Genomic DNA, 72,089 nt, shown 5'->3' on the forward strand with positions numbered 1-72,089 from the left:
CATCATCTGAATAATCTGTATGTTCTGTATTCTGTCCGATATATGACATTATCTGAGTAATCTGTACGTTCTGTATTTCGTCCGATATATGACATCATCTGAGTAATCTGTACGTTCTGTGTACCGTCCGATATATGACATCATCTGAGTATTCAGTACGTTCTGTACTCCGTCTGACGTATGACCTTATCTGTGCGTTCTGTACGTGCCACACTCCTTCTGACATCTTGTTATATCTCGCATTTTGTACGTCGGAATATTTTTGAGCTGGTTGTAACGAGTTAAGAGCAAGGCTACTCTTTCAACTTTGTGTTAAGGCATAAGTCACTTATGAATTTATGGGATGGAGATACTAAGGAAAATTTGGGGTTAAAAGTGGAATTACGGAAAATAATATTTCATGAAAAATGGGACCAAAAATGTATTATGGGAAGCTAGATATTTCATGAGAAATTTGGGGGCCAAAAGTGAAGTTTTGGAAGTTTTATTTCATGAAAAAAAAATGGTCATGTGGCCTTGCATGTGACATGTGGGCCATGGCCACATGGATGGCTAATACATGATATTTAAAAGATGACTTAGTCATCTTATGTTCATTCCAACACTTGAGAGAAATCAATAAAGATCAAGAAGCTTTGAGAGAACAAAAAATAAGGGTCAATTTCGGCCAAGAACAAGAGAGAACAAGACCAAGATTTGGCCATCAAAAAAATTGTTTCTCCAAGCAAACCTACTAATTGAAGGGTGCTCATTAACGTGGAAGTGTTATTGGAAGTGTTAGATTATCCGTTTTTTTCCGTGGCTAACTGTAGGCAAGTTGAGAAGTTGAAGAAGAAAGGTGAGTTCTAATCTTGTTTTATGTGTTATGAATGGTTTATATGTGTTGTAGCATGATAAAAAGGAAGAAATTTATGATAGAAACCAAGTTGGAGTTGAGGCCGTGTATATGGGTTTGGCCGAGTGAGTGTGTATTGTGTCAAAAACAATGAATTAATTCTAATTTGCATGTTTTGAATACTGTAGTGTGAAGAAAAGAATGAAAACCATCTTTGTGTGTATGTATGATGTTGGTCGAATGCCCCCCCCCCCCCCCCCTTTGTGTAGTTGAGAATGAATAAGTCGTCGTTAGTATTTTAGTTGTCGTCGTTGTGGACTGTAGGAAGAAACAAAATGCAAGCTTAATGACTCAAAGTGATGTTGTGGTGGTTATGGGTTGTTTTGGAAGTTAATGTGAATTGTATGTAATTTTTGTATTTATGAGAATTTCATTGTTAATGTGCGGATTAATGATATAAGTTATGAATTTGGAAGGAAAGAAGATGTTTGGTGTTGTTCTTGGGTTTGGGAAGGAATTCGGGTAAGTTGGAGCCTTGTTTGGGTTGTTCGGAAAATTGTGTGAATTGCTTAAAATGTTCTTGAATATCGTTTAAATGGTTTTGGATTAGTAATCAAGTGTATAAACGTTGATATTAGTTTGATAATGTGAAGTTGGGATGTAAGTTGTTGCCTTATGTAGAAAAGAGGATTATCTAGGTTATGGTGCGTTTTGTGATAACTGTTGATGTTGTTGGATTGTTGGGTTGTTGTTGTGGATATATTGAGCTGAGCTAAGTCTCGGGGGTGATATATATATAGGGGAAATGCTGCCCAAATTTTTGTAGACAAGTGGTGAAGTAAAGATTTGAATGCTAAAAGTCTTACTTTTGACAATTGGCAAATATGACCATTTGTAGATTTTGGGCGAAACGGGAATTGAATCTGGACGAGCGTAAGGCGCAACCAAGGTATGTAAAGCCTTCCCCTTCATTCTTTGGCATGTTCTAAACATCCGGGGCTTGGACGTGAGCCTTAGATACGACTCTGCTCTTCGAAATCTGAGATTGGAATTCGCCCCATTTCTTTCAGTAAGATTGAACTAGTTTCTTAAAATTTGTCGTTAAAGTAAACTTTATGTATGCAACTTTCCTAAACGGAGTCGGGATGCCTCAAAATGATCATGGACGACCTCATAAGGTCTATTATCCGTAATTTACGTACGCCACCTCGATTTGGTCCGAGGAGGGCCCACAGAGACCCGATACTTTCCGTATGGCTTTAATTGACTTATTTTTGTCCGGTCTTCACATGAAACATCTGGATCAGTATTTTGTTCACTATGCAACAAATGTTATGGCTATTTGTATAAGTCTTATAAATAATTTTGACATCTAGAACGCTTTTGGAAATCTAATTCTGATGTAGTCTGTCGTGCCATCCCAAATGACGTATATGCGTATATTATGAGTATTGTCCGATTACTTTGATTTGACCCACCGTTTGGCCTACTTCAGTTTCATTGAGTCTGTATAATGATCTGTATGGTTATGGTTTCGCATTAGTCTGTTCGTGGATGCCTCAACGCTTCCTTCACTGCGCCCGGGCCAGGTTCTGTTATTCGTGCACATTCCACTGCATTGTTCACCGCATCCCTCGGTGTGTGGGCCGGGATCTGTTTACATCTGTATATGATCTGATGATGTGATGTATGGGGATGGTGGCCAGGATGGCATATGATCTGATCTGTCTGTCCACCGCGTCCCGTACTAAGAGGGCCGGGTTCTGTTACCGCGTCCCTCACTAGAGGGCCGGGATCTGATATATGTATGTATATGTTATATGTATCTGTATAAGCTTATGACTCTGCATGCATGATTCTGTCTGTTACACTTCTGTCTGTCTGATTGGATTGTGAATCTGTCCGTTACATTTCTGTCTGTCTGATTTTATTATGACTCTGTCCGTTACACTTCTATCTGTCTGATTGGACTACGATCCTGTCCGTTACACTTCTGTCTGTTTGATTGGATTACGACTCTGTCTGTTACACTTCTGGTAATCTGATTCGGAAAATGATGCTGTCTGCGTCACTTCTGTATGTCTGATCCGGACCATGACTCAGTCAGTTACACTTTTGTACCTCTGGTTCTGATTACGATTATGTCAGTCGCATTCTGTGCCCCTGATCCGTACGGTGATTCTGCCAGCTAAACTCTGTATTTTTGTTTCGGATTCGGGGTTGATTCTGTCCGCTATATTTCTGTACTTCTGGTCCCGATTATGATTATATTTGTTACATTTTCGCTTTACATACTCGGTACATTTTCCGTACTGATCCCCTGTTCTTCGGGGACTGCGTTTCATGCCGCGCAGGTACTCCCAAATGAGCTGAAGTAATTATAGAAGATGTTCCAGCGGAGTTGGCGAACTCCATTTGCTCCTGGAGTGCTGCCGAGTCAGAGTTTGTATGTTATGGTTTCTGGACTTATGTTAGAGACTTTGCAGACAGTGTAGTGGGTATTGGTTGTCAGTCTGTAAGCGGCTCCGTCAGCCGATATGTCGGTCTTTGTTATATACTGGATTTTGTATTATTGTAGATTTGTTCGGCTTGGAAGCTCCGAGAAAGAATATTTCTGAAAAAAAAATTTACTATGTATTTTATCTTAGTCGATTTAAAAAGTTTGATGTGATTTTATGTGCAGCAGTTGTCTGAGGGTTCTCTCGGCCCTAAGTAAGGGTCGGGTGCCCATCACACCCTAGTAAGGTCGGGGTGTGACACATCTGGTATCGGTATGTGCGATCTGTGTCTGGAAAGTAAGTATGTCGGCATTCTGTATGCTCTGTATAATTTTGTTATGCTTTGTATGATTTGTACGGTCTGTAGGATCTGTATTGGTCGGTATGGTCTGTGTCGGTCTGTATGGTCGGTATTGGTCTGTATGAACTGTGTCTGAGAAGCAAGTAATTTGGTAATCTGGATAACATGCGTACTCTTGGTACTGTTTGTTTCGATTATAGTTCTGCTTTCTGTATTCTATGCCTTACATACTCAGTACATATTCCGTACTGACCCCTGTTCCTTGGGGGCTGCGTTTCATGCCGCGCAGGTACTCCCAGACGAGATAAGGACCCTATAAAAGATATTTCAGCAGTGGTGGCGAACTCCATTTGCTCCTGGAGGACTGCCAAGTCAGGGTATGGTATATGTGTTATGGTTTCTGTATGGTATTAGAGACTTTGCAGACAGCGTCGTGGGTATAGTATGTCAGTCTGTAAGCGGCTCCGTCAGCCGATATGTCGGTCTGTGTTATGTATTGAATTTTGTATGACTATAGATTTGTTCGCTTGGAAGCTTCGAGAAAGAACATTTTTGAAAGAAAGAAAAAAAAAATTACTATGTATTTTATCTGATTTGATTTAAACGTTTGACGTAACTTTATGTGCAGCAAGAGTATGAGGGTTCGCTCGGCCCTAAGTAAGGGTCGGGTGCCCATCACACCCTAGTAAGGTCGGGGTGTGACACTCTAGTGAGGGACGCGGTGGACAGAATCATCAGATGCCAAAATCATATATCATGTATGTATGTAACAGATCCCGGCCCTTTAGTGAGGGACGCGGTGAACAGAATCATATACCATATATGCAGATAACAGATCCCGGCCCTTTATTGCGGAACGCGGTGAACAGAATCATCATATCCCATCCTGGCCGCAATCCCCATATCATCATATACGGAGATACATATAACAGAACCCGGCCCGCAAGGGAGAGGGACGCGGTGAACAATGCAGAGAAAGGCGCACGATAACAGAACTTGTCCCGGGGCGCAGTCAAATACATACTGAGGCTTGCACGAACAGAGTAGTGCGAAACCATATGCACACAAATCCAGACTCGATAGATACATACACATACCGACATCTGAAGGCTCAGAAACAAATTTCGGGTCAATCCGATTTAGTATCAGAAAGTTATGAGCGTTGGAAGTACAGAACCTTCTACGAACGTTTTAGAAGCCATTTTTGGAAAATCAACGCAGCAATCATATCAAGTACCTTTCGGAGATCATTATGGATCAAATCAAATAGAGCTTTTGGAATCATATGTACGTATCAAAATATATCAAAGACTCAACGTAATAATCAAACGTGCTATCCCTTGAAAATCCAGACATTAGTCATATCCAATATTCTCTCGAATGCCATTCAGAAACATATCAAATAGACCTTCAGACATTATAGATACGCATCAAAACCATATGAAATAGCTTATAGAATTCTTTTGAAAACATGTTGAAAGCGCGTAAGAATCATAAACAGACTCGGAATCCGAGAATGGAGTAACCCCGAGGTGCATATCATACCTTATTTGGCTCTAAGACATGCCAAAAGAAAGAAAAGGGTAAGCCTTACATACCTGTCCCACGTCCTATTAGCTACGTTTATTGTCCAAGCCTGCCAGTCTACATTCAAAATAATTCACACAATCGTTAGATTCATTGTCATACACTTGCCTTAGCTTCTCAAATAAATCCACTTATAATCTACCGAAATTTCGGCAGCATCTCCCCTATAAATACACCATCCCCGAGAATCTAACTAAGCCAAATGATCAATCAACAATCCGAGAATTTAACTCGGCCAATTTATCAACAACAATCACAACAATCATACCAACAACTTCAACAATCGACCCAAGTTATATTCTAACATTAACAACCTTCGTCACACAATTCAACAGTATTTCATTTATATTCAATTCAATTCATAATTGCTCACATATTCAAGTACTAATCTGAAATCATTCAAACGAGGTTCAAAAATATTTCAAACGATCCGCACAATATTCAAGACAACCTAATCAATCTGCTACTTCAACCGAGACCCTCCACTTCCAATAAAAACAACAACATATTTCTTTCTTCCAAATTCATAAACTATACCAACAATACACACATTGACAACATCATTCCCATAAATACAAGAACCCACCTTAAAGTTCCATTAGCTTCCACAACAAGTCACAAACGACTATAACTTCATTTTGAACCATTAAACTTTCACTTGCATCATAGAACCCACAACACAACAATCCAAAAATACTAAATAAAATTAGTTCTCCACTCCTACACAACACAACATAGGCACGGCTACAACTTCCACACCATAGTTTCATGAATTTCATTCATTTCCAAATACCACAACATGCACAAATCATCCATAACATATGAAAGGAAAGATTGAACACATTCCTTTTTCACTCAACTTCTTGACTTGACTAAGGTTGTGAACTTGCACAATTAAATGATTTTATTGCTCCAACAATCATTCCATGTTAAAGAGGACCTTCAAGTTGGTTGGACTATGTCACGACCCGGCTAGGGGCCGCGACGAGCACCCGGTGCTACCCCACCTGAGCACCCCCTTATCGTACATAACATAACATCTAGGTGAACCATAAGTCAATTCGTGCGTTTCTTATCGTTAATCATATTGATCCCATTAGACGACCATCATCATTTAACATCTCATAGGCATCTGTGCCACATCATAAGTACAAGGCCGACGTGGCTAACAAAAGATATACAAAACATGGGCCGACATGGCCGAACATCTCTACCCACATACACATGACTACGAGCCTCTAAGAGTATGACATATCGTATGAGCGGGACAGGACCCCGCTATGCCCATAATTATATACACAAAAGAATAAGTACCCAAAAGCTACGGCTCTGAAAGAAATGGAGCTCTGCTATGCAATCTCTGAATAAGCAGCTATGGATCAAGTCTGTCTCCCTGTGTACCTGCGGGCATGACACAACGTCCAAAAATAAAAGGACGTCAGTACGAAGAATGTACTGAGTATGTAAAGCATGATCAACATCAATATAGAAGCATAATAGATATCATATGAAATAGCATAGGATGGGAGACACTAATATCATCATCATCATGTCGCTTACTTGCATACATCGTCGTTCGTATCCCATAATAATAGCCATACCACTTTGTGTTCATATTCGTATACATGCCCTTACTAAGTCTTATCACACTCATATTCATATTATATACATGGTCATATCATATACATAGTATTTACATAGCATACCCAACTTCGTAGGATCGGTGTGTCATACATACTTGGCCAACCAAGGCTCAAGATCATACATACCTGGCCCTACCAAGGCGTCAGAGTCATCCGTACCATCTGCAGAGGTGTGCGCGCGTTTCGTAATCGTATACATACTTTATACATAGTCATATACATATAGTCTTACCCGGCATCATAAGCTCGGGGTCTTATCATAGCCCTTCATAGGCATACATATACATATATCATAGCTCGTAAGCATCTCTAATCTCATTTTACTCTCATCATCATTACTATCCTCATCATTATCGTTACATCTACATATGGACTTACTCGTCATACGAGGAACATAGTATAATCATAGTACATATCAAGGGTCGTGAGCTTATGAGCTCTGAATGTCAACTATGTGAAGACAACATACTCATATAGAGGAATTAGGAATTTGGCCAAGAACCATGCCTTATGAAAGAAGGGTTAGCCTTACATACCTTTCCGTCGAACTATTCTACACTTGCACGTTCCCTTCCAATGCTAGCGTTTATACCTTCATTAATATCATAACAATGGCCATTAGTCATTCACATTATCCACATTGTCTAGATTTCCTCAATTTGCCTCTAATTCACCCACATTCATGGTCATAACACCCAACTTTGTCCATTCGTCTAAAGTGTCTAGTTCATGATCTTAATACCATTTATAACACATTCATATCACAACACAACAACATTCATAACTAAATTCAAACTATTTCTCAAAATGTCACTATTCATCATTCATGACCTAGTTGACCATATTTTCTACAATCCATGTACTTTAATTCTCCAATACCTTAAACATCATGTAAAAATCCTGAATCTTACCTTAGAAGCTGTAGGAACAAGCTTTTGTTGATAATACTCCTCTTTGAGCAAAACCCTAGTTTTTCTCCATTTGGATTTTTTTGACTTGGATGATCCTTGATGATTCCCTTATCCTTGATTCACTTATCTTAATGTTATTGATGGCTTATAATCCTTGAAAACTCATATAATAAATGTAGAGAGAAGTTTTAGAGAGAAGTGGTGTAATGTTGTAATGAAATAAAAAATAAGTCTTGATCCTCATATTTAATGAATTGGAAAATCTGTGCTGGGTGAACAGTGGTCGTCCATGGAGGTTTACGGACCGTATTCCACTATGCGGCTCGTCCTCCATGGGCGTATTTAGCCATTTCCAGAACCAGAAGTTGGGCTGCCTTCATGGTGGTTTACGAACATGGTTTACGGGCCGTAAATCACTTTACGGTCCGTCCACCAGGTCGTATTTAACCATTTCCTCGGCTGGCAGAAAGTCGAAGCCTTGCATGGCAGTTTTTGACTGCCAGTTTACGGACCGTATTGCACTTTACGGTCCGTATTTTGCAATATACGACCACTGGGCAGTTGCAATTCTGCAACTTCCCATATTTCTTAGACTTCTCATTTTTAATCACCCCCGTCCACGCACATGCATTGCTCACCTTGTATCTCATCTTAACTTAGCCAACTTCCTCGTCTCACATCGGATACTTTCGAAATCTCGCCTAAGGTCATCAAACGTCATTTCTTGCTCATGGACGTCATGCACTCATATTCATCACTAGTTCGTTCTCTTGCGTACCAACGGAAAATTTTCCGAGGTGCAACATTCTACCCCCCTTAGGAACATTCGTCCTCGAATGTTAAAGGCTTGGGGAATTCTATAAAAATTTCGCCAGAGTTTCCTCTGTAATGTGGCACTACCACCCTGTCACAACAACCCACAATGACAATGCCTCACAGGGCAATAATACAATAGCACTAGAAATTTGGCCACACACGACCTGAATGTATAAAAGGGATAACATGCATACTTTATGATTTTGTCGTCTCATCTTGGACTTCTTCCAAGGGCCGAAATAAATGTGGGTATTTGGATCGCATATTCTCTTCCGCTTCCCATGTCATTTCCTCTTGATTGTTATTTCTCCACAGAACTTTAATATAGGCCACTTCTTTGTTTCTAAGCCTCCGTACTTACCTATCTAATATGGCAATGGGTATTTCATCATAAGTTAACTTTTCTGTCACTTGAATATCATTCGCTGGGACGATCCTCGTAGGATCTCCAACACACTTCCAAAGCATCGAGACATGAAATACTGGATGGACTGACTCCAAATCTGGAGGTAGATCTAGCTCATAGGCCACTTTGCCTATTTTGCGCACAATTTCGTATGGCCCAATATACCGGGGACTGAGCTTCCCCTTTTTGCCAAATCTCATCACGCCCTTCATCGGCGACACTTTCAAGAATACCCAATCTTTCACTTCGAACTCTAAGTCTCTTCGACGATTATCCGCATAGGACTTCTGACGACTTTGAGCCGCTAGCAACCGATCTTGTATGAGCTTAACTTTCTCTATTGCTTGTTGGACCAAGTATGGCCCTATCAACTTAGCTTCTCCGGTTTCAAACCGCCCAATTGGGGATCTACACTTTCGCCCATATAGAGCCTCATACGACGCCATTTGGATGCTAGAATGATAACTGTTATTGTAAGCAAACTCAATGAGGGGCAAATGGTCATCCCAATTTCCTCCAAAATCTATCATACATGCCCGTAACATATCTTCAAGAGTCTGAATAGTACGTTCAGCTTGCCCATCGGTCTGGGGGTGAAATGCCGTGCTTAGGCGCACTTGGGTCCCTAAACCTTCTTGGAAAGACCCCCAAAACTTGGCTGTAAACAGAGTTCCTCTATCGGAGATAATAGATACCGGAACGCCATGGAGTCTCACTATCTCTTTAAGATAAAGCTTGGCATAATCTTCTGCCATATAGGTCGTTCTGACCGGTAAGAAATGCGCTGACTTTGTGAGCCTATCCACGATCACCCATATAGAATCATATTTACGTCGAGAACGGGGTAACCTTGTAATGAAATCCATATTAATCACTTCCCACTTCCAAGTTGGGATTTCTATAGCTTGCAATAAGCCACCCGACTTTTGGTGTTCTATCTTCACTTGTTGGCAATTAGGACACTGAGCTACGAAATCCGCTACGTCTTTCTTCATCCCATTCCACCAATATATAGTCTTAAGATCATGATACATTTTCGTCGCTCCGGGGTGAACGGAGTAACGGGAACAATGAGCTTCTCTCAAAATCTGATGGCGTAGACCTGCCACATCGGGAACACATAACCTGCCTCGACATCGGAGAACTCCGTCTTCCGAAATGTCAAATGATGACTCCTCCTTCTGAGGGAGTGTATCTATGTACTGCATTAGCATGGGATCCTCATATTGTCGCTCTTTTACTTCCGCTACTAACGATGAAACTGCTGAATTCTGAATAGTAGCTCCGCTGCTACCTGAGTCCACCACTCGGACTCCTAGGCTAGCTAACTGCTGAAGATCACGGGCCATGTCTTTCTTTTCTGGTCGTACATCACTTAGACTTCCCATCGACCTACGGCTAAGAGCATCAGCCACAACATTTGCCTTTCCGAGGTGGTACAGGATTTCAACATCATAGTCTTTTAGCAACTCTAGTCATCGTCATTGCCGCAAATTCAACTCTTTCTGCTTGAAGATGTACTGGAGACTCTTATGATCTGTATAAATATCCACGTGGACACCATATAAGTAATGTCTCCATATCTTTAAAGCATGGACCACCGCGGCCAATTCTAAGTCATGGGTAGGATAATTCTGCTCATGTTTCCGTAATTGTCTAGAAGCATACACAATCACCTTACCATTTTGCATCAATACACAGCCTAGCCCGACGCCTGAAGCATCACAATAAATAACATATCCTTCCAATCCCTCTGGAAGTGTCAAGACTGGGGCTGAAGTCAGTCGGTCTTTCAACTCTTGGAAACTACCCTCGCAAGCATCTGTCCATTGAAACTTAGCTGACTTCTGAGTCAACTTGGTGAGCGGTGCAGAAATAGAAGAGAAACCCTCAACAAATCTTCTGTAATAACCGGCTAAGCCCAAAAAGCTATGAAACTCCGTAGGGGTCGTGGGCCTTGGCCAAGTCTTCACTGCCTCAATCTTTTGGCTATCCACTCGAATACCGTCAGCTGCAACAATGTGGCCCAGAAATGCTACTGAGTTCAACCAAAACTCGCATTTGGAAAACTTCGCGAATAACTCTCGGGTTCGAAGAACTCCAAGGACAATATGCAAGTGATCCGCATGTTCTGCCTCGGATCTAGAATACACTAGGATATCATCGATGAATACAATCACGAAAAGATCCAGAAAAGGCCTGAATACATTGTTCATTAAGTCCATAAACACTGCCGGTGCATTAGTTAGCCCAAACGACATTACTCGGAACTCGAAATGGCCATATCTTGTTCTGAAAGCTGTCTTAGGGATATCTTTCTCCCTAACTCTTACTTGGTGATACGCGGACCTCAAATCAATCTTTGAAAACCATTTGGCACCTTGCAATTGATCAAATAAATCATCAATCCTCGGGAGTGGATACTTGTTCTTAATTGTCACTTTATTCAATTGCCGATAATCAATGCACATTCTCAAGGAGCCATCCTTCTTTCGGATGAACAATATGGGTGCTCCCCACGGAGATGAACTAGGCCTAATGAAGCCTTTTTCAAGCAAGTCTTTTAATTGTTCCTTCAACTCTTTCAACTCTGCGGGTGCCATCCTATAGGGAGGAATAGATATGGGATTAGTGTCTGGCAACACATCAATCGCAAAATCGATCTCTCGCTCGGGAGGAAGGCCTGGAAGCTCTTCCGGGAACACATCCAGAAATTCGTTCACTACCGGAACTGACTGAAGAGTCGGCGACTCAGCTTCTACATCTCGAACTCGTACTAGGTGATAAATGCACCCTTTCGTGATCATCTTCCTTGCCTTTAGATAGGAAATAAACCTACCTTTTGGTGACGCCGTATTTCCTTTCCATTCTAAGACTGGTTCTCCCAGAAACTGAAAGTGAACCATTTTCATTCTACAATCAACATTGGCGTAGCAAGAAGCCAACCAATCCATGCCCATAATGACATCAAAATCTACCATCTTTAGTTCATGCAAGTCAGCTATAGTACGGTGGTCACATATCACGACTACACAATCTCTATACACTCGGCTAGCTATCACCGATTCGCCAACGGGCGTAGACACCTCAAAAGGTTTGACCGACTCCGGCTCGACTATAAACCGACCCGCAATATATGGAGTAACATAAGACAATGTGGAGCCCGGGTCAATCAAAGCATATACATCATGAGAGAATACCGATAATATACCTATGACTACGTCAGGAGAAGACTCAAGATCTTGGCGTCCAGCCAAAGCATAAATACGGTGCTGAGAACCACTAGTACTGGGAGCTCTCCCTCTGCCTCTACTATGGCCAGTTGGCGCATGTGAACCTGGCCTCGTAGGGTGTACAGATGCCGAAGATCCGGCTACCGACCCTGATGGCTGGGTCCTACCTCTACCATGTACTGAGGGATAATCACGCATAATATGGCCTGGCCGACCACATGAATAGCAATCATCTGAACCAAATCGGCATCGACCCCAATGCATCTTCCCACACTGGGAACACGGTGGTATGGGTGGCCTTGACTGGCCCAAATCACCTCTGAACTGAGGTCCTGTATAACTCGAACTCGGCCCTGAACGAGCAGATCTATCAAGGCCCTGGCCTGAAAACCGTGGAGGTGGCCTGGTCATAGAATAGCCTGAATGGCTGGGAAGCTGCTGTCTGTGTCCACCCCTGGACTCGCTCTTCGAACTTGAAGGTCTAGCTCTCTTGCTATGTCCCCTATCTTGCTCACGTTCATTTCTCCGCTGCTGTAGGTGTTCCTCTAATTCCTGAGCATGTGCCTGAATGCGTGCAATATCCATGCCATCCTGAAGGGACGCAGTTAAGCATTTATCCATCAAGTGCGGCCCTAGGCCTTTCACAAACCGGTGCACCCGATCGCCCATATCTTCTACCATGGCCGAAGCATACCTGGCCAAAGAGTTAAAGCGGAGACTATACTCTGTAGCACTCATGTTACCTTGCCTCAAATTCAAGAATTTATCGGCCCTAGCTCGCCGAACTTCTGGAGGCATGTAGTGACGGAGAAAAGCATTGACAAACTCTTGCCATACCGGCGGAGGTGCATTGGCTCCCCGCGAAGCCATCCATACTGTATACCACTGGATCGAGATATCTCTCAATCTATAGGACGCTAGCTCTACCGACTCAGTGTCTGAAGCATGTATCAACCGGAGCGTCCTTAGCATACCATCAATAAAGTCCTGGGGATCCTCCTCCGGTTTCGACCCAAAGAATTTTGGGGGTTTCAAAGCAATGAAGTCACGGGCCCTTGCACTAACAGCCCTGTCACCTTGCCCTACGCTTGGCCTCAGAGTCTGGGCCGCAACTAACTGAGTCAACAAATTAATGGCCTCTCTCACGTCTTGGCCCGAAGCGTTCGGTGGAGGAGCTGGAGCTGGGGCTGAGGCTCCCACGTGCTCCTCAGTAATAGGCACTGTCTGGGAGGACTGAGATTGAGCCGCACTCTGGGATTCATCTTCCTCTACTACCGGTGGCGGTGCTCTTTCAGCCCGTTTTTCTGCCACCGTCTTGCCCTTTTGGGCTGCTGTAGCCTTTTTCTTTTTAGGCATCTCTGATATACACAACACACGATTTAGGAATAAGAATTTCTTACATCATAGCTCTATCGCACGATTCTTATGAAGAAAGAAGGTCATATATTCCTAAAATGTCCGCAGCTTCTCGTTTATAAGTGTGGCGCGCAACACAACCATAACCAAGACTCTACTAGACACGGCTCGTAGACACATCCTAGGACTGAACTGCTCTGATACCACTTTTGTCACGACTCGGCTAGGGGCAGCGACGAGCACCCGGTGCTACCCCACCCGAGCACCCCCTTATCGTACATAACATAACATCTAGGTGAACCATAAGTCAATTCGTGCTTTTCTTATGGTTAATCATATTGATCCCATTAGACGACCATCATCATTTAACATCTCATTGGCATCTGTGCCACATCATAAGTACAAGGCCGACGTGGCTAACAAAATATATACAAAACATGGGCCGACATGGCCGAACATCTCTACCCATATACACATGACTACGTGCCTCTAAGAGTATGACATATCGTATGAGCGGGACAGGATCCCGCTATGCCCATAATTATATACACAAAAGAATAACTACCCAAAAGCTACGGCTCCGAAAGAAATGGAGCTCTCCTATGCAATCTCTGAATAAGCAGCTATGGATCAAGTTTGTCTCCCTGTGCACCTGCGGGCATGACGCAGCATCCACAAACAAAAGGACGTCAGTACGAAGAATGTACTGAGTATGTAAAGCATGATCAACATCAATATAGAAGCATAATAGATATCATATGAAATAGCATAGGAGGGGAGACAGTAATATCATCATCATCATGTCGCTTACTTGCATACATCGTCGTTCGTATCCCATAATAATAGCCATACCACTTTGTGTTCATATTCATATACATGCCCTTACTAAGTCTTATCACACTCATATTCATATTATATACATAGTCATATCATATACATAGTATTTACATAGCATACCCAACCTCGTAGGATCGGTGTGTCATACATACTTGGCCAACCAAGGCTCAAGATCATACATACCTGGCCCTACCTGTTATGTCCCGTATTGTTATACATTGGGACAACTCGGATTAACTATGATAAGTTAGGGCCATGACCATTCCGGGCCTTGAAGTCGGGATTCCTGACCTTCGATTCTATTTGGAGACATAAGATGTACATGAAATTGTTGGCATGGAACAATTAGGAAAAGTTGGGACCAAAAGTCACAAATTTGGAAGTTGAAAATCATGCAAGAAGTCCCACACTTTGTGGATAATTTTAAATGGTCCAACACTTGTGTGGGCCATGGACACTTGGAGAGCTAGTATGGGAACTTAAAAGATGACTTCTAAGTCATCTTCTCTCATTCCATACTTACCAAGAAAATCAAGAAGTTGAGGAACTTCAACACCAAACTTTCGGCCAAGCCAAGAGAAACCCAAATCAAATTTGAGCCATTCCAAAAATATTTCTTTGGTGCAAATCCACTAATTGAAGGTCCCTAAGTAATGTGGAAGTGTTGTTGGAGCGATCAAGCCATCCGTTTAGTAGATTGCAAACCCTTGGCATAGTGTGGAGTTAAAGAAGAAAGGTAAGATTTGATCTTGTTTTATGTGTTATAAATGTTGTATGCATGTTGTAGTATGCTAAAATGGATGAAAATCATGAGATAGGGTATGTTGGAAGTGGGTCGTGTGCTTGGTGTGTTAGCCGTGTGAGGTGTGTGTATGTTGTGTGGTGTGGAGGTGATGAATTGATCTTATGCAGCATGTTTGATTGTTGTAGTGTGTAGGATAGCTGAGAATCACTAATAGATGCATGTGTGGTGATAGCCGAATGTGGGTCATACTATAAGCCAAAGAACGCATTAATGTCGCTTAATGTTTTAGTGGTTGTTGTGATGACTTTTATGTTGGAAATAAGAGTTTAATGTCGCAAGTTGATATGGTAAGTGTTGCGGACTGATTTGGAGAATTATGTGCAATTAGTGCAACTTTTATTTTTATGAGAATGATATCGTTATAGTGTGGATTGTTGATACAAATCATGATTTGAAAATGAGGAGTGTGTTGTAGTGGAGTTCTCGGGTTTGGGGGCTGTTTTCGGGTAAATTGGAGAAATTGTTGGATTGTTGGAAATATTGTGTAACTTGTTTGAAATGTCCTTGAATATTGTTGGTATGGGTTCGGGTTGGAAATTGAATGTATGAGCGATAATATGGCTTGAATGTAACATTATGAATGTTGTCGAATGATGTGAAAGAGAGTTGTTAATGTTATATTATCTTTCGGATTGGTCATTGGGGTTGCTAGGTTAATTATTGTTGTTGTTGTTATTGTTGATTCTGGCTGAGTTAAATTCTCGGGGTTGGCCTATTTACAGGGGAAATGCTGCCCAAATTACTGTAGAATTAAGTGTTAGTTTGGAATAAATTGCCTAGTGCCGATGGCTAATGTGTAATACTCGTTGACGTATTTGTAGACCTTGGGGAGCCCGAGGCGTAGGTTGGATTAGCTTGAGTTGAGTTAGCTTGGAGTGCGTACGAGGTATGTAAAGCTCAACCTTCTTTCTTTTGGCATGTCTTAGTTATAAATAGGCTATGTCACGAGCCTCGAGGAAATTCTAAATCCGCAATCCGAGTATGTTTTGATCTCTATACATAATACTTGGCATTCGTATGTTTGATCTGATGAAATATGAACCCTTATGTTTTCGAAATAATTGATTTCCAATGTTGCACTAAAAGTTTTGTTTTAAAGAATTCCGTAACTATGAACGCCGTAACTTTCACAGAAAGGCTCGGATTGCTTCGATATCTTCGTAGGAGTTTGCATGGCGTATGATAAGTATGTTTTCCATAGGCGGGCCCGGCTCGGGTCTTTACCCGTTCGTGGGTCCCGCGACTTTCCTTTATGTAATTCGGAGGACTTTTGAAAGAATGTAGTATGACTATTATCTCGATTTTCAAAGTACGGTCATTTTACTTATAATTGAGTCCATGATAATGATTTTATGCATATGGTTACTCATGACTCTGCTCGTGCGTTCTGTTATATCTTTCGCCGGTTCCCGGGCCGGTTCTGTTGTCGTGCGCACTTTGATATACTCCGGAGTTATGCTGTGCTTATGGTTCACCGAGCTATTCGCCAAAGAGGGTCGGGTTCCACTTATATATGATGTTATGGTGTGTATGGCGTTATGCTGTGTTATGATGTGTGACGGGGATACGGAGATTTGAACCTTCTGGTGTTATGCTCTGTTATGGCGCCATCGACGGGCGGGCGACCATATTCTCTGTGCCCTATGCATGACTTATATTTTGAGAGTAAACATTTTGATATTTTGGGTTTGCACTTATGTTCTGTACTTCTATTTCGTTTATGCCTCAGATTTATTTTCTGTATCTTCTGCTTTGCATACTCAGTACATATTTCGTACTGACCCCCTTTCTTCGGGGGGGGGGGGGGGAGGGGGGCTGCGTTTTATGCCTGCAGGTGTAGACACACAGTTTGGTGATCCAGCCGTTTAGGATACCCTCTTCTGTTGTTTGGAGTGCTCCTCTTATTTCGGAGCCTACATTTTGGTATATATCTTCGTTCGTTGCATATGTATGTATTTGTTCAGGGGTACGGCGGGGCCCTGTCCCGCCATATGATTCGGTTGGTCTGTTTAGAGGTCTGTAGACGTATATGTGGGTCTTTTGCCTACTTCTGTACGGGTGTGTTTGTATGATCCCACTTGCCATGGCAGCCTTGTCGGCGTGCGTTTGTATATGTTTTGGGCCGTAGCGCCATTTGATAGCCTTGTCGGCTTCTTATATAGATGTACATATATGGTTGTGTTTGAAATGTGTCTGAGACAGTTTGATATAATTTGAGGCAACGTGTGATATTTGTACCCGTATACGCTATCTGTATGTGATTCGGATTTTGATAAGTGTGTTCGGGTGCCCAGTTCGGGCACTAGTCACGGCCTACGGGGTTGGGTCGTGACAGAAGTGGTATCAGAGTGGTTTGTCCTCGGAATGTCTACAGGCCGTGTCTCGTAGAGTCTTATTTATCGGTGTGTTGTGCACCGCATCTATAAACAGGAGGCTACAGGACATTTAGGGTGTTTCCTTTCTTTGAATCTTAGATTGTGCGCTAGAGCTGTGCTATTAGGATGATTCTGTTCTGATCAGTTGTTGTGTTTTTAGAGGTGCCTCCGAAGAAGGCGACAGCCGCCCAAAAGGGCAAGGCGGTAGGGGGAGAGACTAGTCAGGTGCAGCGAATTACCCGAGCTCGTGCTCAGGATTTGCCCGACGTTGTGCCCCAGTCAGAGGGTTCTGCTAATCCCCCACCCGAGGAGCATGGAGCCGCTCCACCATTAGCTCCAGAGGCTCCAGCGCCCGAGCCTCCAGCTCCTCAGCCAGGGGCGGAGGATAGGACGTTGAGGGAGGCCGTACAGTTACTGATGACTTTGGTAGCGGGACAGACTCACAGACGCGGGCTGAGAGGTGATGATGATGATGACAGGCATGATAGCCTGAGGGTTCGTGATTTTCTGACATGCGGTCCCCCAGAGTTTTTCGGGTCTAAGCCCGAGGAGGACCCCCATGACTTTATTCGGGGGATGAGGCGCTCATTGGGACTGGTCAGGGCTTCAGAGACCGAGTCCGTTGAGTTAGCCTCGCACAGATTACGAGATATTGCGGCAAATTGGTATGAGTCATGGGAGCTGTCCAGAGGTGAGGATGCTCCCCCAGTTACTTGGGATAAGTTTGTGGCCGCTTTTCTCCGCCACTTTTTGCCCCCGGAGTTACGACGGGTGCGGGTTGATAGATTTTTACAGCTGCAGCAGAGGGGTCGGAGTGTTCGTGAGTATAATTTGGAGTTTGATTCTTTGGCTCGATATGCGCCTGCTATAGTGGCTGACATGGCTGACCGGATGAACCGGTACGTGATAGGGCTGGACCGTTATTTAGTTGATGGTTGCATGGAGGTGGCATCGCAGCCTGATATGGACATCGCCCGGTTACAGGCTTACGCGCAGGGTATGGAAGACCGGCACAGAGAGGATCAGTCGGGCAGAGATCGTGATAGGAGACCGCCCAAGCGGGCCAGGTCAGCTGGGTATTCTGGGGAGTTCCAAAGTGGGCAGCCTCAACAGTATGTTAGACAGTCTTCTCAGCCGGCGCAGAGTGCACTCCCGCAGTCTATTGGGGTGGGATTTGATAGTGTCAGATACTCAGGAGCAGGTTAGGGTTCCAGAGCATCAGGTTCGCAGACGACCAGGGGTCCCAGCCAGTCCAGACCACCCAGGCCCCGTTGTTCTTATTGTGGGAAATCGCATCCGGGGGAGTGCTACCGAGCCACCGGAGCTTGTTTTTCCTGCGGCCGTCAGGGCCATGTTATGCGAGATTGTCCGATGGCGAGTGGTTCTGGTGATACAGTTCAGCCGACGGGGTCAGCCGCTGGTTCATCTTCTACTCCCTCAGCTATGCGCCCTGCAAGGCGGGGTATGCCGGTACCGGCGGGCCGCGGTCGAGGCCGTGGCGGTGTTTCAGATTCTAGCGGTCCATCGAACCGCATATATGCATTGGCTAGCCGCCAGGGTCAGGAGGCTTCGCCAAAATGTTGTTACAGGTAATCCAAATCCTTTGTTTGACTATGTTGATTTGTGAATGACTTGTATGTGTGGCTATAAAAGAAACTCCCCCGAGTTGTTAGTAAGACCCGTAGAATTAATCTAACATTCGAGGACGAATGTTCTAAGGGGGGGGGAGGATGTTATGTCCCGTATTTTTATACATTGGGACAACCCGGATTAACTATGATAAGTTAGGGCCAAGACCATTCCGGGACTTGAAGTCGGGATTCTTGACCTTCGATTCTATTTGGAGACATAAGATGTACATCAAATTGTTGGCATGGAACAATTAGGAAAAGTTGGGACCAAAAGTCACAAATTTGGAAGTTGAAAATCATGCAAGAAGTCCCACACTTTGTGGCCAATTTTAAATGGTCCAACACTTGTGTGAGCCATGGACACTTGGAGAGATAGTATGGGATCTTAAAAGATGACTTCTAAGTCATCTTCTCTCATTCCATACTTAGCAAGAAAATCAAGAAGTTGAGGAACTTCAACACCAAACTTTCGGCCAAGCCAAGAGAAAACCAAATCCAATTTGAGCCATTCCAAAAATATTTCTTTGATGCAAATCCACTAATTGAAGGTCCCTAAGTAACGTGGAAGTGTTGTTGGAGCGATCAAGCCATCCGTTTAGTAGATCGCAAACCCTAGGCAAAGTGTGGAGTTCACGAAGAAAGGTAAGATTTGATCTTGTTTTATGTGTTATAAAGTTGTATGCATGTTTTAGTATGCTAAAATGGATGAAAATCATGAGATAGGGTATGTTGGAAGTGGGTCGTGTGCTTGGTGTGTTAGCCGTGTGAGGTGTGTGTATGTTGTGTGGTGTGGAGGTGATGAATTGATCTTATGTAGCATGTTTGATTGTTGTAGTGTGTAGGATGGCTAATAATCACTAATATATGCATGTGTGGTGATAGCCGAATGTGGGTCATACTATATGCCAAAGAACGCATTAATGTCGCTTAATGTTTTAGTGGTTGTTGTGATGACTTTTATGTTGGAAATAAGAGTTTAATGTCGCAAGTTGATATGGTAAGTGTTGCGGACTGATTTGGAGAATTATATGCAATTAGTGCAACTTTTATTTTTATGAGAATGATATCGTTATAGTGTGGATTGTTGATACAAATCATGATTTGAAAATGAGGAGTGTGTTGTAGTGGAGTTCTCGGGTTTGGGGGTTGTTTTCGGGTAAATTGGAGAAATTGTTGGATTGTTGGAAATATTGTGTAACTTGTGTGAAATGTCTTTGAATATTGTTGGTATGGGTGCGGGTTGGAAATTGAATGTATGAGCGATAATATGGCTTGAATGTAAGCCGTCGAATTGGATATTATGAATGTTGTCGAATGATGTGAAAGAGAGTTGTTAATGTTATATTATCTTTCGGATTGGTCATTGGGGTTGCTAGGTTGATTATTGTTGTTGTTGTTATTGTTGATTCTGGCCGAGTTAAATTCTCGGGGTTGGCCTATTTACAGGGGAAATGCTGCCCAAATTACTGTAGAATTAAGTGTTAGTTTGGAATAAATTGCCTAGTGCCGAAGGCTAATGTGTAATACTCGTTGACGTATTTGTAGACCTTGGGGAGCCCGAGCCGTAGGTTGGATTAGCTTGAGTTGAGTTAGCTTGGAGTGCGTACGAGGTATGTAAAGCTCAACCTTCTTTCTTTAGGCATGTCTTAGTTATAAATAGGCTATGTCACGAGCCTCGAGGAAATTCTAAATCCGCAATCCGAGTATGTTAAGATCTCTATATATATTACTTGGCATTCGTATGTTTGATGTGATGAAATATGAACCCTTATGTTTTCGAAATAATTGATTTCCAATGTTGCACTAAAAGTTTTGTTTTAAAGAATTCCGTAACTATGAACGCCGTAACTTTCACAGAAAGGCTCGGATTGCTTCGATATCTTCGTAGGAGTTTGCATGGCGTATGATAAGTATGTTTTCCATAGGCGGGCCCGACTCAGGTCTTTACCCGTCCGTGGGTCCCGTGACTTTCCTTTATGTAATTCGGAGGACTTTTGAAAGAATGCAGTATGACTATTATCTCGATTTTCAAAGTACGGTCATTTTACTTATAATTGAGTCCATGATAATGATTTTATGCATATGGTTACTCATGACTCTGCCCGTGCGTTCTGTTATATCTTTCGCCGGTTCCCGGGCTGGTTCTGTTGTCGTGCGCACTTTGATATACTCCGGAGTTATGCTGTGCTTATGGTTCACCGAGCTACTCGCCAAAGAGGGTCGGGTTCCACTTATATATGATGTTATGGTGTGTATGGCGTTATGCTCTGTTACGATGTGTGACGGGGATACGGAGATTTGAACCTTCTGGTGTTATGCTGTGTTATGGCGCCATCGACGGGCGGGCGACCATATTCTCTGTGCCCTATGCATGACTTATATTTTGAGAGTAAACATTTTGATATTTTGGGTTTGCACTTATGTTCTGTACTTCTATTTCGTTTATGCCTCAGATTTGTTTTCTGTATCTTCTGCTTTGCATACTCAGTACATATTTCGTACTGACCCCCTTTCTTCGGGGGGACTGCGTTTCATGCCCGCAGGTGTAGACGCACAGTTTGGTGATCCAGCCGTTTAGGATACCCTCTTCCGCTGTTTGGAGTGCTCCTCTTATTCCAGAGCCTACATTTTGGTATATATCTTCGTTCGTTGCATATGTATGTATTTGTTCAGGGTACGGCGGGGCCATGTCCCGCCATATGATTCGGTTGGTCTGTTTAGAGGTCTGTAGACGTATATGTGGGTTTTGTGCCTACTTCTGTACGGGTGTGTTTGTATGATCCCACTTGCCATGGGAGCCTTATCGGCGTGCGTTTCTATATGTTTTGGGCCGTTGCGCCATTTGATAGCCTAGTCGGCTTCTGATATATATGTACATATGGTTGTGTTTGAAATGTGTCTGAGACAGTTTGATATAATTTGAGGCAGCGTGTGATATTTGTGCCCGTATACGCTATCTGTATGTGATTCGGATTTGATGAGTGTGTTCGGGTGCCCAGTTCGGGCACTAGTCACGGCCTACGGGTTTGGGTCGTGACACTACCAAGGCGTCAGGGTTATCCGTACCATCTGCAGAGGTGTGCGCGCGTTTCGTAATCGTATACATACTTTATACATAGTCATATACATATAGTCTTACCCGGCATCATAAGCTCGGGGTCTTATCATAGCCCTTCATAGGCATACATATACATATATCATAGCTCGTAAGCATCTCTAATCTCATTTTACTCTCATCATCATTACTATCCTTATCATTATCGTTACATCTACATTATGGACTTACTCGTCATATGAGGAACATAGTATAATCATAGTACATATCAAGGGTCGTGAGCTTATGAGCTCGGAATGTCAACCATGTGAAGACAACATACTCATATAGAGGAATTAGGAATTTGGCCAAGAACCATGCCTTATGAAAGAAGGGTTAGCCTTACATACCTTTCCGTCGAACTATTATACACTTGCACGTTCCCTTCCAATGCTAGCGTTTATACCTTCTTTAATATCATAACAATGGTCATTAGTCATTCACATTATCCACATTGTCTAGATTTCCTCAATTTGCCTCTAATTCACCCACATTCATGGTCATAACACCCAACTTCGTCCATTCGTCTAAAGTGTCTAGTTCATGATCTTAATACCATTTATAACACATTCATATCACAACACAACAACATTCATAACTAAATTCAAACTATTTCTCAAAATGTCACTATTCATCATTCATGACCTAGTTGACCATATTTTCTACAATCCATGTACTTTAATTCTCCAATACCTTAAACATCATGTAAAAATCATGAATCTTACCTTAGAAGTTGTAGGAATAAGCTTTGGTTGATAATACTCTTCTTTGAGCAAAACCCTAGTTTTTCTCCATTTGGATTTTTTTGACTTGGATGATCCTTGTCTTGATGATTCTCTTACGGACCGTATTCCACTATACGGCTCGTCCTCCATGGGCGTATTTAGCCATTTCCAGAACCAGAAGCTGGGCTGCCTTCATGGTGGTTTACGACCATGGTTTACGGGCCGTAAAACACTTTACGATCCGTCCACCAGGTCGTATTTAACCATTTCCTCGGCTGGCAGAAAGTCGAAGCCTTGCATGGCAGTTTACGACTACCGGTTTACGGACCGTATTGCACTTTACGGTCCGTATTTTGCAATATACGACCACTGGCAGTTGCAATTCTGCAACTTCCCATATTTCTTAGACTTCTCATTTTCAATCACCCCCGTCCATGCACATGCATTGCTCACCTTGTATCTCGTCTTAACTTAGCCAACTTCCTCGTTTCACATCGGATACTTTCGAAATCTCGCCTAAGGTCATCAAACGTTGTTTCTTGCTCATGGACGTCATGCACTCCTATTCATCACTAGTTCGTTCTCTTGCGTACCAACGGAAAATTTTTCGAGGTGTAAAAGAATACTACAAGAAATAATTTTTATTGGTCCAACCATGGCCCAATATTTGGGAACTATGGCCGAACCCTTCTCTTTGTTTTTTTTTTTTTTTTTTTTTCTCCAAAGTTCTAGAGTTAGTATGATGATTATATCTTATTTCTTACCACTTATGTATATATATATATATATATATACAAGGTTCCTACAATTAAAATATGAACACATGGCCATGGGGTGAGGCCCACAACTTAAATCACACGGCCTCAATGGCCCTTTCAAGAATTTTCTCGAGCCTTTTTGTGAAATTCCCATTTTGCCCCTAACCTTCCACAATTTTTACCATGAACCATTTTGTGAATTTTCCTTTTTACCCTTAGCCTTTCTCAATATTTCCATACTAATAGTATTCATAAATAATATTCATAACCAACTTGCACATTAAAATTATTTTGGAAAATGATCTTGCCCTTCACTTACCACGACGCCTTTGAAATATCCAAACGTACAAAACACGGGTTATAACATCCTCCCCCCCTTTAGAAAATTCGTCCTCGAATGTTCAACTGACTTCATGGGGTGTCATAATACTTCGGGAGGGTCCTTTTTATAGTTGTCCTTTTTCTTCCTGCCCATACCTTATCTCTCACCCTATTTACTTTATAATCGAACTTCTTAGTCTTTACATGAGTCCTCATTCTGTGTCATGGGCTTTCTAATCCGCTGTGCCCACTCATGATCCGAGTTCACTTAACTTCTTAGTTCGTAACATCCTTGGGTTCTTACTACAACTTTTTCTTTACTTCCTTCCCTTGCATTTCTCAACTCAAGTATACTTGTATTTAATTTCTTTGTGTTGGCGCTCGTTTCATCCATCGTTATTCCTTATTGGCTCTTCGGTGTGGATTCCTTATAAATATGATCGAGCATCACTTCACATCGATGGTTCATATAATTCCATTTCTTTTAAGATCAAACCTCTCAGGCCTCGCATGAATTCCCATTCCATACCATTGATTTTCCCAATCAACAATGTCGTCCCATCATCCTTATTCTTTTCTCCATACGTAATCGGGTTCCTATTACTAACTTGTCAAAGTATCCTTCTTACTCCTATAATTAAAGATTTCCAATTGTTTTACTCCCAAAGGTTCTCCTCTTCCTCCGACTAATCCGTTAGTATATTTTTTTCTTACTTTCATCCCTAACCTTCCTTAGTTTCCTTCCTCCTCGAACACTTTTCTTCTTTTGCCATTTGTGGCATTGGCTCTGAAGTTCGTGGAATATTCTTTTAAACGCACAAATCTGTTCTATTCTTAAGTCATCCTTTCAGGAAAGCTCCTCCGTGTCCAAGGCAACCACATTAATATGGATACACATTTATTCCTTTGCATACCTTTCCCGGACCTAAATCTCCTAGCATCGTCGCACGGCTTAATAATTCGTTTCTCTTATTTCACATCCCTCGTCCTAATCATTATTCCTTTAGCCTCACGTATTGAAATTGGTTCTCGAACTTCACACATTCCTCTTTTGTTCTATATTATCATACTTTATCCTTTTCACATGCCTACCTTTGAATTTTCATCCAAATAGTCTCATACTTTTACTGGTAATTTCCCTCGGGGGTTTCACTCACTGAGGTTTCTTACCTTTTACCTTTTTCCGACACTTTGATCTCTTTGTCTTCCATCTACACTCTTTCCTTCTTTTCGAAATATCGTTGTATTAGAATTTTCCAATCTTAACCTGTAGCGAATATAATAGCAGTTTACCTTGTAACACTTGTACCATTTATTTTTGTTGTCACCCGAACTTTGGTACCCTTACTTGATTAATGCCTTCTTTACCGTGGCACCGGTTGTTGGGACTCACATGTCCACCGACACAAGAACATGTGGGATATCCTACGCATTTATATATATATATATATATATATATATATATATATATATATGTATAATTGCTACTGCCTTGTCCACAAAATACCTCCAAACGCTATTCAAGCCTATCCTAATTCCGGAGCTGTGATGCACTTTCTGTCTCTTCACCAGGCTAGTCTGCCTCGTCCTGCGCGACCTCCTATGGTCTCCAACCACCCCGTATACTCTAGTTTCCCTTCGGCTACTCTAGGTTCTCATTTTCCACTTATGTTTCAATTTATAGAACTTTTAGTTCACTTCCCAGGGGGTCACCCATCCTAAAATTTCTCCCACCTTAGCACGCTTAACCTCGAAACTTCGATGAAATCCGGTGCCTTAATGCTGATATAATCGCATCCACTTTCTCGCATGGCCTTTATTACATGGTCTGGAACCAGTCGAAGTCTTATAGATCCCGAGACACTCTCATAACACGCCCTTTCTTTTACAATTACTGTTTTGCCCTTTTCGATCCTCAATGTTCACCTATCACTTTCATGTATAATTAATTACCTTCCGTCCTGGATTCCCAGAGTCCCGATGGTAATGATCACACCTTCATCGTCATTACTTGTAAGTACTCGGGTGTCAGCCTGTTTGAATTCCTACTCACCACTTTTACATAATAACCTGCAGCAAAATTAATTGTCGACTTTCTGAATCCTCCATCAGACCTTGTTCCTCTTATACCATTCTTTCTTTTCAGAATCTGTACACAGCAAATATCAACAATGCCTTACAGAGCATACGGCTATATATCACATTCTAACCATCCAGAGCTTCCGGTTTCAGGTAACAGAACAAAATATATAAATACTTACTGCAATGACTTTCCATATCATCACTTACCTCCTTCCGTCGTATGTAAGGCTTATATAAGGAATTTCACTTCCTATGACTTGGCTCTATTGCACGATCTAAGACAGAAAGAAGGTCAACAATCCCTAGATGCCCCGTAGCCTCCTGTTTATAAATGTGGCGCGCTTCACACCATAAACAGGACTCTACTGGACACGACTTTGCAGACAACCCCTAAAACAAACCTGCTCTGATACCACTTTGTCACACCCTAACCTTACTAGGGTGTGATGGGCACCCGACCCCATATTCGGAGCCGAGCGAACCCGCTGACTCTTATTACATACATAATCTTTTGGACTTTTTAAATCAAATAAAGATGAAATGTATAGTACAACTTTCAGAAATATTCTTTTTCGTTGCTTTCAAATCAAACAAAATCTGTAATCATATAGAACTTATATCATAACACAAAATGACACATCGGCTAATGGAGCCGCTTACAGAACTGACAACCAATACCCACGACTCTGTCTGCAAAGTATCTAACATTAATCAGACATCATAGCACATATACTCTGACTCGACAGCACTCCAGGAACAAATGGAACCTGCCAACTCCGCTGGAACATCTTCGATAATAGCTTCAACACATCTGGGTGTACCTGCGCGGCATGAAACGCAGCCCCCGAAGAAAGGGGGTCAGTACGGAATATGTACTGAGTATGTAAAGCATGAAATACAGAAAACAGAACCATATCCGAAACAAACAGTACAAGAGTGAATACATTATCCAGATTCCCAAAGCGATTATTTTCCAATCACAAATCGCATATGCAGAGGTCATATGTCAGAAAAAGTGCAGATCCAGAATATCAGAATGTTTATTTCCCAGACACAGATCATATATGCCGAAGTCATATGTCAGAAGAAGTACGGATCCAGAACGTCAGAATGTTTGTTTTCCAGACACAGATCATGTATGCAGATATCGTATGTCAGAAGAAGTACAGAAGGTACAGAATGCCAAAATGCTTACTTTCCAAAAACAAATCATGTATGCTATAATCATATACCGTATATATGCATATAACAGATCCCGGCCCTCTCGTGAGGGACGCAGTGAATAGAATCATCTAACAGATCCCGGCCCTCTAGTAAGGGGCGCGGTGGACAGAATCATCAGATGCCAAAATCATATATCATGTATGCATGTAACAGATCCCGACCCTTTAGTGAGGGACGCGGTGAACAGAATCATATACCATATATGCAGATAACAGATCCCGGCCCTCTATTGCGGAACGCGGTGAAAAGAATCATCATATGACATCCTGGCCGCCATCCCCATATCATCATATACGGAGATACATATAACAGAACCCGGCCCGCAAGGGAGAGGGACGCGGTGAGCAATGCAGAGGAAGGCGCCCGATAACAGAACCTGGCCCGGGGCGCAGTGAAATACATACTGAGGCTTGCACGAGCAGAGTAGTGCGAAACCATATGCACACAAATCTAGACTCGATAGATACATACACTTACCGACATCTGAAGGCTCAAAAACAAATTTCGGGTCAATCCGATTTAGTATCAGAAAGTTATGAGCGTTTGAAGTACAGAACCTTCTACGAACGTTTGGGAAGCAAAGCAGCAATCATATAGAGTACCTTTCGGAGATCATTATGGATCAAATCAAATAGAGCTTTAGGAATCATATGTACGTATCAAAATATATCAAAGACTCAACGGAATAATCAAACGTGCTATCCCTTGAAAATCCAGACATTAGTCATATCCAGTATTCTCTCGAATGCCATTCAGAAACATATCAAATAGACCTTCAGACATCATACATACGCATCAAAACTATATGAAATAGCTTATAGAATTCTTTTGAAAACATGTCGAAAGCGCGTAAGAATCATAAACAGACTCGGAATCCGAGAATGGAGTAACCCCGAGGTGCATATCATACCTTATTTGGCTCTAAGACATGCCAAAAGAAAGAAAGGGTAAGCCTTACATACCTGTCCCACGTCCTATTAGCTACGTTTATTGTCCAAGCCTGCCAGTCTACATTCAAAAGAATTCACACAATCGTTAGATTCATTGTCATACACTTGCCTTAGCTTCTCAAATAAATCCACTTATAATCTACTGAAATTTCGGCAGCATCTCCCCTGTAAATACACCATCCCTGAGAATCTAACTCGGCCAAATGATCAATCAACAATCTGAGAATTTAACTCGGCCAATTTATCAACAACAATCACAACAATAATACTAACAACTTCCACAATTGACCCAAAATATATTCTAACATTAACAACCTTCGTCACACAATTCAACGGTATTTCATTTATATTCAATTCAATTCATAATTGCTCACACATTCAAGTACTAATCCGAAATCATTCAAACGAGGTTCAAAAATATTTCAAACGATCCGCACAATATTTAAGACAATCTAATCAATCTGCTACTTCAACCGAGACCCTCCACTTCCAATAAAAACAACAACATATTTCTTTCTTCCAAATTCATAATCTATACCTACAATCCACACATTGACAACATCATTCCCATAAATACAAGAACCCACCTTAAAGTTCCATTAGCTTCCACAACAAGTCACAAACGATTATACCTTCATTTTGAACCATTAAACTTTCACTTGCATCATAGAACCCACAACACAACAATCCAAAAATACTAAATAAAATTAGTTCCCCACTCCTACACAACACAACATAGGCACGGCTACAACTTCCACACCATAGTTTCATGAATTTCATTCATTTCCACATACCACAACATGCACAAATCATCTATAACATATGAAAGGGAAGATTGAACACATACCTTTTTCACTCAACTTCTTGGCTTGACTATGGTTGTGAACTTGCACAATTAAATGATTTTATTGCTCCAACAACCATTCCATTTTAAAGAGGACCTTCAACTTGGTTGGAATACTAGAAGAAATAATTTTTCTTGGTCCATTCTCCATGGCCTAAATTTTGGGAACCATGGCCGAACCCTTCTCTTTGTTTCTTTTTTTTTTCTTTCTCCAAAGTTCTAGAGTTAGTATGATGATTATATCTTATTTCTTACCACTTAAGTATATATATATATATATATATATATATATATATATATATATATATATATATATATATACAAGGCTCCTACAATTAAAATATGAACACATGGCCATGGGGTGAGGCCCACAACTTAAATCACACGGCCACAATGGCCCTTTCAAGAATTTTCTTGAGCCTTTTTGTGAAATTCCCATTTTGCCCCTAGCCTTCCACAATATTTACCATGAACCATTTTGCGAATTTTCCTTTTTACCCTTAGCCTTTCTCAATATTTCCATACTAATAGTATTCATAAATAATATTCATAACCAATTTGCACATTAAAATTATTTTGGAAAATGATCTTGCCCTTCACTTACCACGACGCCTTTGAAATATCCAAACGTACAAAATACGGGCTATAACAATATATATATTATCATTTTGATAGCCGAAAGGCTTATGTAAATAAAAGTATTTATATTCTCAAATGAAAGATGATTTTCTAAGATTTGAGTATGAATTTGATAAAAGAAACGCTTAATGAGTATGATAAGTAAGAGAATGAGTGGTGCTCGGTGGTTAGCCCCGGGTACCCGTCACGGCCCCTAATCGGGTCGTGACAAAAGAGGTATCAGAGCAGTTCAGTCTTAGGAATTGTCTACGAGCCGTGTCTAGTAGAGTCTTGTTTATGGTATGTTGCGCGCCACACTAATAAACAGGAGGCTACAGGGCATTTAGGAAAAATGACCATCTTTCATCTTAAGAGATAATGCGATAGAGCTGTGTCATAAGATTTTCTCCTCCCTAATAGTGTGCTATGATTTCAGAAATGCCACCAAAGGAAAAAGCTACAGCCGCCCAAAAGGGCAAGACAATAATGAAAAGGAGGGTAGGAAGAGAGCCGCCAATGAATGTAGAAGAGGGAGAGTCACATAATGAGGCTCTATTTAATTCTTTCTCCACGCCGCCCAATTTAGAAGAACAAGAGGGGGCTTCAGCTCTGGCTCCTATGCCACCAGTTCCTCCACCGGTTGCTTCGGGTCAACAAGTGACCGAGGTTATTCATTTGTTGACACAGTTAGTTGCCGCCCAGGCACTGCGGCAGAGTGCGAGTCCGAGTAATAGGGCAGCTAGTACCAGAGCCCATGATTTCATGAGTTTGAATCCTCCAGAGTTTTTCGGGTCAAAGCCGAATGAAGACACACAAAGTTTTATTGATGAAATGTTGAGGACATTGAAGATTATTCGTGCCTACGAAACTGAATATGTGCAGTTGGATTCATATAGACTCCGAGATGTGGCGGTATTGTGGTACAATAATTGGCTAGCATCAAGAAAAGAAAATGCACCTCCTCCCGTTTGGCAAGAATTTGTAGCACCCGAGGTCTGCCGAGCTAGAGCGTATAGATTTTTAAATTTGAAACAAGGGAATATGAGTGCTCGGGAGTATAGCTTTCGATTCAATTCGTTGGCTAGATATGCCCCAACTATGGTGGCCGATATGGTAGATAGAGTGCACAGGTTTGTGAGTGGCTTAGGGCCACATTTATTTAAGTACTGTTTGATGGCTTCGTTGCAAGATGGAATGGATATTTCCTAAATACAAGCCCATGCCCAGAATTTAGAAGGACAACAACATCCGCAAAGGGTTGATCGTGACATTGATAGAAGGCAAAGCAAAGGGGCTAGATCTATGGGGCCAGGTAGCGATTATAGAGGGGGATCGAGGCAGACTTATTCTAGACATTCAGTCCAGTCGGTGACTAGTGCGCCTCCACGATTTGCAGATAGCAGATTTGATCGCTCCTTTCCTTCAGGACATGGTTAGAGTTCGAGAGCTTCGGGTTCTCAGTTTGGGGGTGATTATAATCAGAGGAGACCACCAGTTCCACGATGTAGCCAGAGCAGGAAATTACACTCAAGGCTATGTCGCCAGGGCACAGATGCTTGCTATGTTTGTGGACAGACTGGGCGCGTGATGCGAGATTGTCCCTCGAGTTATGGCAGAGGTGAGGTTCAGCCTACAGGATCAGTGGCTGGTTCATCTTCAGTGCGTCCGGTAGGGCAGACTCCCCAGATGTCAGCAGGTCGAGGTAGAGGCAGAGGGGGAGCATTCACTTCAGGTGCCACTCAGCCCCGTGTGTATGCTTTAGCTGGACGATAGGATCTTGAGTCCTCCCCGAATGTGGTTACAGGTACATTATCCATATTTTCCCATGATGTATATGCATTGATAGATCCGAGTTCTACCTTGTCTTATATTACTCCGTATGTTGTTGGTTGTATTGGGGTAAAACCTGAGCCAATTAAACCTTTTTAGGTATTTATTGTTATACCCCGTATTTTTATACGTCATGTTATTTGCAAAAAGAATCGACGCGAGTTAAAGACGGAACCCTTCCCAGACACGGAATAGGAACCTTTAATTTTTAATTCCTAAATTAGAACATAAATTATTTATAAATTTTATTTGGTATAAAAATATTATTGGAGATTAGGAATTAATTAATGGTGATTAGATTACTACGTGATAATTAGTGTTTAATTAAATTAATTAAGCTTAATTATTAAAGTGCCCCCCCCCCCCCCGAATAGAAAAAAAATAGGTGCCACCTTAGGTGGACACATGCCCAGCCCTTAGACATACTATAAATATTAAATGGATGACTAGTACTTAGGATACAAGTTCATTTTATCTTCAACATACTTAGACTAGAGAGAGGAGTGAAGAAAAAATTGGTGAAGCTTTCGGCCATGGCTGCATAGCCGAACATGGTGGAGAAAAAAAAATTGGTTTTTCAAGTGTGATTGATGTCCAAGGTAATCGTAATGAAATTGGATCATTGAGTCGCAAAAACATTGTTGATCGAGTCCTCAAATTTCAAGCAAATTGTGACGTTGTGGCTTAAGGTAAAGTTCAACCCTTTTACACATTTTGGAGGTAGTTTAAACTTGTATAATTTGATAGATGTGTGTTGAATATGAAGGGTTATATATGTTGATGTCGAAGTTCAAGTTGAACCGTGTAGTAGGATTGTGTTGAATAAGGATGGTGAATTGATTTTAAGTTGCATTGTGGTTATTGTCATTGTGGATTATATGATAAAAGAATGAAAGAATTAGATAGTTAAGGTTAAAGTTGTGTTGTTATGAACATGTTGTTATCCGTGTCAAATTGAAAGGATTGAAGATAAGACTATGTCTATATGTTGTTGTTGGTATTTCTGTGCTAACAGGAGGGTAATTGGAATTCGGGTTAAGCGAATATATAGGGGAAATGCTGCATTTGCATAAATCTTTAACTAATGGAAAACCCTAAACGAGAATGTATAAACTAAAGGATTAGTTCTATAAGAAATGGGCTATAGATTGTGAACTAGAAACTATAGTACTAAAGATGACATTACTCTTATATAAATAGGCTAAAAGAGCGACGAGGCGAAAGGATTCACAAATAGTCGCTAACAGGTATGTAAAGTTGTCCCTTCTTTCTTTTGGCATATCCTAGACGTAAGTGATGAATGATATGAGCTTTGGGGTAATTCCATTCATAAGTTCCGAATATGATTTATGATTCTTATTCACTTCTTGATGTTAGAGTTTTTAAAGTAGTTAAGCTACTGCCCTCGAGCTTTCTATATGTTGGATAGTATAATCGAATGTATAAGTTTTTATTCCTAAAGGCTCTATGATGACTAATTTCTATGAACTCATAAGTTATTTCACATTATCTCGATACATGTCTATGATTCCTGAGGCTTCCTTTGATATAGTTCATAATGATATTTAAAAAGTACTTAATATGACTATTGTCTTGATACTTGAGCGTTGGTTAGTCTACTTACCTATTGAGTTTCAAAAGATGATTTATATGCATATGGTTACTCACTACTCTGCTCGTGCATACTGTTGTTACATCTTTCACCGAGTCTCGGGCCGGGTATGTTATCGTGCACAGTGTCACTGCATTATTCACTGAGTGCCTTACTAAAGGGCCGGGTACGGTATATGATGATATGATTCTGACATCGAGTCCCATGATGGGGCGGGTACGGCATACGTGTACACGACTTTATCCACCGAGTCCCTTACTAGAGGGCCGGGTACGGTATATGTATATGATGATATGATGGCATATGATGACTTTATTCACCGAGTCCCTCACTAGAGGGCCGGGTACGGTATACATATGTATATGATGATATGATGATATTATAATATGATGGTATGATTAGGGCACCGAGTCCCATAATGGGCCGGGTACGGTATATGATAATGATATGTATGATTTGGTTTCGTAAGGCACAGGTACAGTGATTTGTTGATTATCATACTTGTCTCCTGGAATCTTTATTTCAGTTATGATCCTTTTTACTATATTTCATGCTTTATATACTCAGTACATATTCCGTAATGATCCCCTTTTCTCGGGGGGCTGTGTTTCATGCCCGCAGGTACAGATAGCCGGTTGGTGACCCCTCAGCATAGGACTCCTACTCAGCTGTTTTGGGAGAGCTCCGTTGTTCCGGAGCCTAGATTTTTGGTACAGAACCTTTTGTTGTATATATGTGTTTTGTCCAGGGGTACGGCGGGGCCCTGTCCCGTCATATGCTACTGTTGTTACTCTTAGAGGTCTGTAGACATGTGTGTGGGTTATATATATATATATATATGTTGTCCAGCTGTGTTAGTAAGACTTATGTTTTAGGACGTTCCCACTCATAGTGGCAGCCTCGTCGGCTTGCGTATATATATATATATATATATGTTTTGGGATGCTGTATGTAGTGGCAGCCTTGCCGGCTTGTGTATATATATAGTTGGGACGTTCACACATGCTATGACAGCCTTGTGTGACCTGTTGATAGTTTTCACTCCTCAGGAGAAAGGTTGCTTGATATATATATATATATATATATATATATATATATATATATATATATATATATATGTGTGTGTGTGTGTGCGTGTGTGACAGTTCTGAGACTATGTGTTGATCCTATGGGTTCCATATTATGTTTGGTTGTGGATCAATCATATAGCTAACAGGGGTGTATACGTGTGTCCAGGTCGGGCACTAGTCACGGCCTACGGGGTTGGGTCGTGACATTTACCCCGGTTGGTGTTCCCGTGATAGCTAGACAGGTGTATAAAAATTGTGTAATTGTGATATGCGACCGCCATACCAAAGCTGATTTAATTGAGCTGGAAATGTTAGATTTTGATGTGATTATGGGTATGGACTGGTTGGCCTCGTGTTTTGCTAGTGTTGATTGCCGAATGAAAGTGGTTCGATTTCAATTTCTGGGACAACCCGTGCTTAAATGAAAGGGTAATACAACATCTCTAAAAGGTAGGTTTATTTCCTACCTTAAAGCAAGAAAGATGATAGCTAAGGGCTATATTTATCACTTAGTTCGAGTACATGACACTGAAGCAAAATCACCAACTTTCCAATCCGTTTCAGTAGTGAATGAATTCCCAGATGTATTTCCAGATGAGCTTCCAGGCCTTCCTCCAGAAAGAGAGATCGACTTCGCTATTGATGTGTTGCCGGACACCAAGCCTATTTCTATTCCTCCTTACCGAATGGATCCGACAGAATTGAAAGAGCTAAAGGCACAGTTGAAGGATTTGCTTGAGAAGGGGTTTATTAGACCCAGTTCATCACCATGGGGAGCACCAGTCTTGTTCGTGAGAAAGAAAGATAATTCCCTACGAATGTGCATCGATTATAGGCAGTTGAATAAGGTGACGATAAAGAATAAATATCCTCTCCCAAGGATTGATGATTTGTTTGATAAACTATAGGGTGCTAAATGGTTTTCTAAAATAGACTTGAGGTCGGGTTATCATCAAGTGAGAGTTAGAGAAGAAGATATTCCCAAAACAGCCTTCAGAATGAGATATGGCCATTATGAATTTCGGGTGATGTCATTTGGGTTGACCAATGCTCCGGCAGTGTTCATGAATTTGATGAATAATGTATTCAGGCCACTCTTGGATTTATTCGTGATAGTATTCATTGATGATATTCTGGTATACTCTCGCACAGAATCAGAATATGCAGATCATTTACGTATTGTTCTTGGAATTCTTTAAACCCGAGAATTATATTCAAAATTTTGAACCCGAGAATTATATGCAAAATTTTCAAAGTGCGAGTTTTGGCTGAATTCTGTAACATTTCTGGGCCATGTTATTTCAGATAATGGTATTCGAGTCGACACTCAGAAAATTGAAGCTATGAAGATTGGCCAAGGCCTACGACACCTACAGAAGTCCGTAGTTTTCTGGGATTGGCAGGTTACTATATAAGGTTCGTAGAAAGATTTTCGTCTATTTCAGCCCCATCGACGAAGCTAACCTAGAAGTCAGTTAAATTTCAGTGGAATGATGCTTGCGAACGCAGCTTCCAAGAGTTGAAGGACAGATTAACCTCAGCTCCAGTTTTAACGGTCCCAGAAGGACCAGATGGTTATGTTGTGTACTGTGATGGTTCCGGTGTTGGGTTAGGATGTGTGTTAATGCAGCACGGTAGAGTCATTGCTTATGCTTCGAGACAACTGCGGAAACATGAAAAGAACTATCCAACTTATGATCTCGACTTGGCTGTAATCATTCATGCATTAAAAATATGGAGACATTACTTGTATGGTGTGCATGTTAATATCTACACAGATCACAAGAGTCTTCAGTACATTTTCAAATAGAAGGAGTTAAATATGCGGCAGAGGCGGTGGTTAGAGTTATTGAAAGATTATGATGTGAGCATTTTATACCACCCCGGAAAAGCAAATGTAGTAGCAGATGCGCTTAGCCGCCGATCAATAGGCAGCCTATGTGAACTTCCTCTGGGAAAGAAAGAGATGGTTCATGAGCTCCACCAACTAGTTAATCTTGGAGTACGTTTAATTGATTCAGGTGATGCAGGAATCGACTGTTATATCCCTCATTTTGTACATTCGGATAATTCAAGACAATTGCAAGAAGTTAAGGACAAGGCTATATTTTAATCTTGTTTAATACACAAGTTGTTTATGAAAATTTTTGAAGTGGAAATATTAAGAAAGGCTAGGGGTAAAAAGGGAAATTCACAAGGTGGCTCATGGAAACATTAAGGAAAGTTTGGGATTAAGAGTGATTTATGGAAACTTTAAATTCTTGAAATAATAGGCCAAGTGGGCCGTGTAAATGGAGTGGGCTTAGGTCCACATGGAAGTTTAATAAATAAGACAAAAGATGACTAATTCGTCATTTTTTATCATCTTCACTTAGAAATTTCAAGAAGCTTGGAGAAAACAAAAGGGAGGCTATTCGGCATGTCTAGGTGTTGTGTAGAAGTGACGAATTAATTTTTCTTAGTATTTTGGTTGTTGTTGTCATGAATTCTATGATAAAAATGAGAGTCTAATGATTCAAGTTGAAGTTGAAATTGTTGTGGGCTGTTTTAGAAGCCAATGAGATTTGAATGTAGCTTCTTGTATTTATGGAGAATAATGTTGTTAGTGTGTGAATTGTTGGTGTAGTTCATGAATTTGAAAGGAGGAAATGTGTTGTTATTGTCCTTGTTGCATTTGGAAGGTTTCGGGTGGAGTGGCATATTGGTTAGATTCTTTTGAATATTGTACGGAGTGTTTGAAGTGTTCTTGAATATTGTTTGAATGGTTTCAAATTAGTACTTGAATATGTGGGCAATTATGAATTGAACATAAATGAAACGCCGTCGAAGTTTGTACAAGAAGTTGCTAACGTTAGTATGCGTTTTGAATTGATTGTGGATATTGTTAGAATAACTGTTGGTATTGTTGTTGATAATTTGGCCGAGTTAAATTCTTGGATTTGTTGTCGATGATTTGGCCGAGTTGGATTCTCGGGGATAGTTGTATTTACAGGGGAAATGCTGCCCAAATTTATGTAGACAAGTGCTAGCTTAGGATTGAATTCCTAAGTACTTGTAGCTAACGTTTAGTATTTAATGACGTTATTGTAGATCTTGCGAAAGCCAAGACTTAAGTTGGACTAGCGTAGGAAGCGGGCAAGGTATGTAAGGCTTACCCTTTCTTTCTTTTGGCATGATCCTTATGAAACAAACATACGGCGTATATGTATGATTTCAAAGAAGCTCCTATTCTTAGAGCTACTAGGATGGCTAATATTCTTGATTTCCATAAGCTACTTCATATGATTTTGATACGTATCTTTGATTTCCGAAGCTCTATTTGATATGTTTTCGAGTTTGTCTATGATTCTTATTCACTTCTTGACATGAGTACGCTCGGTATAGTTGAGCTTATTGTATGGTTTAATAACGAGTAAAGCATAAAGAGTTCATATCCCTAAAAGGGTTCTGTATGTATTAATGTCTCTAACTTTCGCATACAGTCTTGGATTGCTTTGGAAACGTTCGTAGAGGTTCTGTAGTAAAAGTGTCCATAACTTTCTCATACTAAACCGGATTGACTTGAAACATGTTTACGATCCTCAAGCGTCGATTTGTGTACTTACCTATCGAGTCATGATTTATGTGCATATAGTTTCTCACTACTCTGCTCGTGGATGCCTCAATATGTCCTTCACTGAGCCCGAGCTAGGATATGTTATCGTGCGTATTCCACTGCATTGTTCACCGCGTCCCTCACTAGAGGGCCAGGATATGTTATATGTATATGTATATGATGATATGATGCTATGATGATATGATGATACGGGGATGGCGGCCAGGACGGCATATGATGACTCCATTCATCGCGTCCCTCACTAGAGGGCCGGGATCTGTTATATGTATACGTATATGATGACATATGATGTCGGCACGCATGATCTGTGTTTGGAAAGTAAGCATTTTGGCACTCTGGATGGTTTACTTATTTTCTGTACTTCTTCTGACATATGATATCAGCATGCATGATATCAGCATGCATGATTTGCGTTCGGAAAATAAGCACTCTTTGTACCGTTGTTTCGATTATGGTTCTGTTTTCTGTATTTCATGCCTTACATACTCAGTACATATTCCGTACTGACCCTCTTTCTTCGGGGGGCTGCGTTTCATGCCCGCAGGTACAGACACTCGTTACAGTGATCCATCAGCCTAGGACATCCGTTCTGCTGTTTTGAAGTGCTCCCTTGATCCGGGGCCCATACTTTTGGTACAGATCCTTCTGTTGTACACATTTATGTATATGTGCCTAATTAGGGGTACGGCGGGGCCCTGTCCCGTCATATGATTCTATTGTCTTTGTTAGAGGCCTGTAGACATGTATGTGGGTCGTGGGTCGTATTTGTTCAGTAATGTTTATATGGTTTGTGTTCGGCATTCCCCTACACTACGATAACCTGGTCGGTTTATGTGTTATATTTTAAGTAACGATTTAAACAATATATTGTCTTGTATGCACGAAGTGCTTAATATGTTAAACGCAAGTAGATTTTGGCTAGTAGGTATGTACAAGTGTCCATCTCGGGCACTAGTCGCGGCCTACGGGGTTGGGTCGTGACATTGACATTAATGATCCCACAGCTTCATCTCCGAATATGGGAGTATAAGAGCGTCAGTATGAAGATCCTCATTTGTGCCATTACAGAGACACATCTCATGAAAAAGAGAAGTCCCCATTTGAAATTCCTATGGATGGAATTCATAGATACCAAGGCAGGCTATGTGTGCCGAATGTCACAGAATTGCACCGACGAATTTTAGAACCCCATTATTCTTGGTATTCGGAGAACTGGGCATTATACGGCCAGACAAACTGGTCGTATAAAACATACGGACCGTATGTCCAGCCGTATGTCTTTCCCAGAATAAGGGTCCTCACTGGACCAAACATACGGCAAGACATACGGCCCGTATAAAATTTACGGACCGTATGTTTCGCTCGGGACAGATTTTAAGTGTTGATATAAGGACCTCTCTCTCATTTTATTTCATTTAATTTCACTTCTCCACACCTCAAGAATTCTCTAGAATTCTATCCACTCTTCAACTACAAGAAACCAAGAGAAATCCATGATCAACTTAATCAAACCCACAAAATCAAGTGTATGAAACCTATTAAAAGTTCATCTACATCAAGAAATCTCAAGGGAAGTGAGTTAGGGTTTTGGTGCAAGAAGAGAAGTTCCACTCAAGGTTTATTTATCCATCATCTAAGGTGAGTTTTGTGATCATTCCTTGTTGTTTAAGGTGTTGAAATTTAAAAACACTTGGATTGTAGAGAGATATAGGAAATGGGTCATGAATGTGTGAATAGTGTCATTGTTGAGTAGTAGTTTGGGTGAATGATGAATATTGGTATGTTGTGATTGTAAATATGTGGGGAACGACATTTAGAACATGGAATAATTATTATATGTGAGACAATGCAATAATGAACTATAACCATGATTATGGAAAAATTGGAGCGAAATGGTGAAATGTGGGTAATGTCGATGAATGATGATTGTTTTTCGCGATATTGTGAATGTTGTTATGAACGTTTGGGAGTGGATATAGAATTTGGGAAAAGTTGTATAAACAAAGGAAATGCTGCCCAATTTTCTTTAGCTTTAGTAAGCACGTTTAACTAATTGATTAGCTAATGTTAATGTGAATTCTCTTGAAGGTAGAGACGTGGGCATTGAAGGAGAACAAGCAAGTGATAGATTAGTTAAACAAAAATGGTATGTAAGACTAGTCCCTTCTTTCTATGGCAAGATTCCTATGACATGAATCTTCTAAATTTTCCATAATCTTCTTAAATAGAGGAACTATGAGTCCATGACTGTGATGAGCTATATATATGTATGAGGTAAAGAATAGAGATACGACGAGCAAGATAATGATGACAATGAGTTAAGTATAAAGAGTCCTAGAGTAAAGTAAGATGTCCATGAGGCTAATGATTCTAGATATGGTCTCATTGATACTTTCCCTTGTATACACTCACCTTAACATATTAGTTCCTCCAAGGTGAGCTACGATGTGGATGATTACTCCATACTATAATCGGGGGTTCACGACCTTTTGTCACCCCGACAGAGCCATGGTTGCCTTCAGGTTCTAATGTATGTTTTTGATGATAAATATATAAAGATGCTAAGTCATGATATGTCTATGAGATGATAAATAATGTAAGTTTATAATATGCCTATACCATGTATGAATGTGTTGAGTTACGTTGGGTATATGACGATACGATTACACCGTGCCTAAATGGCCGGACATGTCACCGCTAATGCGGGCTACTTATGATTACACCGTGCCTAGGTGGCCGGACATGTCACCGCTAATGTGGGCTGCTTATGATTACACCGTGCCTAGAGGGCCGGACATGACACCACTAGTGGGCGGCATATGATTGTTACCTGGACGCGGGTTAACGATGATAATGATGATGTGATGATATATACGCTATGATGATACTTGTACTATGATCATATAAATAAACGATATATGTATGAAATGTATTCACCTATAAAACTTATGCAGGTTATATCTTCATCCTATGGCTTATGATTCTTCTATTATGCTCATTTCATTCATGTCTTACATACTCAGTACAATGTTCGTACTGACGTCCGTTTTCTTTGGACGCTGTGTTCATGCCCACAGGTAGACAGGGAGGTGAGCTTAGTCCAGACTCGTAGGAGCTGTTAGCTGACTTGAGAGCACTCCATTGTTCCGGAGGTGCTTTTGATTATTCTTTTGTGTACATACGTATATTTTGGGCACGACGGGGTCCTGTCCCGTCCCTATGTCTAGCACTCTATTTGTTATAGCCCGTATTTCGTACGTCCAGAAAATTCAAGGTAATGGGGAGAAGTTAAGAACAAGACTATGTTTCAAAAATAATTTTAATATACGAGTTGTTGAAAATATTATTTATGAATATTGTTAGAGTGGAAATATTGAGGAAGACCAAGGGCGGAAAGGAAATTGTCAAAATGGCATTATGGTAATTTTGTGGAAAGGCTAGGGGTAAAATGGTCATTTTACAAATGTTCAAGAAATCTCTTGAAAATGGCCATGTGGCCGAAAACAAAAAGGAAAAGAAAAGGGATTAAGTCATGTGCCCCTCACATGACCTATACAACTATATATATATATGTGTGTAGTCATATTATTAAGAGAAAAAGAGTGGAAGAAAGAAGAAGAAAAAGGAGAGGAGAAAGAGGAAGGGCACGGCCAAGGGGAAAAAATTTGGCCCCTTGAAATAGTGATCAAAAAAATTATTCTCTCCTAGAATTCCAACCAATTTGAAGGCCCTCTTCGACATGGTATAGTTGTTTCGGAAGATAGGTCGTTCGTTTCATCATTTCCGCACGTTGGTCAAGGAAAGAGGTTGAAGAGAAGAGGTAATATTTAATCCTTTTTATGATGTTATGAAGGCTTGTTTACATCGTAGTATGAAGGAACGGATAAAATTCATGAAAATATGGTAGGGTTGTATGGTATAGCCGTGTGCATGCCTATGTTGTGGAGGCAAGATTAGTTAATTTTTATGTAGTATTTTAATTGTTGTTGTTATGGAATTTATATTGGAAATGAAAGTTTGGTAATTTTGGTTGAATTTGTGGGTGTTGGAAGGTGGCCGAATGTGTGTGTGTGTGTGGTATGAAATGTGAATCAAGTTTTAGGTAATAATTTAATTGTTGTCGCTATGTATTTTAGGATGCAAGTGAGATTATGACGATTCTAATGAAGTTGAAATTGTCGGAAAGTTGTTGTAGAGGTTAATGGGAATCGAAGGTAGACTTCTTGCCTTGATGGAAAATAATGTCGTTAGTATTTTGGAAAATTTTGTGAATTGTTGGAAATGTTATGGAATCATGTTTGAATGGTTTTGGATTGATTATATATCTTGATTTGAACGTAATTGGAATATCGTCACATTATGCGAAAGAAGGTTGCTAATGTTAAAGTGCGTTTACATTAACGGTCGATGTTGTTAGAGTGTTTATTGTCATTGTTGTTGATATTGTGGGCAGGTCAAATTCCCGGATTGTTGTTGTTGTTGATTGGGAGCCGAGACGTATTCTCGGGGTTGGTATATTTACAGGGGAAGTGCTGCCGAAATTCTGGCAGGATATAAGTGAATGTGTTTGAAAGGTTAAGGTAGGTATATGATAATGAAACTAACGAATGGATGGATTCTCCTGCATGTAGACAAACAAATTGGATGCATAAGCGTAGCTGGAGGTCGCGGCACAGGTATGGAAGGCTTACCCTTCCTTTCTTTTGGCATGTCCTAGTTGTAATAGGCTATGATACGAGCCTCGAGGGAAACTCTATTCCTAGAAATCCGAGCTTGATTTGGACCCCTATTCATTCGGTGAAATTGATCTAAGAACCTTATGCTTTGATGGAAACATAGTTTGAACGTCCGTAACTTCTACAAATGAAACCGGATTGCCCTGAAACCTTCATGGATGACTCTATAAGGCTAAATGTTCATAGTTTATACACGCCACCTCGACTTAATCCGAGGTGGGCCCATAATTCCCGAACCCCATTTGTATTGCTCTATTGGACTCATTTCCGCATAGTAATTAAGAGAAACTTGGGCTATTGTTCTGGATTTGTTATGAACTGTATGTACTCTCTGATATAAGTATCTGGAAATTCTGATATGAGTATTCCTATATAGGCATTTGGATACAAGTATTTTGGATATGGATATTTTGACAAAAGTATTTTGACGTAAGTACTCCGATACAAGAAATTTGACGTAAACATTTTGATAGAAGTATTCGGATATAAGTATTTTGGATATGAGAATCCTGACATACGTATTCCGTTATAACTACTCTGATATAAGTATTTTGATATAAGTATTCTGACCTAAGCATTCTGACATAAGTATTCTGATATGAGTACCCCGACATAAGTATTTTAATATAACCATTCTGATATGGGTAACCTGCTATGATTATTCTGATGGCCCGTTCGATCATTCTATCGAGTCTCGATTTATGTGCATTTAGTTGCTCACTACTCTGCTCGTGCATGTGCTATGATCCCTTTCACCGGATCCCGGGTCGGTATATATATATCGTGCAGATGGTTCGCCGAGTCCTCTGTTAAGGGCCGGGTTCCATATATGAATTCTGAAGTATGATGTGTCCGGTTCCGGGGTACTGTGTTATATGTCCGTCCCCGGTTACCGAGGATATATTATGAAGTATGATGTGTCCGGACTCGGGGTGTCATGTTATCTGTCCGCCCCCGGGTACCGTGGTTATGTTATGATGTGTGACGGAGGTCGGAGCAAATTTTCTGAAATATGATGTGTTGTGGCGCCAAAGGTAGGAGTGGCGACCACGTTCCTACGTTATCGTGCGCATCCCTTGGCATTGTTCACCGGTTCCTCGGCGTGTTATCTGCCCCCAAGGTTATAATGTATATGACAGGATGTGACCGGTCCCTCGGCATGATATTTGTCCCCGAGGTTACCGTATGTATGATATGGTATTTGTCCCGGCGTGGTATATGTCCCCGGGGTTACCGCGTATGTGATATGATATCCGATTCCGATATGCATGACTTGTGTTGGAGAGTAAGCATTCTGACCTTCCGTATATTCTGTATCCCGTTTGCTATATGACATCATTTGAGTAATTTATATGTTCTGTAATCCGTCTGGCATACGAGATGAGTAACTATGATTCGTGTCTGGAAAATAAAATAATAAGTGTTTGGTATTCTGGATAGGCTATTTGTATGTTGTTCTCTCTGTCTCAGTCATGGTTTCGTTTTCTGTACTCATGCCTTACATACTCAGTACATATTCCGTACTGACCCCCTCTTCTTCGGGGGCTGCGTTTCATGCCGCGCAGGTACCCACAAGTGGATAGACGAGATTAGCTGAAGATGATCCAGTGGATTGGCGGGCTCCATTTCCTCCAGGAGTGCTGCCGAATCAAAGCGGCTCCATCAGCCGATAGGTCATTTTGTGTTATGTAGTAAATTTTATATAATTATAGATTTGTTAAATTCTGGAAATAGTAAGCAGAAAATTTTGAAAGCTCAACATGTATTTTATTTGTAATTGACTTTCAGAATTCAAAAAAAAAAACATTAGGTGTGTAATCAGGGTCTGCGGGTTCGCTCGGCTCTGTATGTGGGGTCGAGTGCCCATCACACCCTAATAAGGTTAGGGTGTGACACTAGTGGAGGCTCGTAGATACGCAGGTGTGGGTTATATGGTCTCACAATGTTATTACTATATATGTATATTATCATTTTGATAGCCGAAAGGCTTATGTAGATAAAAGTATTTATGTTCTCAAATGAAAGATGATTTTCTAAGATTTGAGTATAAATTTGATAAAAGAAACGCTTAATGAGTATGATAAGTAAAGGAATGAATGGTGCTCGGTGGATAGCCCCGGGTACCCATCACGGCCCCTAATCGGGTGGTGACACTGAATAGACTAACGAAGAGCATGAAGTATACGGTATTTCGATAAGTGAGAAATGACATTTGATGACCCTAATTAAGATTTCAAAGACGTTCGAGGTAGGGGAAGGAAGTTTGCCAAGAGAAGGCAAGACGTACGATAGGTATCGAAAAGGAATTGCAAGTAACAAGTTAATGATGATTTAATGATGCTTTGGAGAAGAGTTATAACGATCCTTAGATTGTTAATGAGGTGATAAACAAGTGCTAAGAAGGTTCCCTAAGGATTGGAGATCGAACGAAGTGACAAGAAAAAGATCAGAGAGAAGATGGATTCCACGGACGATTATACGGTCCGTATAATGGACCGCAGAATTGTCACAGTGAAGTTCCTCACTGTTGAGATTATATGGTCACTTATACGGGCCATATAAAGTTATACGACCCGTATAATGTGCCGTATAATGGTCACAGAGGCGAGATGTTGAAGAGGTGATTTTACGGTCACTTATACAGCCCGTATAATGTGCCGTATAATGGGCACAAAATCGAGTGGTTAAAGGGGAAATTTCACGGTCACTTATATGGACCGTATAAGTTTATTCGGACAGTATAAGTGTTCGTATAATTTCCCGACAGATAAGATTTTCACGTTATTAATAAGGGACCAAGTCTTATTTCATTTCATTTCCCTTCACTCCCCTTCTATCTAAAAAATCTCTCTACACTTCTCCCGCAAGGATTCAAGAGATATTAGTGATCAAATATGTCAAACTAAGTGAATCAAGTGTAAGAAACTCATTAAAGATCATCCAAGTCAAGAAATATCATTGGAGATGAACTAGGGTTTTGGCTCAAGTGAAGTATTTCCACCCAAACCTTATTCCTACAACATCTAAGGTAAGTTTTATGATCTTTCCATGTTATTTAAGGTATTTGAAAGTTCAAACACTTGGATTATAGAAGGAGATAGAAAATGGGTCATGAATGTGGGAATAGTGTCATTTTCGAGTAATAGCTTGGGTTGAGTAATGATTCTTGGTATGTTATGAATATAATCATGTTATAAATGATATTGAGAACATGGGATAGACATTGTATATGAGCGAAGACAATAGTGTGCTATGACCATGGGTATGGATGACTTGAAGTGAATTGAGAAATATGGATAATGTAGGAGAATAAAGACTATTAATATGATGTTGTGAATGTGTAATTGATGTTTGGGAGTTGATATATGATATGGAGGAAGTCGTATAAACAAAGGAGACGCTGTCCAGTTTTCTCTAGCTTTAGTCATATATGCTAAGTTATCGATTTTCTAATGATAGTATAACTCTAATGAAGGTAGAAACGTGAGCATTGAAGGAGAACGTGCAAGTGGTAGAATAGTTGAACGGAAAGGTATGTAAGGCTAACCCTTCTTTCATAAGGCATGGTTCTTTGGCCAAATATCTAATCTTCTATAAGCCTATGATGTCCTCCAAATGATGCTATCTTCAAAAGCTACTAAGCTCATGATTCTCGATATGATACGATTATACTAAATTCCTCATATGACGAGTAATCCTATAAGGATAGATGTAATGAACGACGATAATAGTGATAACGATAATAATGATGACGACGATAATAGTGATAACGATAATGACGACAACGATAATAGTGATAACGATAATGATGACGATGATAATAGAGATGACGCTAAAGATGCCTATGAGCTCATATGTATATGTGCCTATGTATGGCTATCATGAAACCCCGAGCTTACATGGCCGGGTAGAATATATATAGATGTATATATATATATATGATGATGATGCGCGCGCACCATTGCAGTTGGGTATGGATAACCCTGAGCCTTGGTAGGGCCAGGTATGTGTAACCCTAAGCCTTGGTAGGGCCAGGTATATATATAATCACCGAGCCTAGCCATGGTTGGGTACGCAAAACACCGAACCTTCGTGGTCGGGTATGCTATGTAAATGCTATGTATATGATATGTATATGTATATGACATAGATATGAGTATAAATACGAATATGATATGAATACGACTATGGATACGAAATGTAAATGAGTACAGATATGAATACGGATACGGATACGGATGTATGTACACAATCTCGCATTAGAAATGGAAAGTCCCTATGAAAAGCAAGTGCTTATGATGATGATACTACTATCTCCCATCTTATGTTATTCTTTATGTTGCTTATTATGCTTCTATAATGATATTGATCATGCTTTACATACTCAGTACATTCTTCGTACTGACGTCCTTTTGTTTGTGGATGCTGCGACATGCCCGCAGGTGGCCAGGGAGGCAGGCTTGATCCATAGCTATATTTCTCAGGGACTGCATGGCGGAGCTCCATCTCATTCGGAGCTATAGCTTTTGGTATTGATTATTTTGTGTGAATATTTATGGGCACAGCGGGGTCCTATCCCGCCTATATGATATGACATACTCTCCTTAGAGGCTCGTAGACATGTGTATATGGTTAGATGTGTTTGGCCTTGTCTGCCTATATTTTGGATATCATTTTGATAGCCTCGTCGTCTTATGTACATTTATATGGGCGTAGTTGCAAATGATGATATAAATGTATTGTTGTCCAATGGAATTACCATGAATAATGGATAGAAAGTATGATATAGCTATGTGGCTCACCTTAAGGTAAATGTGAAAGTAGGTTAAGAGGTGCCTAGGTGGGTTAGCACCGGGTGCCCGTCGCGGCCCTCCGGTTGGGTCGTGACAATATTAGTCATTTCCATCGATGTAGCTCATGACCACTATATGCTGTCATGACCCAACCACGTGGGCCATGACTAGTGCCCGACCTGAACACCCATATACGTACATGTTAGATATAGCCAAACTGAAACTATGAACAATATGGAAACTTGCAAAAGAACTCTAACGGTTTATAACGTCATCATATATATATATATATATATATATATATATATATATATATATCCAGATAGATTTTCTCTTGAGGAGTCACAACTGATCAAATCATAAAATGATCCGCAAGCCGACAAGGCTGCCACTACACATCAATATCATGTCATATGCTGGCTGACAAAGCTGCCATTACAGACAAACATATACATAGCACAACGTATAGACACAGCTGAACAGAGCTTTTACACTACCCACACATATGTCCTCTAAGAGTACTAACAGTGAAATATGACGGGACAGGGCCCCGTCGTACACCTGGATAAACATACATACATACATACATTTATATATATATATATATATATCATAAGATCTGTACCAAAAGTCTAAACTCCGGAACAACGGAGCTCTCCAAGACAGCAGAGTAGAAGTCCTATGCTGAAGGATCACCAAACTGACTATCTGTACCTGCGGGTACGGAATATGTACTGAGTATATAAAGCATGAAATACAATAAAAACGATCATAACAGAAATAAGGAGTACAGAAACAAGTACAATGTCCATAATACCGAAAACACTTGCCTTTTGAAAAATAAATCATGCATGTCAATATCATATATCATACCGGCCCATTATGGGGCTCGGTGAACATGGCCGCCACCCCGTCTTTGGCGCCATAACACAGCATAACTCTATAACACAGCATAATGCCATAACATAGCATAACTCCATAGACACAGCATAACGCCATAACACAACATAACTCTATAAACACAACATAACGCCATAACACAGCATAACTCCATAAACACAGCATAACGCCATAACACAGCATAACTCCATACACATAGCATACCTCCATAACACAGCATAACTCCAGTATATATATATATATATATATATATATATATATATCATATTCCGACCCTCTAGTGGGGGACTCGGTAAACAATGCAGTGAGACTGCGCACGATAACATACCCGGCCCGGGACTCGGTGAAGGACATATTGAGGCATGCACGAGCAGAGTAGTGAGCCACCATATGCAATTTAAAAAATTATCAAGACTCAAACAGAATATGAAGAAGGGATTTACACCTAAGTATCAATAGCGACAATCATATCAAATATCCCTCGAACGTTATCATAAATAATATCAAAAGAGCCTTAGGAACCATAAACATATGTCAATATAGTATGAAACAGCTTATAGAAGTGAAGGACATCAGTTATTGCAGAATTTCTAGGAATAGGAGCTTATATATCGACTATCATCCACGTATAGGAAACTGGAGAGGGAAGCTCAATCACTTAAGAGTTCTAACATCAAGAAGTGAATAAGAATCATGAATCACACTCAAGACTTATGAATATGATTACCCCAAAGCTCATATCATTCATCACTTAAATCTAAGACATGCTAAAAGAAAGAAGGGACAACTTTACATACCTGTTAACGATTAATCGCAACCCGTTCGCTTCGTCGCCCATTTAGCCTATTTAACATAAAAGTAACGCTATCGTTAGTAAACTATACTTCCTAGCTTATAAATCCATGACCAATCGCTTATAGGATTCATTCTTTGATTCATACTCTGTTAATTAAGATTTTCATTAATTAAGAACTTAATGGAAATCGGGCAGCATTTCCCCTATATATTGGCCTAACCCGAATTTCCAATTATTCTCTTGTTATCACAGAAATACCAACAATAGAGATATACATACAAAATTCTTACAATTCAGCCCATAACAATTCCAACAACCCAACAATCCCTTTTTCCAATCCAACTCGCTACGTTTTAAGATTATACTTCAAACAAACCAACACACGCTTTGTATACGATACATTATACACTTATTTCTTCCAAATTTAGAATCCACAACAACAACAACACGCCCACAATACGAATAACAACATATGAACTTAAACCATACTTTTAATCCTTTCAACCCACAATTTCATATAGCTACAATTTCATGAAATTTCTTACTTCCAATTTCATCCAATCCAATTTTAATCCTTCTCTTACAATACCATTAATAAAATTATACCACAAAATAAGAAAATATTACCTTAATTTTCACGGAGGAATTTCTACACTTAATTGCTCCAATTTCACAATTTCTTCTTCCTCAATTTAACATCCAATGTTGCTATCACCTCCTTGAACTTGTAATTCACCTTGGCACTTAATCAAAACATGCAACAAAAATATTTTTCCTCCATCCATGGCTGGCCGAGCAGCCATGGAAGTTGTTACAATTTTTTTTTCAAAGTTTCAACAAGGAAAGAATGAACTAGTTGTTGATTCTTTAATCAACACTCATGTATATGATTCTCCCTAAAATGACACATTGAGGCCACTAGTCTTGACCAATTGGTGCCACGTGGTAGCCTACTGTGTGCCACGTGGCAGCCTACTTGGTGCCACGTGGCTGCCCGTTATTATTTTTTTTTCGGGTGGGGCCCACTTTCAATAATGAAATAAATTTTAACTAATCAATAATCTAATCACAATTAATTAGTTCCTAATCTCCAATAATATTTCTATACTAAATAAAATTTATAAACAATTTTTAATAATTAAAATTGAAAATTAAAGGGTCCTATTTTATGTCCGAAAATAATTCCGCCTTTAACTTGAGTCGATTTGCTTGCGAATAATTTGACGTATAAAAATACGGGGTATAACATCCTTCCCCCCTTTAGAACATTCGTCCTCGAATGTTAAACTGATTCTGAATTCCCAATACTTTCTCAGTGTTCTCTTATTTAATTATGCCCTTCGCATGCCTCTTCCATTGGTCGATTCGCTATAATTCGTTAAAATGCATTCCAGGCCTCTACATAGTTATTCCTGTAATATCTCCTCTTTCTGTTGCTTCCCGAGGTAATAATTCCACGTCATTGCCTTGACTCTCCTCTTTGCTTCGTAGTCGGTTGTCAGTTGTATTGCGGGCTCTTCCGTTGAAATCTTACTTTCTTCCTTGTGCGCTTAGTCTTAACTTGACTCCTTCTTCTCCTATAGTTATTCCCTTAAGGTATCGTTTCCTTTATCATACCTTTCAATCTTTAAATATGATTTTAATAACGCGCAGACATCCCTCGTCGGTTCATTAGACTTTAATATCCCTGGAGTATCGCATGCCTCCGGTAACCTGTGGACCCTTCGCAGGTTCTACGAGTAAAATGAAATTTCCCAGAGGGTAACATTTTCGTACTCCAATATCCTTGCTTTACTCAGCTGTTACAGTCCGTATTCTGGAATCCTCAACATCATGTGTCACTTTTTGACTTTCTTTTAAAGGTCTTTAACTATCACTTGCTTTTACTTCTTGATCTCGATCTTTAGGGTTGGCTATCGAATAGCACTAGGGTCCCCTAATATTATGACTATGCTATCATCCAGTAACCAGTAACCTGCTTGTTCTGATTGTCTCGGTTAAATCATTTCGTAATTTCCCTTAACCTAACTAGCAATACTTTAGGCATATTATCTCGCGTCGTTTCTTTATTTTTGACTCAAACTCTTCTATTGCCCCTTTACTCAAATTTGCTCTTAGTTCTCCTATCACATATCCTATTGCAATCTTTACACGAGTATGTGTAGGTGTCCAAATAAGCTTAGAAAATACCTTAGCGTCGCCATACTAGTCTTTATGCAGACCCTATATTCTTCTCTTATCTCTTTCAATTGATATCAATGCTCAACTATGGATTTTGCCCTCAGTGCTAATTCTATCTCAGTAGTTTCGCCTCGAACCATCTTACACCTTTCTTTGATGCATCCAAAATATCGCAACCGCATTGTTGTTACTGAATTCTTACTCTTCTTATCAAGTACTCCCTTGGTCTCATCCTTGGCATACAAATATTCGTAGTTCGTATAACTATTCTTGTACAACTCGTATAAATTATGTCCAATCTTAGTTGTAGTCCTTCCTTCTCCTAGTTCATTATGCTTCACGTATCCGTACTAAAACTCGTTCGTGGCCTTTCTTGCCATACTCCTTTCCTTTCCTTTATTCCCTATTTGGTTTTCTCATATCCTACTATAGGAGAGGTTTCCTATCCCTTCTCCTTTGCTACTTATGTGTCACAATATCCTTAGCCAATAACTCTGTTGCCAACATCTTAACCTCTAATCCAGTATAGTCTTGCTATCCCTTATAATATCTTTTACGTTACTTGTTTGCATTCTCTTGTCGTATTCTTCCTTTTTATAAGCATCCGCCTTCTGATGTCATATTACCAAGATCCTTTACCAATAATTCTCAGCACTGTCTCAAATACCATCTTGGCTTCTATCCATTTATTGCTGGCTTTCAAATCTTACTAACTTGTTTTAGTAAGGGATCTCACTTAAAGTTTAAGTTTTCACATTAAATGTATTGCACTGTCAGTTGGTTTCATCTTACACTTGCATTTCTCTCATCCAATTCCCCCCTTTAGGGTGTACCCACATCATTATCTATTTATATTCTACTCTATGTCCCCATCTCCAATATTTAAATTCGTATGATTCTTTTCCAATACATTTGGTTACTGCACCATATCCATGTCTTCCTTTATATCACCTATAACTTAGATTACCCATGTATGAAACCCCAACACAATCACGAGGCGATGAGAACTCTCGATATATAGTACAATATCTTATCTGATGGTTGTACTCAAGTAATGTAATTAATGTAGCAATTTATCCGAAGCCACATTCCATTCATTCCAATTAGTAATTTGCTAGTGCTTATAGTCGTTTCAAATTCTCAATTAGGTAGCACTTATATTCTAATGATAAGTGTCCCAAGCTTTCTTATAGCACTATCTTTATCCCAACGGATACCACCTGTTTCCTCTAATAACCTCACAATACATCAGTTGTTTCGCAAATCTACAATCCTTGTCCTTTAAGGATTTCACTTTTTTCGAGGTGAAGTCACATACACGCAACACTCCTTTATTCCTCATGCTCTTTCATTCTTGTTGTATACCCAATGCTAACTTCTAAATTACTCAAAATCATATCAAAGTCGTCTTAATAGTGGTCTTGTCTTATAATCTTTTCGTCGTACTACATCTTTAAGTCCATAGCTATATGTTTTCCAGTTTTATTTCACACTTGTACTCAATTATTTACGTCCGTCTTGAGTGCTTCCTTTAGTATTCTTTTCATTTCTCCAGTCTATGTCCCTCTTTTATTTTGTGCACGAGGAATCTCATGCTACTCCTGTATCCTTCAGAAGAACACTACTTCTACATAATCCCTTTCTCATTTTCAAAGTATATTCTGTTCATTCCTATTTGTTCTTATCATACCAGTCATTTTTGGCATTCATTCTGTCCCGTTGCTCATCTTCCCTTAGTTCGGTCGTCCACAATTTTGTCGCTTATATTACTCATTTTCTCAGCTATACACGTCATAACGCATCGCTACACTGTAATCCCACTCGCTTTCTCCTTATCTCCTTCTTTCTATTAATTCCTTCTCTTCCTGTGCTCGCTTTCACTTTCGTTACCACTTGATCTCTATTCTGAACTTTCCCTATAGGAGTTTGTAAGTCCCCCTTTTTTTTGTTCTAAATTTGCTTTTCCGTTTTACATTGATCACATCATATCCTTTAGTTACTTCCTGGCTAGGCTTTACTCATCTCTATTACAATCCTTATGGTACTCACATACATCCTGTTCGTAATCCATCCAATAACGTAACACCCCTTAACCTTATTCACGATTCATACTATGTTTTAATTACACTCTGTTGACTAGGCATACTTAACCCTTTACCCTTTCTGATCGATCTTACCCTTAGTATCTCACAAGATGTCTTATCAATACCTTTATAATTTGTCATAACTCTTCCTCCTCCGTATTTTTATCTCAATCATATTACTACTCCTTTTAACTGTAAATTCATCGTAATTTATCCCCACTTACCGGTTCACTCGATACCTCAATAAAATGTTTTGTTAAAAGTTGCCACCTTTTTCTAAATCATCCCTCAGTATCACGAGCCCTTCCGAATCATCGTAGCATTTCATCAATAACACGTGAAACACATGATCCATGACAGCTCACAAGTTTGAGTTTTCCTTCCACGAATTCCATCTACAATTAGTTGATTAAAACTAATAAACTCAAAGATTACAAGAACACTCCCACTCCAAGATTACGTCACTATGAAGCGTCCTCCGAAACCATACAAGAAGAACTAGAATTCGACAAGCACCACGAGACATCCATCGCTTAACTCACATAGTTTACCCTCAGATATTTTTGGGTCATGAACGAACTATTTAGTTCACAAACTACTTGTTGTATGCTTTATACTCTTCTAAAAAAGTGAAACTTAATTGCTGGACATTTTTGTTCTTCAACATGAGCTTTTTCTAAGGTAAAATGTGGCTGGAAAGTATTCTGGTTCGTTCAAATGAATTCCAAACTTTTGCTGCTCATATTTGCTTCTTCGAAATCAAATTTCCCAAATAAGAATGATGCGTCTTACGGATGACATGGAGGGTATCTCTTAAAGCTTTAATCCAACATAATAAATTTTCCCCATCGGTATCGACTTTCAAGACATATTATGAACTTATATCTCATTCTCTTATTTTTCCTATTTCTGGGAACATTTGGGCAGAGTTTCCTCTGTACTTCTTACTATCCCAAAACTTGCACGCAGGAAATACCAACAATGCCTCACAGGGCCAACATATATACTTATATATCATATCGTATCATAGCCACACAGGGCTCCCAATTTCCAGTAAAAAGTATAAAGGTGTCGGAACTCACCTCACATATCGCACCTCGAGACGTGCCTGATCCTTTAACAATCTATCTTGTTATACCTTCCGATCTACCTCCCCTTTCATTCTTCAACTTTACATGTCGATCATACCTCAATATTCTTACCTTATTCGACATGCCTCTTTCGCACCGTTACTTACCTGTGTACTTTGTAACTTCCAATATCGTCAGTCACTTTCTTCTGTCGATGTCGTTCTTCAGCTAAAATCAAAGGTTAGTATAAGGAATTTCATTTCCTATGGCTGGGCTCTATCGCACGATCTAGGATAAGAAGGAAAGATAACATCCTAAATGTCCTGTAGCTTCCTGTTTATAGATGTGGTGCACAACACACCGATAAACAAGACTCTACTAGACACGGTCTGTAGACACTCCGAGGATGAACTGCTCTGATACAACTTTTGTCACGACCCAACCCAGTGGGCCATTACTAGTGCCCGACCTGGACACCTGTATATGTACCTGTTAGATATAGCCAAACTGAAACTACGAACAATATGGAAACTTGCAAAAGAACTCTAATGGTTCATAACGTCATCATATATATATATATATATATATATATATATATATATATATATATATATATATATATATATATATATATATATATATAGATTGTCTCCTGAGGAATCACAACTGATCAAATCATAAAATGATCCGCAAGCCGACAAGGCTGCCACTACACATCAATATCATGTAATATGCTAGCCGACAAGGCTGCCATTACAGACGAACATATACATAGCACAACGTATAGACACAGCTGAACAGAGCTTTTACACAACCCACACATATGTCTACAGACCTCTAAGAGTACTAACAGTGAAATATGACGGGACAGGGCCCCGTCGTACCCCTGGATAAACATACATATATATATATATATATATATATATCATAAGATCTGTACCAAAAGTCTAAACTCCGGAACAACGGAGCTCTCCAAGACAGCAGAGTAGAAGTCATATGCTGAAGGATCACCAAACTGACTATCTGTACCTGCGGGCATGAAACGCAGCCCCCCGAAGAAAGGGGGTCAGTACAGAATATGTACTGAGTATATAAAGCATGAAATACAGTAAAAAGGATCATAACTGAAATAAGGAGTATAGAAACAAGTACAATGTCCACAATACCCAAAACACTTGCCTTTTGAAAAATAAATCATGCATGTCAATATCATATATCATACCCGGCTCATTATAGGGCTCGGTGAACATGGTCGGCACCCCGTCTTTGGCGCCATAACATAGCATAACTCCATAACATAGCATAATGCAATAACACAACATAACTCCATAAACACAGCATAACGCCATAACACAGCATAACTCCATAAACACAACATAACGCCATAACACAGCATAACTCCATAAACACAACATAACGCCATAACATAACGCCATAACACAACATAACTCCATATATATATATATATATCATATTCTGGCCCTCTAGTGGGGGACTCGGTGAACAATGCAGTGACACTCCGCACGATAACATACCCGGCCCGGGACTCGGTGAAGGAAATATTGAGGCATGCACGAGCAGAGTATTGAGCAACCATATGCAATTTAAAACATTATCAAGACTCAAACAGAATATGAAGAAGGGATTTACACCTGAGTATCAACAGCGACAATCATATCAAATATCCCTCGAACGTCATCATAAATAATATCAAAAGAGCCTTAGGAACCATAGACATATGTCAATATAGTATGAAACAGCTTATAGAAGTCAAGGACATCAGTTATTGCAGAGTTTCTAGGAATAGGAGCTTATATATCGACTATCATCCACGTATAGGAAACTGGAGAGGGAAGCTCAATCACTTAAGAGTTCTATCATCAAGAAGTGAATAAGAATCATGAATCACACTCAAGACTTATGAATAGGATTACCCCAAAGCTCATATCATTCATCACTTAAATCTAAGACATGCCAAAAGAAAGAAGGGACAGCTTTACATACATGTTAACGATTAATCGCAACCCGTTCGCTTCGTCGCCCCTTTAGCCTATTTAATATAAAAGTCACGCTATCATTAGTAAACTATACTTCCTAGATTATAAATCCGTGACCAATCGCTTATAGGATTCATTCTTTGATTCATACTCTCTTAATTAAGATTTTCATTAGTTAAGAACTTAACGGAACTCGGGCAGCATTTCCCCTATATATTCGCCAAACCCGAATTTCCAATTATTCTCCTGCTATCACAGAAATACCAACAATAGAGAAATACATACAAAATTCTTACAGTTCAGCCCATAACATTTCCAACAACCCAACAATCCCTTTTTCCAATCTAACTCGCTACGTTTTAAGATTATACTCCAAACAAACCAACACACGCTTTGTATACGATACGTTATACACTTTTTTCTTCAAAATTTAGAATCCACAACCACAATAACACGCCCACAATATGAATAACAACATATGAACTTAAACCATACTTTTAATCCTTTCAACCCACAATTTCATATAACAACAATTTCATGAAATTTCTTACTTCCAATTTCATCCAATCCAATTTTAATCCTTCTCTTACAATACCATTAATACAATTATACCACAAAATAAGAAAATCTTACCTAAATTTTCACGGTGGAATTTCTACACTTAATTGCTCCAATTTCACAATTTCTTCTTCCTCAATTTAACATCCAATGTTGCTATCACCTCCTTCAACTTGTAATTCACCTTGGCACTTAATCAAAACATGCAACAAAAATATTTTCCCTCCATCCATGGCTGGCCGAGCAGCCATGGAAGTTGTTACAATTTTTTTTTCTAAGTTTCAACAAGGAAAGAATGAACTAGTTGTTGATTCTTTAATCAACACTCATATATATGATTCTTCCTAAATTGACACATTGAGGCCACTAGTCTTGACCAATTGGTGCCACGTGGCAGCCCGTTATTATTATTATTACTATTATTATTATTATAGTAAGTGATCATCCCAATTACCTCCAAAATCCATCATACATGCCCGTAGCATATCCTCGAGAGTCTGATTGATACGTTCAGCTTGTCCGTCAGTCTGCGGATGAAATGTCGTGCTAAGACTCACATGAGTCCCAAAACCCTGTTGGAAGGACCTCCAAAAATTAGCTGTAAACTGAGTTCCTCTATCAGAGATAATCGATACTAAAACACCGTGAAGTCGCACTATCTCTATAACATAAAGCTTTACATAATCTTCTGCCACATATGTAGTTCTGACTAGTAAGAAATGAGTTGACTTCGTGAGCCTATCCACAATCACCCATATAGAGTCATACTTACGTCGAAAATGAGGTAAGCCTGTAATGAAGTCCATGTTAATTACTTCCCACTTCCAAGTTGGAATTTCTGTAGCTTGCAACAATCCGCCCAGCTTTTGATGCTCGACTTTCACTTGTTGATAGTTGGGACATTGAGCTACAAATTCCGCTATATCTATTTTCATCTCATTCCACCAATATACAGATTTAAGATAATGATACATTTTCGTTGCTCCGAGGTGGACAGAATAACGAGCAATGGGCTTCTCTGAATATTTGGTGGCATAATCCTGCCATATCGGGAACACATAATCTGCCTCGGCATCGGAGAAATCCATCTCCTGAGACTTCAAATGATGACTTCTCTTTCTGAGAGAGTGTATCTCTGTAATGAATTAGCATGGGATCTTCGTATTGTCGCTCTTTCACTTCCACTACTAGTGACGAGACTGTTGAATTCTGAATGGTAGCTCCCACGCTACTTGAGTCCACTACTCGAACACCTTGGCTAGCTAATTGCTGGAGTTCACGAGCCATTTCTCTTTTCCCTGGGCGAACATCACATAAACTTCCCATAGATCTACGGCTGAGAGCATCAGCCATAACATTCGCCTTTCTGGGGTGATATAGGATATCAACATCATAATCATTTAGCAATTCCAATCATCGTCATTGCTGCAAATTCAAATTTTTCTGCTTGATGATATACTGAAGGCTCATATGATCTGTATAAATATCCACATGGACACCATACAAATAATGTCTCCACATCTTTAATGCATGAATTACTGCAGCCAATTCAAGGTCATGCGTTGGATAATTTCTGTCATGTTTCGTAATTGCCTTGAAGAATACACAATCACCATACCGTGTGTCACGACCCGACTAGGGGCCATGACGGGTACCCGGTGCTAACCACCGAGCACCGCTCGTACCATTACTGTCACGACCCAGCCCCGTGGGCCATGACTAGAGCCCGAGCTGGACACTCGTATACATTACTGTTAGATATAGTCAAACCGAATCTAAGAACAATATGGAAACTTGCAAAAGAACTCCAAAGGTTCATAACGTCATCATATATATATTGTTATATCCCGTATTTTAAGCATTCGGATAATTCAAGATAATTGCGGGAAGTTAAGAGCAAGGCTATATTTTTTATCTTGATTGGTACATAAGTTGTTTATAAAAATTTTGATGTGGGAATATTAAGAATGGCTAGGGGTATAAAGGGAAATTCGCAAGATGACTCATAGAAATATGGAGGAAGCCTAAGGGAAAATTTGGAAAATAAATTTTCATGAATTGCAAAAAAAAAAAAAAAGAGGGCTTGAATTAATAGGCCATATGGCCGTCCAACATGAAGTGGGCCAAGGCCCACATGGGAGCCCAATATTAATTCATAAAAGATGACTAAGAGGGCACATTTTTCATCTCAACACTTAGAATATTCAAGAGACTTGGAGAAGAGAAAAACAAAGGGCCATATTCGGCCATAGCAAGGAAAAATAGAAGCCTTCAACTTTGATTTTATTCAAGCATTCCAACTAATTTGAAGGTCCTCTTTAACGTGGTATAATTGTTGGAGCAAGTAGACTCCTCTTTGTTGCAAGTTCATAATCATAGCCAAGTGAGAAGTTAAGGGAAAAAGGTAAGAATTAATCTTCTTTTATATGTTATGGATGATTGTGTATGTTGTAGTATGTGGAAATGGGTGAAATATTATATCCCATATTTTCATACATTGGGACGTTTTAAACTAAACGCGACAAGTTAAAGACAAGACTATTTTAAGATACAAAGTAGAGACTTTAACTTCCGGTTTCGTTTCAAGTCACAAGTTACCTACAAATTTCGTTTGGTATGGAAGCATTAATGGAAAATTGGGATTAAATTAACCATGGTTAGATTATTAAGTGGGATTGGGAAACAAAAAATCAGTCCACTAAACAAGCCAAAGTGGCCGTGTAAGTATAGTGGAATGGTCAAAGAATATTTAACCCAAATATTGAGTGGGACACTTGTCCAACCCTTGCAACTCATATATAAGGCAAAATTCTGATTCATTATCAACTAACTAGCTCATTTCAACATTTACAAAGTGTACAAAATATAGTGATATATAGAGAGGCTCTCGGCTCCAAAAAAAATCAGTTTCTTAGGCAATTTAACTACCCTAAAGGTGTATTAACGTGTAGCATTCATTGGAATAGCAAGAACAAGTGTTAAAATTCAAGAAGTGAAAGTGAAGGGCTAGCCGATTGAAGTGTTTAGTTACAAGGTAAGAATTATCATTTTTCTTGTGTTGTATGATGATTTGAATGTATAATTCGTGCATGTTGTTGTTGTTTTGTTGTTGTGGTTGAAGTTGAGGTGAGCCGTGAGCTTGGGTGAAGCCATGTTGGTCTCATTTTGCATGTATTATTGATGGGTTGAACGTGTGTCAACATATGTAAATGAACAAAGATTGTAGAAGTATGTTTATGATGTTGCATGTTGGTATTGGACTGTTTTTTCTTGAAGTTGGAGTGGGCCGTGTGTTGTAGAATTAAATGGAATCATGCTTAATCTTCTTGTACATGTATTGGGAATGAATTGAATGTGTTGTAGTGTGGATAAATGGATGAAAATCATGAAGTTGTTGTAGTTGTGTTGAAGCCGTGTAGGGGGCTGTTTTAGAGGAATTTATGGACTGTTTTTGTGTCATGTTTTGATTGTTGTTGTTATGGACATTGTGGTGTATTGTATGCATTATGAATATGTGAATTGAGGTGTTAAAGAAATGAATCATGTTGAAGGAGGAAAACAGTCCAAACCGTGGACTGTTTTAATGTTAGGAGTGAATTAGTGTATGTTGAATGTTGATTATTGTTATGAACGTATAGTGAAAGGGAAGTTTAATGATTCAAGTTGAAATTGAAATGGTTTGTGGGCTGTTGTAAGAGTTAATATGATGCTAAAACAGTTCCAATAATCGTATAAGTAATGTTGTAAACGTGTTGTTGTCGTCGTAGTTGAAGTTGAAAATTGCGAAGTGAAAATGGTAATGTTGTGTGTGCTGTTTGGCCGTGGATAAGGGCCTGTTTTAAATGATGTACGGACTGTCCAAAGTTCCCTTCAGTCATGTTTAAACAAGTTCGGATTGATACATGAAAGAATGACTAACAATATTAGCTTGTAGTACTAGTTGGTTTGAATGCGAACGAAACGTCGTCTAAATGTTGGAAAGGGATTGTTAATGTTAAAATACATATTGAATTCCCTCGTAGACTAATTGTAGCTCTTGATATCTTGATATAGGATAAGTACTATTGGGCAGCAAGTACAAGTTATAATACGACTAACCGCTAAAGGTATGTAAAGCCTCCTCCTTCTTTCTTTTGGCATATCCTAGACGTAAGTAAGAAATGATATGAACCTTGGGGTAAATTCTACTCTCTAGTTCCAAGCATGACTTATGATTCTATTCATTCCGTAATGTTATGGTCACGAGCCTACTATATGATTGACTAATGAATGATGTATAGAAGTTCCTACTCTTAAAGAATTGCATAATTAGAGGCATACTTGACTATCAAAAGTTACACCATGTCAAATTGATACATGTACATGAAATCTGAAACGTTCCTTGCTATAACTTGTAATGAGATTTAAAAAGAACTGAATATGATTATTATCCTGACACTTTAGAGCTGGTTAGTTACTTATCTATTGAGTCTCAAAAGATGATTTGTATGTATGTGGTTGCTTATTATTCTGCTCGTGCTTACCGCTATATCCTTCACTGAGTCCCGGGCCAGGACACGTTTTCGTGCGCATATTTACTAAATTACTCACCAAGCCCCTCACTACAGGCCGGGACACGTTATATATATATGATGATATGATGATATGATGATATGATGATATGATGATATGATGACATGATGATATGGAGATGGCGGCCAGGAGGGCATATATTCCTTATTACTGAGTCCCTCACTAGAGGGCCGGGACACGTATATGGTTATGTTATGATGCTATGATTATAATTACCTAGTCCCTCACTAAAAGGCCGGGACACGTTATATATGTTACAAAATGATTATTCAGCCTTGGTTACGAAACTCTATATTGATATTGATATGAGAACGATACAGATGAAATATGTTCAAAGGCAAGTTTTATGAAATTTTGTTTGTTGCATTGGGTCCTACACACCTTGTCTCAGTATGAGTCTATTACTATATTTCATGCTTTACATGCTCAGTACATATTCCGTACTGACCCCCTTTTCTTCGGGGGGCTGCGTTCATACCCACAGGTACAGACGCTCGTTTCGGAGATCCGCCAGCCTAGGATATCTATTCAGCTACTTTGAAGTGCTCCTCTGTTCCGGAGCCTAGCTTGTGGTATAACTCCCTTTTGTTGTATATATATGTGTTTATTCGGGGTACGGCGGGGCCCTGTCCCGTCATATGATTCTATCATTACTCTTAGAGGTCTGTGGACACATGTGTGGATCTGTATATAGTTGCTGTTTCGTTGTGTGGATATGACTTATGTTTGGGGCATACCCATTCGTAGTGGCAGCTTTGTCGGCTTGCGTGTATATACATATGTTTGGGATGTTGTGTGCAGTGGCGGCCTTGTCTGTTATATCCCGTATTTTATACGTTCGGACATTCCAAGGTAGTCGTGGCAAGTTAAGGGAAAGGCTACGTTCAAAAATTATTTTAATATATAAGTTGGTTATAGATATCAATTATGGATATTAGTGTTATGGAAATATTGAGAAAAGTTAAGGGTAAAAAGGGAAGAGAACTCTAGGAAATAAAGAAAGGAGCATGTGGCCATTTCATAAGTGAAGGGGGCAAAGTGTAAATATGGAAGGGCTAAAGTGTAAAAAGAGAGAAGACACTTGGTCTTCTTTGACCAAGTAAGAAAATTCAAAGAAAAGAAAAGTCAAGAAAAAGGAAGAAAGTTCTAGAGAGGGGCATGTGCCCCTCACATGCTTGGGTATATATATATATATGAGCTTGTCTTCCAATTCAAGACAAAAGAAGAAGAACAAAAGAAAAAAAAAGATGAAGAGAGTGCAAGGGTTTCGGCCATGGCTCTAGAAATTTAGCCATGGGAAATTGACCAAGGGAAATTATTTTCTCCTAGCTTTTCTACTAATTGGAAGATGCTCTTTAACATGGTGAAGTTGTTGGAGCAAGCAAGACACTTATATGGACAATTCATGAACCTTAACCAAGTGGAGAAGTTGAAGAAGAAAGGTGAGTTTTAATCTTGTCTTATGTGTTATGAAGGATTTATATGTGTTATAGTATGCTAAGATGGAAGTTTGCATGATGAATATGTAAGTATGCATGTGGCCGAATGGAAGTGGTATAATGTAGATGTGACAAATCGATTTTATCTAGTAATTTGATTGTTGTGTTGTGAATTCTATGATGTGAAATGAATGAAAACCATGAGACCTTGCATGTTGTGTGTTGGCCGTGTGTATGTAGTAGGTTGGCCGTGCATATGTTATGTGGTATAGAAAGAATGGAATAATTTATGAAGTATGTTGGTTGTTGTTGTAACGTATAGAAATGAATGGAAAACTCATGAAAATATGCATGTTGTGGTGGAGGCCGAACATGGTGATATTTTGGCAAATTGTAGTGAATTAATTCTACTTAATGTTTTAGTTGTTGTATTGAGAATTTCATGGTGAAAAATGAAGGTTTGGTGATTTAAGATGAAGTGGTAATCGTTATCGGAATAATGAAGAAATAATACGACGCTAGCTTGAATTCGTATATTTCATAAGTAAGGTTGTCAATGCATGGTTGTTGATGAGAATTGTGAACCTAAAATAAGAGAAATGTGTTGTTAATTGTTATTGTTTTTGTTGGAGTTGAAAATCTTGAAGGAAGTAGTATGTTAATTGAAATTGTTATTATGATTGTTGGCATTGTTGTTGATAGTTTGGCCGGGTTGAATTCCCGGGATTGTTGTTGATTAGAATTGGCCAAGTTGAACTTGGTGGGATGGCACATTTACAGGGGAGATGCTACCGAAATTTCGGCAGACGAAGTATTACTTCAAAGAATCAACTTCTAAAGGCTCTAATCAAGTTTTGGTAAACATGACCAATTTGTAGATTTTGGCGGGTTTGGAACGTGAATTTGGAGTCGCATAAGAAGCAGAAAAGGTATGTAAGGTTTACCCTTCCTTCTTTGGCATGTCTTAGATGTAATAGGATTGGATACGGGCCTCGGGGACGATCCTATCCCTAGAAATCCGAAATTGAATTTGGCCCTTTTTCATTCAGTAAGATTGAATTCAAAATGTTATCAAATGTTGGGAAACTACCTAAACAACTAGAAATTGCCCCAATGAGATCCGACTACCCTAAAACCCTCACAAGTGACGTCATGAAGTGTAATGTACGTAAATTTGGTACGCCGCCTCATTTGACCCGAGGTGGGCCCATTGTCCCCGGATTTTCCTTATTGTTCCGTTTGACCTATTTTGAAGCAGAATCCAAAGAAGACTTTTGATCCTTATTCCGTTCATCGAATGACAAGAACTGTAACTATGCTAACGAGGATACTCCTATGATGACAATGATAATGATGATGGTAAGAAAGAGAATATGACTATGATAAGTACGATAAGAATGATTCCATGATTAAGAGTCTTGAGCTAAGAATTTAATGTGAATGTGAAATTGTTCTACTAGTTCTTGAACCTCAATTCTATTCCTTAGCTATGACACTAGTTTCTAAAAGACTTCAAAGCATATGAATTAGCGGTTATAATGTCCATGATTTCATTCTATGCTCTCTCTTAAGGCTATTTTCCGTTGGTAGTCTCGCCTTAAAATACTCGTCCCTTCAAGGTGAGACAAAGTGACCATGATTATTCCATAATGTAATCGGAGGTCACCGACCTTATGTCACTCCGATGGACATATTACTTTCTTTGGGCTCTCATGCATGCCAATTGTATGACACATGTATATGAATGTGAATTTGTATATGTATATGGGGAAAGGGGAAGGGCCACTGTTGTATCACCACCTGATTCAGCTGGATTTCGTCCCGGACGCGGGATGCCCGGACGCGGGATATGGGAGAGCCGGATACGGCGTCTGTATATGTGATATATATATATATATATATATAATATGTTGGGACACTGTTGGGGAGGGGGGTGGGAGAGCCGATGTACTCGGCGTCTGCGAATGTAAATAAAGGACACCGTTTTCTGAAATGTTCTATTTTCTGTACATGTAAATAAGAAGTACTGTTTTCTGAAAAAGGAACTAAGCATGCATGGCATCTGCCTGAAAGGCATTCATATGTACATGTTACTTCTGTCCCAAGATAAGCTCCATATGTCTATTCCGTTATTATTCATACTATATATTCCTTTATTATGTCACTATTCATGCCTTACATACTCAGTACATTACTCGTACTGACCCCTCTTCTTCGGGGGCTGCGTTCATGCCGCGCAGGTACACCAGATGAGCCACAGCTATCATAGAAGATGTTCCAGCGGAGTTGGCAGGCTCCACTTGTTCTGGAGTGCTGCCGAGTCAGAGTATCTGAGCCATGATGTTTGTTTGATGTTAGAGACTTTGCAGACAGAGTCATAGATATTGGGTTGTCAGTCTGTAAACGGCTCCAGCAGCCGATATGTTATTATGTGTCATGTCACGAGTCTTATATGATGTCAGATTTTACTTATGAAAAAAAAAATATGGGAGAGCTTACTATGTATTTCTTTCTTAATTGATTCAAGAGTTTCTGTATGTAACAAGGGTCAGCGGGTTCGCTCGGCTCCAAATATGGGGTCGGGTGCCCATCACACCCTAGTAAAGTCAGGGTGTGACATTGTCGGCCTGCGTAGCTATATATATATTTGTTGTGGGAGCTGTGTATAGTGATAGCCTTACCGGCTTATGTGCGATATAAACTGTGAAAGCTGTAACACCTCAGGAGACAAGTGGCTTTGATATGCATATATGTGACAGCTTTAAAAATAACGTCTTGCCTTTGTATACGAATAAGACCTCGATATGCTAGTTGTGGATGATTATAGTTAACAGGTGATATGAGTGTCTAACTCGGGCACTAGTCACGGCCTACGGGGTTGGGTCGTGACAAAAGTGGTATCAGAGCGGTTCAATCCTCGGAGTGTCTACAGACCGTGTCGAGTAGAGTCTTGTTTATAGATGTGTTGTGCACCACATTTATAAACAGGAAGCTACAGGACACTTAGGGTGTCCTCTTTCGTTCTGTCTTAGATCGTGCGATAGAGCCTGGAGTTAGGAAAGATTGGTTTATGACGTCTTTCCTGTAGGTAGGTGCAGAATTGCGAGAGATGAAGAGGCCAGCTTCAGATAGCGGGGGTGATAAGAAGGCCCCTAGGGTAAGTCCGGGACCCAGGCTCCAGGACCGAGCAGGAGGAGCCTTAGTTATTCTATCGAGACTGACCCCTCGGAGGACCCAGCGACAATTCCTCCAGAGTTTTTGATATCCAGGGATGGCAGGGCACCACATCAGACCGGCCACCCCGGTAAGTGTTACAGATTATTCCAGCCCCCTGTCCTGGTCATCGGTAAACCAGGAGTTGCCCGATTATCTACATTTCCCGGATTCAGATGAAGAAGACGATGAAGGGCAGACGAGTAGATGTCGGGCATACGATGACGAGGAGCACACTTCACTTTCTAGATCACCGGATCACACTAGAGACTGATCAACTACAGGTATATGAGATCTTATCGAAATTTCCTATGTATGTGCAATTGTTATAGATTGTTACCTAATAGCGGCAAGCGGAAATCAAAAGTATTAGTAACTGTAAGCAGAATATATGTTAGACATAGTATGTGTCACACCCTAACCTTATTAGGGTGTGATGGGCACTCGACCCCACATACAGAGCCGAGCGAACCCGCAGACCCTAATTACACACCTAATGTTTTTTTTTTGAATTCTAAAAGTCAATTACAAATAAAATACATGTTGAGCTTTCAAAATTTTCTGCTTACTATTTCCAGAATTTAACAAATCTGTAATTATATAAAATTTACTACATAACACAAAATGACATATCGGCTGATGGAGCCGCTTACAGACTGACTATCATTACCCACGACGCTGTCTGCAAAGTCTCTAGTACTGATCAGACATCACAGCATACATACTCTGATTCGGCAGCACTCCTGGAGGAAATGGAGCCCGCCAATCCACTGGATCATCTTCAGCTAATCTCGTCTATCCACTTGTGGGTACCTGCGCGGCATGAAACGCAGCACCCGAAGAAGAGGGGGTCAGTACGGAATATGTACTGAGTATGTAAGGCATGAGTACAGAAAACGAAACCATGACTGAGATAGATAGAACAACATACAAATAGCTTATCCAGAATACCAAACACTTATTATTTTTTTTTCTTTTCCAGACACAAATCATACTTACTCATCTCATATGGCAGACGGATTACAGAACGTACAAATTACTCAAATGATGTCATATAGCAAACGGGATACAGAATATACGGAAGGTCAGAATGCTTACTCTCCAACACAAGTCATGCATATCGGAATCGGATATCATATCACATACGTGGTAACCCCGAGGACATATACCACGCCGGGACAAATACCATACCATACATACGGTAACCTCGGGGACAAATATCACGCCGAGGGACCGGTCACATCCTATCATATACATGATAACCTTGGGGACAGATAACACGCCGAGGAACCGGTGAACAATGCCAAGGGATGCGCACGATAACGTAGGAACGTGGTCGCCATTCCTACCTTTGGCGCCACAACACATCATATTTCAGAAAATTTGCTCCGACCTCCGTCACACATCATAACATAACCACGGTACCCGGGGGCGGACAGATAACACGGCACCCCGAGTCCGGACACATCATACTTCATAATATATCCTCAGTAACCGGGGACGGACATATAACACAGTACCCCGGAACCGGACACATCATACTTCGGAATTCATATATGGAACCCGGCCCTTAACAGAGGACTCGGCGAACCATCCGCACGATATATATATACCGGCCCGGGATCCGGTGAAAGGGATCATAGCACATGCATGAGCAGAGTAGTGAGCAACTAAATGCACATAAATCGAGACTCGATAGAATGATCGAACGTGTCATCAGAATAATCATAGCAGGTTACCCATATCAGAATGCTTATATTAAAATACTTATGTCGGGGTACTCATATCAGAATACTTATGTCAGAATGCTTAGGTCAGAATACTTATATCAAAATACTTATATCAGAGTAGTTATAACAGAATACATATGTCAGGATTCTCATATCCAAAATACTTATATCCGAATACTTCTATCAAAATGTTTACGTCAAATTTCTTGTATCGGAGTACTTACGTCAAAATACTTTTGTCAAAATATCCATATCCAAAATACTTGTATCCAAATGCCTATATAGGAATACTCATATCAGAATTTCTAGATACTTATATCAGAGAGTACATACAGTTCATAACAAATCCAGAACAATAGCCCAAGTTTCTCTTAATTACTATACGGAAATGGGTCCAATAGAGCAATACAAATGGGGTTCGGGAATTATGGGCCCACCTCGGATTAAGTCGAGGTGGCGTGTATAAACTATGAACATTTAGCCTTATAGAGTCATCCATGAAGGTTTCAGGGCAATCCGGTTTCATTTGTAGAAGTTACGGACGTTCAAACTATGTTTCCATCAAAGCATAAGGTTCTTAGTTCAATTTCACTGAATGAATAGGGGTCCAAATCAAGCTCGGATTTCTAGGAATAGAGTTTCCCTCGAGGCTCGTATCATAGCCTATTACAACTAGGACATGCCAAAAGAAAGGAAGGGTAAGCCTTACATACCTGTGCCGCGACCAACTGGCTACGCTCATTTGTGCAACTTGTTAGTCTTCATTCAAAAGAACTCATCCATTCGCTAGATTCATTATCACATACTTGCCTTAACCTATCAAACGCATTCACTTATATTCTGCCGGAATTTCGGCAGCACCTCCCCTGTAAATATACCAACCCCGAGAATACGGCTCGGCTCCAAATCAACAACAACAATACCAACAATACCAACAACCATAACAATAGTCGTTAGGAATCAATTTGAACGCATTCTAACATTGATGACTCCTACGCAATTCAACAACATAACCTCATATTCAATTCAACTACTTACAATCAAACCAACATCAACGTTCATACATTCAATTACTGATCCGAAACCATTCAAAACAATATTCAAAACCCTTTAAACAATTCACACAATATTTCAAACGACCCAACCAACACGCCAACTTACCTGAATTAATCCCCAAACCCGTGAACAACATCACCAACACATTTCTCTTTCCCAAATTCATAATTTACATCAACGAGCCACACCTTAACAATGTCATTTCCATAAATATAAAAATTACATAAGAATCACATTAAGGCGTCAAACGTCCCATATCACTTACAACTTCATCTTAAATCATTAAATTCTCATTTCCGTCATAGAATCCATAACGACGACAACTAAAATACTAACTAGAATTTGTTCACTCATAACCACATCAAGAGGCCATATTCGGCCACCACACCCACATACAAACTTCATGATTTTCATTCCTTTCAACACACTACAACAACCAAACATGCTAAATAGAGCTAGTTCATCACTCCTACACACATACACCTACACGGCCACATCAACATACACACTTCCAGGAATTGTTATTCATTTCTACATACTCCAACATGTACAAGACACCCATAACATATAAGAAATAAGATTAAACTTTTACCTTGCTTCCTTACTTCACAACTTGCCTAAAGTTGGCCACGGATGAAAACGGACAATCTAACGCTTCCAATAACACTTCGACGTTAATGAGCACCCTTCAATTGGTAGGAAAACTAGAAAGAAAATATTTTTCTTGATCCATTGTTATGGCCCCATATTTTGGGACCATGGCCGAATAGGCCTTAGCTCCCTTTTCCTTTTTTTTTTTGTTCTTCCACTAGAAGATAACTCATATATATATGTACATGTATGTCCAAGCATGTGAAGGGCACATGCCCCACTCTAGACTTTTCTTCTTATTATTTTTCTAGACTTTTCTCAAATTTTCCAAAGATGATTTAGTCCCTCTCTTTTTTTTTTCGGCCATGTGGCCATTTTTATGGAATTTTCAAGACTCATGTAAAATTCCCGTTTTACCCCTAGCCTTTCCACAAATTTACCATGACGCCCTTTTGAAATTTTCCTTTTTGCCCTTAGTCTTTCTCAATATTTTCATACTACCAATGTCCATAAATAATATTCACAACAACTTGTACACTAAAATAAATTTTGAAAATTGTCTTGCCGTCAACGTACCACATCTACCCTGAAATTTCCGAACGTATAAAATACAGGCTATAACAGTATGAATGCTGCAGGTATGTTTGAAACCTGCAGTTAAAGATGGAAAGGAGAAATAAACAGGAAAGAGTAACAGGTACAGTTTGGGTTGGATACACGAGGCAAGCTCGTCATTTTCATCTTGTGACTGATATAGGAAGCCCTGTGTGGCTACGATACGATATAATATATATGTGTGTATGTTGGCCCTGTGAGGCGTTGTTGGTATTTCCTACGTGCAGGTTTTGGGATAGTAAGAAATACAGAGGAAACTCTGCCAAAATTTTCTGAGAAATAACAAGGAAATGACGTATAAGTTCGTAATATTTTTGGAAAGTCACGTCAACAGTAACGATAAGATTTGACTAAGTCGCAAGTGCGTCTGACTTTGAGAGATAAAGATTAACTGATGAATTGATGGTAATAGTAATTAAGAGGTCGGTATCAGTATGGTAAAAAGAAATGCTAGGATAATTTGGAAGGGTTTGTGATACTAAGGGATGATTTAGAAGGGGCTGACAAAATCTTAATAAAATGTTATATTGAGGTATCGACGGAACTGATAAGCAGGGGTAAATTACGACGAGTTTATAGTTAAAAGAAGAAATAGGATGATTGAGACAAGAGTGCAAGGGAGGAAGAATTATGACAAACACGAATGTATTGATAAGACAGCTTGTAAGATATTATGGGTAAGATTGACCAAAGGTTAAGTACGCCTACTCCACATGGTGTAATTAAACCATAGTAAGAGTCGTGAATAAGACCAAGAAGTGTTACACTATAGGATTGGTTACGGACAAGATATTATGTGAATATAACTAGTGTTGTGATAAGAATGAGTAAAGCCTAGTGAGGAGGCGACTAAAGAATATGACGTGATTTATGTGACTAAGGTATAAAGGCAAATGTGATATGGAAAAGCAGAATATAGGATGAATGAGGAAGATTTATGAAGTTCTATAGGAAAAGCCCAGACTAAAGAGTATGCGGTGCCGGAAATGAAAACGAGCACATGAAAAGAAGGATGGGTCGCTGCGAATGTGTATTGATATTGATTATAGGCAGCTGAGCAAGGTGACGACAAAGAATAGATATCCCCTTCCCAGAATTGATGACCTGTTTAACCAGTTGCAGGGTGTTAAGTGTTTTTCAAAGATAGACTTGCGGTCGGGTTATCACCAGGTGCGGGTAAAGGAAGCAGACATTCCGAAGACTGCGTTCAGGACCCGATACGGGCATTACGAGTTTAAAGTGATGTCTTTTGGGCTGACCAATGCTCCAGCAGTGTTTATGGACTTGATGAACAGGGTGTTTAAGCAATTCCTTGACTTGTTCGTGATTGTATTTATTGATGATATTCTGGTCTATTCACGATCGGAAGAAGAGCATGCGGATCACTTGAGGACAGTACTTAAGGTCCTCCAGCATCAGAAATTATATGCTAAGTTCTCTAAATAAGAGTTCTGGTTGACTTCAGTAGCATTTCTGGGGCATATTGTTGGAGCAGACGGTATTCGGGTAGACTCGCAAAAGATTGAGACAGTCAAGACTTGGCCTAGACCTACGATGCCTACTGAGGTAAGTAGCTTTCTGGGGCTAGCAGGATATTACATGAGATTTGTAGAAAAGTTTGCTTCAATTTCAGCACCTTTAACAAGGCTAACACAGAAGGCAGCTAAGTTCCAGTGGACCGATTCTTGTGAACGAAGCTTCCAATTATTGAAGGACAAGTTGACTAAAGCTCCAGTTCTAACTCTTCCTGAGGGGCCAGATGGCTATGTTATTTATTGTG

Source organism: Lycium barbarum, chromosome 1 (assembly GCF_019175385.1).
Source record: "Lycium barbarum isolate Lr01 chromosome 1, ASM1917538v2, whole genome shotgun sequence".
Classification (NCBI taxonomy): Eukaryota; Viridiplantae; Streptophyta; class Magnoliopsida; order Solanales; family Solanaceae; genus Lycium; species Lycium barbarum.